Below are 51,192 nucleotides of genomic sequence, written 5' to 3' on the forward strand. Positions count from 1 at the left end.
AGTAAGTATTAGTCCAATATATTTGTCGTGAAATGGAGTAAATTGTGCTGGCTTTCATTCTTGGACTCTCCTGAGGAAACAAACTTATCCACAAAGAGGTGATGGTGACCAGATCCAGACCAGCACAGCTCTCATAACTTGTACCAAACATTGTTTGAACATATGTCAGATCCTAGCCCACTTTTCTGTCTGCCCTTCTGTACAGCCCTGTCCCAAAGTGGTGGCACAGAGCTCTGAGGTCCCCAGGCTGCCATCAACAGCAGAGTCATTGATCAACTCACGTGTCCAGGCCTCAGAGCAGAATCATCCTGAAGCCCTTCACCGGCAATGAAAGCACTTTTGAGCAATCCCTCTGTAAAAAGTACACTTAGCTGCTCTGTGGGCTTTTTTGGTGCGTGGCACAGGCTTTTTTTGTCACCCCAAGGATCCTTCCTTCAATCTTCTTCTATTCCAGACCTCCCAGCCTTTCTGCACATACACTTTTCCTTTGGTCTCCTTCCTTCACAGCCAGAACTAGCAGAGCTTGCATCCTTTTTCTCATAATTATTGTCAACCTGAGAGATGTCCTAAATACCAGGTTAAAGCTGAATACCAGACATTTTACATCTGCAGGAGAAAGGGCACTGCACTGTTATTTCCCATCTCCCTTAAGTCTGTGGTGCCCTTTGCATTCAAACAGAGCACTCAATCTTTCTTAGACAATTTATCCCTCTCGTTCTTTTCTCCTACAGTCTCCCACAGCAAGGTCCCCAAAGTTATCTAATAAACATAGATGTTATGACATCCTCCCACAATAATTCTAAATATCACAGAGGAAACATTGCCTAATAAATAATATAATTACTGCGAAGAAGGAAACCAGCACTCCTGAAAATTCACTGTGAGTTGTTTTTTATCTCGTTGTAGAAATTGTTTCCATTTCTTTTCTTGAGTGTGCTTTTTTGTCCTGCTTTGCTTTTCAACCTCTTCTTTTGCCTCAAAGCTTGTGATCACGTGCAAGTACAAGAAATGTATATCTCCAGGCACAGAAATATAAAGTGCAGTCATTCTGAACTGGCAGGGGAATGCAGGTCCACCCAGTTAATTTTTTTCCATTGTACTGGGTGGAGTGGCTCTGCAGAACCACTCAAATACACACCCTTTCTTTTTTGGTATTGTTAATTATTTTAAACTGCTGTTCAGGTTGGTAGTATAGCTTATTACTGTAGAAAATGGGCAGTTTCTCTCCTTCTGTGGTGAGTTATGAAAAGCTTTTTAGCTTGATTTATTCTGAATTCTGCCATGTCTTGCTGATTTATCTATTATGTTCTAAAATAAGGCCAATTAAGCCCAGCAGTTAAGCCAGAAAAAGACATGCATTTCCCTACCCAAAAGGTACTTTTGAAACAAAAAGACAGTGCTTTAAGCTAGTAAATGGTATCTTTTGCTTTGAACTAAGGACAGCACCATAGGATTATCACTGACTCTGTTGTCATGGGCACCTCACATTATTACTCCACTTTGCTTTGTTACCACATTCAGTCAAAGCAGCGACACACAAAGGAGAAGGCAGCGGCTGTCAAGTGCTCCAAGGATGGGATTGCTGAGCGCTGTATTTTAATAATCTGACTTGTTCACAGAGCCCAGCCGGCCCTGGCCAATGCAGGAGCTGTTGTTGGCCAACCCAAACACAGCTGTTGTAGCTCATTTTGAAGTCCACCAGCCTTTCTGCTGTCCCCTTTCAGAAATTAAGATTAATCTTCTGTATGCGAGGTTTATGTTGCCTTATTCAGGAAGGGTTTCTCTGACAGCCTTGGTGGTTTTTTCCTCTTCACCTCATCCTTTGTGGTTCTGGCAGGGAAGATTCAATAGAAACATACCCAGGCAAAAAGCAAAACAGTGTGAATGCTGTGTGGTTCTGCCTCACAGCCAGCCCATGGCTGTGCAAGGGCCCAGGGAAACACAAGGTTTTTGGGAAAAGTCTTTTGGAGTGTTCTCCATACTGGAGGAAGCCAACCCTCTGGTGTGACTTAAGCCAATGGGTACATGCCCAAAACAGAAGCTGTGTTTTAAGCTGAGTTTTTTGGGGGTTTTTTTACCTTTCCCTGAAACCCAAGTGAAATTAAAGTATGGGAGTGGAGGTAGTTGTCTAAACTGTATGGATCAAAATTTCATAAAATCTTAAGTGAGTATCAGCAAAACAAAGCAGCTGAGCCTCCCCAGCCTGCTGACATCTCCCCATGGCCTCACTGTGCTGTGCAAAAGCAAAAGCAGGGCTATAAGTAACTCTGCTCCACTGCCAAGGGCTCATCACGTTGGTTTATCCAGAAGGGCTTCGGCACCAAAGATAGCCTCAGGCATGTGGGTTACATTTCAGGTCTGCTTTTAGAAGAGGGAAGCTGAATGTTGGTCTTCAGGCCTATGATTGTTGTAAAAACCTAGATTTGAGCTTTTTTTACTGCCTGGTGTCACAGTGCTCCTCTAATGACCACTGGTTGTTGCCACAGTTGAATAAATTTCCCAGATTAACCAGCAAAAAGAGAAACCCTCCACCCTTGGTTCTTTTTTCATTTTATAATTATCTCTTCTCTCTCTACACTTGCTCTTTTATCCTTTAGCTTTGCTCCTGCCTGGATGTGCCCAGTGCCTTGCAATTAAAACGAAGCTGCTCTGTAGAGTTCACAATCTAAGATCACATGCTGCCAACCCTTGCTCATTAGAGCAATCCCACTGGAGAGAATAAGGCTGTTTCACACCAGGCCTGCTTGCTTGGTGTAGTTAAGTTCTGACCCTGAGTTACGTGTTTTAAAACATCAGCAGAACGTTCTCTGACTCACTGTTAATAATATAGCTGCTAATAGGGTGAATCTCTAAAAAATACATCCAAATATTTTTATATAATAATCAGAAAACTTTCATTCCCAAAGGGAAGGAACAGTTGCACTTTCAACATCGCTTGTGTTTTGGCCTGGAGGTGTCCTACATGCTGTTCCAAAAAGTAATAATTAAAGGGACACAGTCAACATAAAACTAAGTTTATTGAAATTCCTAACCTGTGCTCCTTGGCAATGCAGCAGAATGTTCAGAGTGAAGAGTTTTTTAATATAAGTTTGTTTTGCACCACTCAGGCTCTTTGTTCTTTCTGCAGCGCTCAGTTTTAAGTATAAAATCTGTTTTTTCTGGTTTCGCTTCTAGTTTGTGTTCGATCACTCAGTGTTTCTGTGCTGTATGTGTTCTGAATTTAAAAGACATCTGCTTCATTTCAGCTGGATCCCCTACTGTCAGTCTTTGCTTCCTCCTGTTATGTGCATGTTAAAATATCACTGGCATGAATATGCAAGGAAACTAAATGCAAAGCCTGCACCACAAATAATTCCTGATCCTTTTAAAGTGTCCGAGCCTCTCATGAGATCTTTGATGCAGAGGCTGTTAAGCAAGACAAAAATTTTGACTGCTTTCTTTGCAAGCAACAAGAGTGAGCATCTGCAATTGCTTTGTGCAAGCAACCACTGGTGAGAATTACAAATCAATACAATGCAATGTGCTGGGTGTGTTTTATTTTAATGAAACCCTGCTTCACAGAGTGTTTGGAGTTTCTCAGCTGCCCTGTTCTTCCCTGGAAGCCAGGCAGGGTGATAAGGAGTGAGCCACCTCCTCCCCAGCCAGGGTCATGTGGCAGGTGCTACAAGAGCCCCCACAAATTTTGCTGATTTCTTTTTTTGGTGGGTTTTCCCCTGATTGGATGGTGTGGTCGCCAAAGGTTTGCAAGTAAAATTGCAAGAGATTCAAATTAAAAGAAAAATAAAGAAGTATAAAAATGCCTAGCTCTGCATCTGCAGGCGGGTGTGATGCTCCTGCCTGGGTCAGCCAAGCTGACAAACCCCAGCCAGATGTTGGCACCCTGCCCTGCCCAGGGAGTCTCAGATGGACAGTGGGGAGTCAATTCCCACCCCAGGTTTGAGTGTAGGGGGCTCTGCCCCTCGTGCCAGGCTCAGGGCATCGCTCATGAAGCCCCACGGCTCCTGGCCAGGAGCCACCTGCATCTGGCCAGCAAAATACTGAGCCAGAGGAATTTCTGTCCATCTGCACCCACAGCCTGTTCCTGCTCAGGGTGCAGTTGGAGGTTAAAGATAAACCAAACTTGCTTCTAGGAAAACTGCCCTGAGCAAGGCCTGTCTGTTCCAGAAGATTTGGTGTTTGCAAGAGGAAATAACAAACAAAAAAAAAGAACCCCAAAAGAACAAGCACCTTTACACCAAAGCTGTGCCATTATTCCCCCACTTACAGGGCTCAGAACAAAAGGGTCTGCTGGTCTTACAGGAACAGTGACAGCCCAAAGGCTGTGCAACAGCCTGCTCTGCCAGTGACTACTTCCAACATGTCCAGAGAAGGGGAAAAAGCCGAAAACAAAAATTCTATCAGAAAGTGTAAGGGATAAAGTTGAGAAATCCATAGGCTGCCCCCCAGGATTGCTCAGGCTGGAAGGAAGAATCTGGATACCCTATTAATCTCTGCCAGGGAGAGCCAGCCCTTCCTCTGCAGCGAGAGCAGCACTGAGGAGATGACCCAAACAAGAGAATCTGCACATTTCCAAAGATCCAGGAGAGCACTGGGAAATAAATACTATAAATATTTAGGTTGTGTGAATGCTCAGACAGGTCAAAAAGCCAAGGGGAAGATGAGAGAGGCTCCTGGCAGAGCACCACGGCTGAGGAGAAACCCTCTTCCTCCCAAGGATGGGGGCTGTGCTGGAGCTGTGCTGCTTCTCTTTGGAATTTCATTTCATTCAAATCTCTTTCAGTCTTGATTTGTAATTCTTCATGAAAACCGGTTGTTGTTTTTACTTCAAGGGCTCAGTAGCCACTTGGCTCCTTTCCAGCAGATGCTCCTCATGCACAGCCAGGGCTGTGTGCTCCTCTGTATTGCAGCTTTTATTTCTGTATTCCCTGCCCTGAATGCAATGAAGAGGGGTTTGTCTGCACAGCCCCGTGGAGGGGTGACAGGGGGAGCCTGCAGAGCCCCCAGGGTTCAAGGGTGAATTCAGACAGAATTAGAGCCACGTGCAGGGGCTGCTCCCAGAGCAGTGGGGCCTTTGTGGATGTGAGCAGCCTTGGCAGTGCCACGGGCACAGCTGCTGAGGCTCAGCCCCTCTGCAGGCACAAGGCATTCCCTGGGACAGGCTCCTGCTGCTCCTGGGGCCGGGCACTGCAGAGCACACTCTGCTCTTGGCTGCTCTCGGAAGAGCAGCAAAACCTCTCTGCAGAGAGAAGGTTGCCTTTGCACTGGGAGTGACATTATTCCCTCTGTCCTCCTGCAGCATCCTGAGCAGGTTTGGATATAAACACCCAGGCTGAACAGCCTGGCCTTGATCTGCACCCAGCCTGGCCTCCTGCTGCAATGGGCATCCTGGAAAAAGGGTGCCTTTGGGCTTTGAGTGTTCCCAGCATGGGGAGAAAGCTCAGTGCACCCCTTCAAAATGCTCCAGCTCTCCTGGTGAAGGTGTGGCCGCCAGGGAGAAATGTCTCATCTGCTGAAATCCAGCCAGTTTCTCAGTCACATTGCATTTGGGATGCCCAAATCCTATCCAGAGAGGCTGGCCTGTGTGCTGCAGCGGGGAACTAAATCCCTGTGAGAGCTTGTTTGGACTGAAGTGTGGATGTGCACAAGGGAGAACCTGCTGAAATGATAAAAACCCAGGCTATGTCCCCGGCTGGTGTTTGGCTGCACTGATAATATAACAGTTCCTGGGGCAAGCTGCAGCAAAGTGACAGGTTTACCCTTTACTATGGAAGTGAACTGAAAGTGAACTTATACTCTGACTGTGAAAGTAAAAGAACTTGAAAGGAACAAAGAAAACATTGGATTAGTTGTTAAAGGTGTCTTGCAGGAGATAAATTGGCAGGAGTGAAGCTGACTTAACATTAACACCCAGAACGAATAGGAGGCTGTAAGTTAACCTTGAGGGATCATTAACTTCCATCTCCTTTCAACCTATGGAAAATTATTTTCCTCCCATTCTCTTATTTTTTGGCCCCTTTGAAGGTGATCAAATGCAACTCTGCTTTTCAGTTCAGCGAAACCTTTTAATCCTGCCTGTGCATGAAACACTTCATACCATAGTGTGCCACTTGACAGTAAATTAAATAAACTCTTCTTTATACTCCTGAACTGTGAGAGACCCTCAATAAATAAAACAAATCTGCAAATAAAGAGAATTTAGTAGAAGGCTGAATGTTTTCCATTCCCCTCAGAGATGTGGAGATCAGTGTTACCCTTATGTGCCTGTGTAAATTCAGTCAGACACCTGACTTCTGTGTGCCTCTTTTTCTTCTTTTGTTTCAGAGCAACACCTGCTGTCTTCTGAAAACAACCAGGGACAACAAGAACAGCCTCCTTGGCTGCTCCAGGCAGTCTTGCAGCCCTTCCCATCCTTGCACTGTGCTGCAGGAGGACTCCTCACCCTCTCCAGGCTCTTTTGCAGGTCAGCAGAAGAGCAAGAAAACCCCTTCATGTCCATGGTATGCACAGGGGATGTGAATCAGAATGAGCCAAGAGCCACTAGTTTCTGTGCAAGGCCTAGTGAATAACAGATACACCTGAGAAATCCATGGGCTGCCCCAAGGATTGCCCAAGCTGGAAGGGTATCTGGATACCATGGTGGCCACTGCCAGGAGAGCCAGCCTTTCCTCTGCACTGGCAGCAGCAAGGAGATTATCCAAACAGGCACACTGAACACTTTCAAGTACCCAAGAGAGCATTGGGAAATAAATACCAAAACTGTTTATGTTGTGTGAATGCTCAAACAGGTCAAAAGCCAAAGGGAAGTGCCCTGCAAGAGCCAGGCCTGCCTGCCCAGCTGACAGTCACAGGCTCTGTGACCAGGAACTGATGAGCTCCAGGGAACATTCCCCATGGATGATTGTTACTGCTGGCTGGTTTCAGCTGCACATCCTTGGATGTGGCTCCTCTGAGCTGGCTGGGATTGAGCCCAGCCCAAGGCACTGGGACATTGATGGTTGCTCATGAGGCTGGGAGAGGCTCCTGGCAGAACAGCACTGCTGAGGAGAAGAGAGCTTCTTTGGGCTGAACTGTGCATGTGCATGAGGGAGAGCCTGCTGAAATGATAAAAAGCCAGGCTATGTCCCCATGCTGGTGTTTGGCTGCACTGATAATATAACAATTCCTGGGGCAAGCTGGAGCAAAGTGACAGGTTTACCCTTTACTATGGAAATGAACTGAAAGTGAACTTATACTCTGACTGTGAAAGTAAAAGGACTTGAACAAAGGAAACATTGGATTAATACTGAAGGGTCAGCCAAAAGCCAGAAAACCCCTCCAGGTCCCTGATACTCACATGATGTGGGTTTTCAGTACAAGCCAAGAGCCCTTTCCTTTTGATGACAGCATTCCAGCTTGTGGCCGTGGGGATTTCCCCATAGCTCCATTTTGGGGGGATCCTCTGTCACAAATGCTTTGTACCATGTGCTTGAAACCTTTTGTCTTCCTCCAGCAGCTGGCCACTGGTACCCTAGGAGTGCAGGACAGGCAAGTGTCACCTGACAACACTTAACTCTCTCAAGAAGTGATGCCTGCTCTTCCTCAGACACCTCTAGTGCTGAGCACATGGCTTGCTGCACCACCAGCCTTCACAGAGGCAGGAGAGGGAGGCTGGTGTGTAACAAACCTGGATGTCCCTCAGAGAAACTCCTTTAGATGTACATTAGGAGGGAGTAACTTTTTTGGAGTAAACTACTATGAAATCAAGTCACCTCACTTCTGTTTTACTTTGCCACTGACTTGTTCTTCCATCACAGGCAAGTCTCTTCATCTTGATACAAGGACTGCAGGGACATGTATGCAGGGCAAGTCTGTTCCATGCTTTTCTGGTAATGACTGTGTTCACTTTCTTCTTTGTTCGTGTTCAGTTGATCTGGAGATATGCCTTTAAAGTTTAGAAGAGGGTAGTATAGATTAGAAGTCCTTGTTAAAGAGCCAAACGTTCAATAGATAGTTTAAAATTGTAGTGAAGGTGTAATTGGTTAAAGAGTGAGTTAAATGGAAAGGAACCTGTGGCTGGTAGGGCAATAGAGCTCCATGTTCTCACCCCATCAGCCCACAAAAACTATTATGGGGCTCCTACAATGATTTCAAGATTCACTGTACTTTTGGCTGCCCGCTTTTTGCCACAAAGAGCTATAAATGTGTCATGTTCCCCATGGCATTAACTTGTATGGCAACACAGCCTCTTCTGAGCCACGTATTTCTATAGTGGCACCACACAAACAGTGCTGCAGCTTGCTGTGAATCATTGAGTATCCCCTTTCCAGAGCAAAAATGTAGGCGGGGAAACTGCTGACACCCCTGGGCCTGTGGACTTTTCCTTCTGCCTGTGCCAGCTGTGGGAATTCTGCAGAGCTTGTGAGCAGAGCTCTGCATTCCCCAGCTGCTTCCCATTGCTTTTACATGGGACACATGCAGGGTGGTAAACTGGGAACAGGGCTTGTCTTTGGTTGTGGCTTTTGAGGACTACTTAATGAGACACTTGTGCTCTTTTGCCCATCTTTTTGATGTGCTTCAGTACAATTCTGGTCCTAAAGGGTATTGCCCAGCAAACATTCATTCATCCTAGTGAGTCTTTGGGGTTCTTTGTGTTTGAACTTACTTTGAAAATTCAACCATCTTGCTTAGGTAATAGCAAAAATATTCCCCTAGAATCTGGTTGAAGGATTTATAATCAAGGCCCAGGATGCTGTCATTATCTGATCTTTTCTTACACAACTTTCAGTCCAACTCACACATGGGTGCACCCACTGTGGGATCCTTCTGCACCTCTTACCATCACCTCCCTCTTCATCCTCACTCTCCTACACAGCTTGGTCCATATCTTATACAAACTGTGCCCCCATTTTCTACTGAGGAGAAGACACAGCACCTGTGGCCCTGGGTCCAGCAGTGTCCCCTGTTGCTCCCACTCCTGGCCTCTGTGTTGGAATGGATAATAAAATGCTTCTCATTTAATCTTTATTAGACTTTTCAAAAGGCTTTGGAAAATAAGATCTCTATCTGAGGGGGGCTAAAAAATTCACAGGCTCAGTTAACTGCATGGACTAGAAACCACCTGGAGGGCTTTTTAAAATATTTTTTTGACCTGTGAAAATTTAAATTCAGCAACCAACATTTTCTTTGCAAAAGAGGGTGAAATTACCACCCCTTAACTCCAAAGAAAAAGTTGCCTGCCCTGATTTCCTTACAATGCTTCAGGTGTTAGTAATTAACAGTGTCAGCCTTTATTTCTGTCTTTGCAATACTGAATTCTGTGCATGTGGCAAATAATGCAGGTACACCACCTATACCAGCACTTCCAGCAACAATAATTCATTTCAGCTCCCAGTGTTCTGCCAAATTGCAACAATTTGGGCTGAAACTTCCTAAGCAGAGAATGTCTGCTTCATACTGATAATTTGCTTTAAATATCAGCAAAAATGTTTCAGCTGTTCTTTGGTCACGGTTAAAGAGATGCAATATTGGACGTTGTTCTTACTACTTTGGTTATGGTGGAGGTTTTCATCCCTTCCATCAAAGAAATTCTACCACCCACATTTGTGGTACTCTAAGCTTGTCATTTCTTGGATGGGATTTCTGGTGTCAGGCAGGGTTGTCCTGAGAGCCTCTATGAAACAAATGGTAAAATCACAGACCATTTCACTGCCTCCTGTTACACTCTGTCTCCTAGAAACCTTGCTTTCCCTGCTCCTGTCCTCAATCCCACCGTCCAAGCTGAGTAGCTTTCTGCTGTCCCCTCTTTCAATCAGATACACCTGGTGTTTCAGGCCTCCTTCCCCTCACTCCTTACAAATCTCTCCCAGTGCTCAGATGTATATTTTTGCCCTCCCTGAAGTCAGCAAATTGGCTGATTTTAGTTGGTTGCATTAGTCTGGACAATGTGAACATTTCCCACTTGATCAAACCTCTCTGCACTTTCTGTGTCTGGAGAGGGTATGGACGCTGAACATCTGGGAAATGCTTGTGTTACGTGAGTTTCTTCTGGTTTCTTTGTTAGTTGATTGATTTTACAGCCAATATTCTTATGGGCAGATGGGTGGAAGAGGTTTTTTGGACAAGGAGAAAACCAGATACCTGACTCTAGTTAAGAAAAGATTCCTTCCCCTCCTGCCCCCACTTAGTTAATATGATATTTACTTAATATCACTTAGTATGATTTAAAGTTGGCAAGAAAGACTTGCTGCAGGAAAACAGAAACGTTCACATCTGTCACTGTAACTAACGGGGGCTTTCTCTGAGCACAGACCAGAAAGTCAGGTGCATTTGTTTTCATTGCTGTTGGATCTCTCACCAAAAGCATTTGGTTCCCCAGCAGGATTTCCTGCTCTGGCTTCCATGAGATTAATTGTTTCAAAAGCTGGAGTGGATGGAAAGTTGTGATGGCTAAGTCCATATAGAGCTAGCACTAATTCTCCATGCAGGAAAAGCTGATATTTTGAGCAATGCTGTGTGTTTCTGTGCAGTCTAATATTTCATTCAGCTGTGACAGATTTTTTACTTTATTCAATCATTATTTAACATATTAAGGAAGGACATGAAGAGGTTCCATGCTGCTGTTGATGGATACCTTTTCCTTTATAGTCTTCTCGTAGCAATTTTTAGTCTCATTGCCACACACAAACAGCAACATGCAGTCATAGATCAGACTTCTTCGAACTCAGGGCAGGTGTTGGAGGCACTGCAATCAAAAGGAGGAGATTTTGCTTTGTGTCATTCACTGCTGCTCCTAACAGTGGTCACAAAGAGTGGGATCTAGGATTAAGTTTCCCTCTGCAGTCCTGACTGATTGAAGAATACACTTGACAGACTTCAGCTGAGAATGGCTTTCTTTTCTCGGCTTCTGCATTGTTCAATTAAGATTTCATTGGAAAATAACTAGTTAAGCACATCTCTTCTTCAGCTGAAGCTGCAGGAACCCCATAGCTATAAATTCCTGTGTACCTAGACAGGGGCTCACGAGATCCATGGAGTCAGGCCCACTTTGTCAAGCTCTGGACACCCTGAGAGGAGACTCTGGAAAGTTAGCATTGCCTTGACTGCATGCTTGGCTGGTTTAACACCATGAGTCTCTGCTGGGCTCTGCAGGAATAGTTTGGCTGGCTGCAAACCAAAGACCAGAGAAAGTACAGCTATGGGAGCAGAATAGAAGACAGTAGTCGTGGTTTAACCCAGCAGACAGTGAAACACCACACAGCTGCCTGACAGACTCTCAGACACACATACACACATGACTGGGAGAGAACTGGGAACAAAAAGTACAGGACAGCTGTAAAGTCATATATGCTGCCCTGCAGTGTGGATGGTAACTGTCAGAATAACAGAGCTTTACTACATTTTTTCCCTTAATTCCTAATCTTTTCCTAGCATGAAGCCAGAGTTTATAGTCTGGGCCAGCCCTGTTTCTAGATAATGTTTAACCACGATTCTCTCCACTGATTATCTTACAGCTCAGTTTCAGCTGCTTTGCTGGGCAGCAAGAAGCTTTTCCACACGGTCTGTGGACATCAATAAACCGTGATATGAGCCTGGTGCTTTCAGCCCAGAGGGATTTGACCCTCCTTCAGCAGCAGGCTGAGCACAGCAGCAGCCCTGGCTCTCCCCAGCCTCGTGGTGCACTGAGCTCTGCACAGGGAGCCTCAGCCTGCACACTCCATGCAAGCTTGGATGAGATCCATGTTGCAGTGCAGTATGGATACACAGTTCATTCAGAGCATGTCCCTCTCTGCCACCTCTGCAGTGTGAGCAGGGAGTTTTTAATCCCTCACTAATTGTTAGGTATTCCTTGTCTTGCTTTGATCAAACCAGGAGGTTGGGGGTGGCTGTAGTCCCCCATCCTGCATTTGGGAGAGCCCTCTGGAGGACTGCAGGATAGAATTGTTGGCCAGGGGCATCTCAGGGCACAAGCCACAGAGAGGCTGACTGAGGCACTTTGTTCAAGCTCCTTCACTCCATTAGCTCCAGGATGCCAAAGGGAAATAGAGCAAGCTTCAGTGCAGTTCTCATTGCTTCAGGTTTTAAACACTGCAACATATGCCTGAGCTACCTTGTACTGTGTCCAGCTGGGGCTTTCTGGACATGCTTTCACTGAAAGAGATAATCGTGTTTTGTTTAAATTAATTTCTGAAGTTTAAAAGCCCATTTATATCTGCCCAGCTCACTGAATTGAATCTCTGCACAGTAGCATATTCAGTTTCTGCTGTAACCTGCTACTGCTGCTTTTAGCTGTAGCTGAAACCACAAAATAGCAGCCAAAAAAAAAAAAAACAACCCAACACTCTACTCAGTTCACTTTTTTCCTTCTTTTTTTTTCCCAACGACACTGGCTGCACTGTTCATTGGAAAGTGGGTTTGGGCAAGGCATATGACTGTGCTGTCTTCCTCAGCTGAGAGAGGAATTGGAATTCTCTCTGGCTTTGCTGAAATCACTCTATTGCTGAGAACATCTGTAGAAATGAAGTAGCTTTTTCTCTTCTCCTCTCCCTGATGGCAAACTTCAGAGCAGGTCAGGTTCATGGGTGTTTATGTGGATAATTTTCATGACACTGAAAAGGGTAGAGCCTGTCTCACTGCAACCAGCTGGAAATACAGCAACCTCTTTATAAAGAACATGATTTAGCTGCCATCAATGTATAGATTTGGTAGCAGCCAGACTGTCCAACACTGTCAGCAGTGCCACCACAAGCAGCCAGGTGCTCTGAGAGGAGGTCTGGCCATGCCCTGGGCAGTGCAGAGCAGCAGTAACTCAGACAGCCACACTCTCTGCTTGGATGCTGCAGCTTCCTCCAGGGTGGCTCAAAGCTGGGGACAGGCTGCACCTGAGAGCTTTGGGAAACCAAGAGTGGGACTCACAGCTTGAGTTTCTGGAAGCCCATGACACACAAGCTCATGAATCATCCTTCCATGGCCAATCTCTGCAAGAGCTGAAGCACTCCCTGAAAACCTTTGATCTGAGGGGTTTGGCCTGCAATCTGCAGGGCTCCTTGGGCTGCTTCTCCTGAATTGATTGTGGTGGTAATAAAAGCTTCAGCTGCAAATCCCTGTTCCCTTCTGTCTGTGGACACTCGGATGAGGTGCTTGTTTGAGAGATTTCTTTAGCAAAGAGAGAAGCCAGCTGGCTTGGCTTTCTTTGCAGTGGCTCAGAGGCTTGGAATGGGCTTTCTCCACACCACACTAAGCTGATTTGGTACCTCTCCAGGACTAAACTTCTTGCACAAGACAACGCTGGATATAGTTTCTGGTGGAGGCAGACACCAGGCTTCCTTGATAGACCTCCTAGACATTATGGGTCAGTGGCTGTCTGATTTTAGCAGTGCTGGAATTTTCTAATTCAGACGTAATTCAAATAGGGCACCCAGAGGGTTGGAGAAAAGCCTTTCTTATTTTTAGTCTAAATAAAAATAGTATCTCAGGCTTCCTAGAATAGTGAAAACACAGAGTATCATGAACAAGAGCTGGACTAAGAATATTTATATGCCTTTTCAGCCAGGGTTTCCATGAAATAAAAGCTGTTTGAATTGGATTTGCCCAGCCCTGTCATGTTCAGACATATCCAATTACTTCTCTATGCTTAAAATTGCAGTAACAAACCTGAGTTTGACTTTGTGGCAGTATGTACTCACTAATGGTATTTAGTTGATGATGATGATTATTTTAACTGCACCTCCTTCAGTAAACAAGAAGATCTGTTTTTAGTCATGAGGGAATGTATCAGCAGTACTAAAGGGGTTCAGGAACCTAAAACCTCAGCCAGACATGGTCAGTGAGGACAGTACCGAAGTCACACAGGTTTCTTTGAAGATGTCATTCCATACTGTTATCTTTGTTCATTTTTCTCTGTCCCCAGGGCCAGCCTGCTTCATTGTAGAAAGAGTCAGCAAAGTCAGGATTTCAGGATGGTCTGGTCATGCTGTCAGGACATGGGGTGCTGAGGGGAGAAAGGACAGACCTGCTCAAGCTTCCCTGATGTGAGAGGGACAAGAATAAATGGGACCTCTGTCCCTGCCTATAACACAGGGTTTAAAGGAGAAAGAGAAGTCTCTCAGCATGTTCATTCTGTGGTTGAAGAGATTTCTATAGTGCTGTTCTGAGCACTGATGGCAATTGACACTTGCTATTTACAGTGTGGGTGTTTTCCCCTTCCCTTTGGAGCCAGATGTGTGCATTGTAGCAGCAATGTGAGTTCTAGCAGTGCCCCACCAGACTGGGAAGATGCTTCCCTTGGCCACAAGCATTTATCCCCACAAAACACCCCCTCACTCCACTCTCAGGGATAAATCTGCCTTTGCTCAGACCTGAGGAGTTACAGAATGCAACACCCCAGGTCACAGTCTTGTGCTTAACGCTGCTGTGCTCAGAAAGGGGCTCTCCAAATGAGGTACTAAAACTAAGGTTTCTCTCATGCTATTTCTTGGCTGTGGCTGGTTGGATGCAGAAGATTCCAAGAGCAGATTGATCCCAGGATTCTGGTCATGAACAGTCAATGTAAATCAACAGAAGTCCAGGAAACAGAACTTTCCAGAGAGATTTCTGAGCAGTCTTTGCTACCTGCTCTGCTCCTGAGATACCAGGCTTGTCTGTGCTGATGAGTTATCTGCTTTCACTGCAAATAAAGCAGTTTAGAATAATCTGGTTTATACCTTTTATGAAAGTACAAAAGCATGCTGTTAATCACTTTCTTTCTATCAAATGCATGTATCCTAGGCATGGTCCCTCAGCTGGGATAAAAATTCAGTCTCTGAGCAAAAGCTTAGAGCAGCCAAAGATCTGGCCTTTCCATTAGAGGCTTCAATCTAACAATCCTGGGTTCCAAATCCATCACAAGGCACTGTGTCTGCATGGGCAAGCTCTGCCTTTTGCTTCCCCATCACCAGCTTCAGCAAATGGTTGAAAGCATGGTGCTCAAATTGCCCTGAAATAAGGAGAGGTTTCTTGATGGCATCGCCAAGCCTCTCTTTCCCCATTTTGGGAATATTTTGAATGAAAACTTTGCCTCCAAGAAGATAATTTCTTGTTCTGACATGCTGGAACTGTATGTGGTGGTGCAGATGTTGAGCCCATCTCACCTGGCTCTGCTGGAGAGGTCCAAGAGTGCCTGAATGCAGACAGAGGCTTAACAGAGCTGCCAGCACTGCATTCCCAAAGACCCTAACCAGATCATGGTGAATTTCTGTGAGGTTTAGGGCTACCCAGTAATGCAGACCCTGCAGTGTGTTCCCCCCAGATGTAGACAGCAGTCAAATGAAATATTTATTTGCAGATGACTGCTCATGACCTGTTTTTAACCCCAAAACTGGGCAGCAGGGCAGCTCTCATAATCCCCCCAGGGATTTAAATACTGCTGTGTCACATTGTGAGGTGAAGCAGCAAGGCATAGGATGCAATCAGGATTTTCCATTCATTCAAAAATTATGAGCTTGGGCCCTTGAGAGACCATCCTGCCCTGAGGAATTTGGGTATATAACTATAGGGATATTTATCAATTTTTTCCCCAAGACAGGATTTGGTGTTATTTGTTGAGATTTGAAGTACAAGGTATGAATAAGATAGACGATATTTTTATGAAATAGTGAATACTCAGTGACCACAAATACTGAGAAACCTGAAAGAGAAGGTAACTTGGGTCCTATAAAAAGTCTGACCATGTACCTGGTCTGACCTGGGTGTTTGTGAGCCAGGCAAAAGTCCGTGGGTCTTGTTTCAGGAGTTTTCACGCTTTGCTTCAGAGCCCTTGTGATATGGCAGATACAGCTCTTCTTTGGAGGGAGCAACAGCTTAAGGAAAAAGAGGGAAAAATTCCCACCTCCAGAGGACACTTGAAATGCATGGGTTTTTCTTTGTGCTTGAAAGGCTCTAATTCCTCATTCCCAGCCACCATAACTGGGCTGTAAGAACAAGCACTGAATGTGAGAGTCCCTGCTCTGCGCAAAGCCTCACTCACAGGAGATCTGTGTGACACAGCAGCAGAATTCCTTCCCTCCATCTCTTCCAAGCTGGGTTCCCCTGCAAGCCAGAGCAGCAATCTAATCCCCAGCTGACACCACTGACTAAAAAGTTTGATGGGAGTTTCCATCCTACCAACAGCATTTCCAGTAGATGCAGGCAGAGGGTTGTCCTCTGTAATTTGGTTTGCTTCCATCACCACTGGTGCTTTTAAAGGAACAAAGCTGCTTTGTTTTCTTTATTTTATTTTTAAATTGTGGCAGAAATAAAGTTACAGGAATGTTTCCTTGAAATATATTTTGACAGAGGCCAGCATGCCAAAATGAGAAGAGACAGCCCCATTTTTAGTTCCTTGGTCTTTAGGAAGATTTCTGAGGAGATAGGGAGATAATTGTAAAAGGATACCTGGAAAGTAATTAGCTTTTTCTTTTTTATGTGGTGAGGGGGTAACAGAAAGGTTGAGAAGCTGTGGAATTTAGCCAGGTTACAATATTGACTACTCAGGATCAGGTGCTATATGCACTATTCTAAACCTTAGAACTTTTTACTGATGAGGCATAAGAACCTGATTAACTTTAGGCAATGTACGCTCTCATACCCACCACACCAGTGGGATTCCTCAGGGTGTGGAGTGTTTTTGGGATTGGCTGCTGTTGTTCCCCTGCCCTGCCCTTCTGAGACCAAGGAGATTTCTCAAGGCATCACTTTGTATGAACAAGTGCAAAATCTGACTGCAGATTTTTAAAAGAAGCATGAAGCATCTTGTTATATTCCTTGTAAATAGTAATCCTCCAGTTATCTCTCCAGAGTTATTTAATGTCATTTTTACCTTTCATCCAACCTGTGTCTTTTGTATACTGACCTTGCCAACATTTAGTCCAGCACTCAAGGGTGAATAGTCCACCCCAGCATGGCTCTCTGCTGCTGTGAAGTAAGGCTCTTGTATATCAGTGCAAAGTGAGCATAAACACTAGTGCATTTATGAAATAATATTTGAAAAGTCACATTCTGCAGGTACAAAGGGCTATAGGAAATTATGGAAAATCAATGCACTGCTTGAGAGAGCAAGTATTCCAGCTCGGTGCTCTCAGCAGCAGTGACTTTTCCTTTTAATACAAAAAAGTGACAGAACCAGGCACTCTGCTAATCTTTCAGGGCAAAATGTCACAAGTCCCTGTTTTGATAAGGATGGTTCAGATAAGGTGTTAGGAAAAATTTTAGAGGGTTTGTAAATGTGGAAAGGATTGCTTGGCAAGATCTTCAGTGTCCATCTCAGGGAAACTTGCAGAACAAGCTGAAGCAGGGATAGACTGAGGCTGTGCAAGGTCCCTCTCAGCCAGCATGTTACAGTGATGCCATAAAATTTAAAACGCAGCTTTGAGTATCAGGATACCCAGGGGTCCATGGAAACCCCGGAGCCAGGGTGATGTCTAACGCAGTTCTTAGGAAACAGAGAGGAGATGACACCCATGGTCACCCCTGGAGCATCTCCCAGCTGCTGAGGAAAGCCTGTGCTGCACCAGTGTCATTCCCCACATCTCTGCCCAAGCCTTCACTCGGTGACACCCGGGGCAGTGGCAGCGCTGTCAGTGCACCAGGGCCACCAGCAGATGGGAGTCTCACCGGCAGGAGGCTAGGGAAAACTGCTTCTGCAGCTCCAGAATTCAACAGCTGGGTGCAAAGTCAAAATATCCTCCAGAAAGGCTTTTTCACAGTGGCTGGACAACCGGGCCTCAGGGAAGAGTACAACAGATTCCTCGGTTTCCAGCAGAAACTAGACGCTGTTTAATTTCTATTCAACATGGTCATCAGACCAAAGCTCGGGGTTAATCTCACTCAGTGGCACCAAGGTCCTGGGAAAAAGCAAAGCATGTGGCAGAAGCCTGCTGAGAAGACAGTAACGAGCACTGCTAATGAGCAGGGAGGGAATCAAGCATGCACTGCATCAAAGGCACAGCATCATTCTGCAGGCAAACAGCACTTCCTCTTCACCTACAAGCCAGCTGCAGCTCAGACCTTGGCAGCAATAAATAATTTCCCTCCACAGCATGTTTTTAGCACCTTTGGAGCATTGTTTTTGGTTCCCAATATTGTTTTAATAGTCATAAGTAGCTCCAGCTATGCTCTGAACCTCACAGTGGGCGGCACAGTGGAGACAGGGAACAGGGGGGCCCTTCCACAAGGAGTTCACAGCCTGTCAGGGAAGGAGCCATTGCCATTCTACAGCAAATACTCATTTCTCAGTTCTTCCAATTGACCTGGCAAAGCAACAGATTAAGACACCAGGCATCAGTGCCTGCCACATTTATTTCATGTATGCTGCTGAGCAGTTGTATTTTCATGTGTGCTCTGTGCACCTGCTGTTCCCCAGCCACCAGTGGGGCCTGGGGAGGGAGAGAAGGGCTTCTCCAAAGCAGACAGAATCTGATTATTCTATTCCCAGAAATAGGCTTGGGATCATAATCTGAGACTCTGACAGCTTCATCCTGTGCCTTTCTATATATCTGCAGGGATCTTCTCAAGCAAGCACTGGTCACTGTTTGCTTTAATGGGCTGGGGTTGCTCTTATTGGAAAGGTGGGGCTGCAGGGGAAGGGGGATGGTACAAGACAGCAGAATGTGTGACCAGGGAGGTCTGTCATTCATGCAGGAATGGCAACAGCAAAGGCCTGACCCCCCAGCAGCTGGTGCCATTGCCAAAATATACCTCTTCCCCCTGGAAAATGGGTTTGTCCTTCTAAAAGAGGTTTTCTCCTTCTGAATGGGGTTTGTCCTTTGAAAAAGGGAGCATTTGCAGCTGAGTACACATAGGAATCCTATGATATGCTCATGATGTACTTCCATTTTTAGCCCCGTGGATCTGAACAGCACGTTCACCTCAGGCTGCTGAGGACCAGTCTCGCATATGTGATGTGCTCACAGATGGCCCTGGCCCTGCCCCCAGGGATGAAATACAGACAGCAGGCAGCAGGACTCAACAGGTCCTGCTCAGTGCATGAGTTTCTACTGGGATGCTTTACTGTATTTTCTTTAACAGGAATTTTCAACTATGGGTGAAGTTTGCTTATTTCTACTGTTTTTATTCCTCCTGCTGAACCCAAGGAAGCTGGGCTAAAGGGATGATTATTTTCCCTAGCCCCTCTGGGAGCCTTGGGCTAGATTTTCTGGTGTTTCAGTACTGGAAGATGCAAATAATGAAAAATTCACCAATAGTCTTGAGTACACATTCCAGCTCCTGAAAAGCTACTCCAACAGGGTTCCCACTCCACAGCCTGTATATGTCTTCAGTCATTGAACGCTGGCCCCAAGGACAGTAGCAGACACCCCTTTTGCTGCCTCTGTGGTCTACCAGCTCATCTTTACATGTGAGGCAAACCTCAAGTCTTTCCACACTCATCAAGGGGCCAGAATTACTGCACCATTTGCAACAGAGAGCAGGCTGCATGTGCAGAGCCATTGGCACCAGCAGCACTCCCCTAGCCCTGGCTCCTGCTCCCTGGTGCTTGGGGTCACAGAAATAGATCACAGATCCCCTCCCCGCTGGGATCAAACAGGCACAGGGCTCTGCTGCCAAGGTTCCTTCCACACTGCTGCACCCTTGCAAGGAGGGGTGTTAGGGTCCCAGTTGTGGTCTCATATCTGTTGCCCCTCTCTAGACCACCCAACAGGGACATCAAAGAGCTGTTTAATTCCTTGGGTATAGCCCAACACAGCCTGCAAGGTGCTGTGTCTGTTCTTATTTCATTCCAGCTTCCTTCACTACAATGAGATTCTTCTCCTGGTTTCCTTGGCCCTAAATGAGGGTAGAATGAAGCCCAGCATGTGCACGTATCCAGGCTTTCTTTGTCATTCCCTGCAGCTTCTCCTTGAGCTGTCCTCTTTTTCTTAAAACTACGTGTGCTGGGGCTGAAGAGAAGCAGTGAATGGGTGCTGTCAGTAGAATCCAGCTCTCGGTCTGGCTAATTTGGCAGGTGGCCTTTGAGTAGATCTGGAGTGTTTTACAGAGCTGGGTGAAAAGCATTGCTGCTATTTTAAAACTGGGGCAACAAAAGCTCTGGGCTGGTTCTGCCTGTGATTGCGGAGCCTGGGGGATAGAGGATGCAGTAAGAGAACTTCGTGCTCTCACTTTCCAAAAGCATGCCGAGAACCATAGAAAAATGTGTCCTCCTTCTACAGAAATTTATTGCTTGAGGTGGAATTAGTCAGAAGCATTATTGCTTTCAGTAAAAGACTGCAGGGCCGAGGGTAGCCAAAAGAATATTAAAAAAAAAAAAAGAAAAAAAAGAGAAGAGGTGTATTTTAAGGCCACGTGTATTTTAAGGTCACGAAACTTTGTGATGCTTCCGAAGTACTGACCGTGCAGAGGAAAGTCACCAGGAAACTCCCGACCCTGCCACCACATCAGCGACTCCCTTTTCCCCTCGGGGAGTCCTAGAGCCGCGACGGGAGCCGGGCAGGGAAGTGCGCACTGCCGAGCGCCGGCAGGGCGCGGACACGGCACCGGGAGAGGAAACCCCCCCGGCCCCCGCCCCCGCGGCCGGGCCGAGCGGCTGCCGGCGCCGCGGGGCTCTCGGGGGGCGAAGTTCCCGTGGCGGCGGCTGAGCCGCCCCGTGTCACTTCCTGCGGGCGGGCGCGGGGCCGCGGGCGCGGGGCGGGGCGGCGGCGGCGCCCGGCGGGGCTCGGCGGGCCGGGGCCGGGGCCGCGGGCGCTGCGCTGCGCCGCCAGCCGCGGCCGAGGATGCGGCGGAGCCGGGCGCCGCGCCTGGCGCTGGCCGCCGGCCTCGGCTCGCTCCTGCTCGTCCTCTTCTACTTCCAGAGCAGCCTCAGCCCAGGTGGGTCCGCGGGCGCCGCGCTCCAGGAGGGTCCCCCGGCGGGCGGGCGGAGAGGGGAGCGGAGCGCGGCGGGCAGCCCTTCGCTGCTCCTGGAGCCCCTCGGGTGTCGGCCGGTCCCCGGCGAGCTGAAGTTGTGTCCGCCGGGGAAGTCGCCGGCGTTGCCCATCGCTCGGCTGAGCCCATCCAACTTCGCCGCGGTGTGAGCGGCGCTCCCGTCCCGGCGCCGCCGCTCCGCAGTGACTGACAGCCGTGTCTCCTTGCCTGCGGCACCTTCGCTCGGGTCGCCGTCCTGCTCGCCGTCCCTGCGGGGCACGCAGCCCTGGTGAGCTCTGTGCGGTCACAGAGCTGTGTGCAGCGGTGTGCAGCCCTCCCGAGGCTGAGCGGGGCCGGGACGGGAGCGGGGAGCTGCTCGGTCCCGCCAGTGCCCGTTCATAGCCGCGGTCACTAAAGTGCCCCGGAGACTTTGAATGGCTCGAGGGACTTCTCTCGTGTGTGTGTGCTCTTAGAAATTTCTCGCAAGTTGGGAAAGAATTCTGAACTAAAATCTGAACCGTTTTGTACTGGGGGGATAATTTATTTCCCTGCCTTTTCTGCTCCTTTGGGGAAATTAGTTCCTCTTTCCTACGAGATGTTTTTGGGTAATTGCTGCCGCTTTAACAATGTACTAATGTTTTCTGAGTACAGCAGCAATCAATCAATGGGGCCTTTAGAGTTACATCTTAAAATTCAGAAGACTGACTTGACTGAAACGTTAATGGAATTTTATCAGTATAGACTAAATGAAATGTGATTTTCCTTTTTTAGGGGTTGCTCCATCACTTTAATGTGTTTTTTTCCTAAAAAATAAAAAAGGCATAACTTGTTGGCTGAGTAAGATTGAAAAGGAGTTGGGTGTCAAGCAAGCATTTGTTATTTCTAGATGAGCATGTGAAGCTTGTCAGATGAATTCAGAAATCCCAGAAGACCATAATCAGTATTGTATTCCTTAGTAACTTTTTCTTTTCTTAAGGAAATTGTTTATGCATCATATTTTAGTATTGGGGCTGCTCAGTAATAAGTGCAGCACTGAATCAGCTTTAATCTCCAGGGGTGCTAATGAAGAGATGATTGTGTTTTACACTGGATATGCTTTCTAGCATCTGACTGGAAATCATATCTCTTTTCAGGGCTCTGGTTTTCAAAAAAGAGATTCTGCTGGTCTGAGTCAGCAGAACTTTCTGTGCTTAGTTGACTTTAATTCCTCACCTGATCTCAACCCAGTTTCACACAGGGTTCCTGTGAGGTCAGAGCAAACCATATGATGGTAATGGTGGTGGTGTCTCATGAGGCACTGGAAGGCATTTGGGTCTGGAATGCTAATGCAATGCCCTGCAGATCTATTCTTTCACGTGGGGCAAGTGTGGTTTTCAAAAGTTTTTCTGAGGTAGGGATCTCCGACTCCTGGAACCAAGTAATGTTTGTCACTCTGTGGGAACCCATTTGAGAGGATGTGGATGCCTCTGCAGATTTCCCCTTTAGGTTCAATAAAGAGGTGAGTTAAAGCAATATTCATGTTCTCTAACACCAGCTTATTTTCTAGCCACAGTTGTCTCCCTGGGTCCAGCCTTCATTTTTGTGCCATTTCTTTCCCTTATTATTTTTCAGGTTACAGTTTTTCCTTTCCTCTTCAAATCAGTGAGAAACACTAGCAGAGGAAAGGTCATTACCATATACAGAAAAGAAGTAAGCTAAAGATTGCTTCATTTCTTATCCCAAAGGAAAACAAACTGAGGCCAATTGCTTGAATTTAAGAAGTTATAAGTTACAATAATAGGTAAACAATTTGCAAATAAAAATGTCATCTTTAAAATGATGTCTGCCTGGGGGTTATTTGGAGTTCTGGTCGTCTGGTGTCATTTGGATTTTATATAATAACGAAGAAAAATGCTAGGAAAAAAAAGGAAGCAATGTTATGAGTTCCCCCAGGAGCAGTCAGATCCTTTCTCCATCATTAGAAGGATTGAGCAGGTTGCCTTCCCTGGGCCACCCACAGTCCATTACATGGAATATGCTGAATTAATCCTTGCTAATGGCACATAGAGACCAAACCTCCCTGTGACCAGGACAAGGAATGGAGAGAATGATGGTACAACCAGAACCCTTTAAGCTGGAGAGTGCTCAGGGCTCACTCAGCTCAGGGGGCAGGAATTATCCCCTCTGGTTGCGTTGCCCCCTTACAGCTCCATCCGGACAGTTGTGCACGGAGTGGTTTGTGCTGAGCTCCATGGCTGGGCTGGAATAAGGCTTTCTTGTTCTGCCTCAGGAACACCCACACACCAGCCTGTGCTGAAATAACTCTGCTCCTGAATGCCGCTGAGTTGGTTCTTTTGGTGGTGGGCTGAGTTAGTGTGTACGGCAGGCAGTGGCAGAATTCCCTGTTGTACCTCTGGAGGCAGGAATGGGCTCAGTGTGTTTGCCAGAGGGGTGGGACAGGTCTTGGTGCTCCAGAGGGAGGTGGCCTTGTGTGCCTGAGTGTGCCCTGACTTTGTGGCCCTGGTGGTTTTTGTTGCCTTTCCTTCCTGCTGGCTGTGCTGGTGAGCGGACACGGCGTCTGTAGCCCCTCACTCCCCTGGCCCTGGCGTGGAGCTGTGCCATGGACTGTGCCCTGCTTGCTTCAAGTCGTTGCTGACCTGTCTGTCCTGCTGGCCATCATCTGTGGCTCCAGGCTCGTAGCTACATGGCCAAGGGCAGGACATGGGCATTACAGGAAGGTGTTGAGGTGGTGCTGAGCACACTGGCCCTGGACCCTCCACGCCATGCCACAGTGGGTAGTTCTGGGGTTTACCTGGAGCAGTCACCTTTCAGCACCTCCTGCACCTGGGCTGGTGGTGTGGGCAAGTGTGCTCATCTCCCAGGCAAGCCTCAGGCCATCTCAGCTGGGTTCAGGGGGCAATGAGAGCCACCAGGAGTCCTTGGCCGTACTGGTGTCACCCCACAGCCATCCAGGAGATCCTGTCTGGCCTTGGCATGATTGCTATCCCTTGTCTGAGCTGATGTTCCTCTGCTGTTCCTGGCAGGAGCAGCACGGTTAGCTGTGCTGACTTGTGCACGCTGTACATTTTCTGCACGGAGGTGAGAATGCACAGCAGGGCTCCCAGGCTGGTATTTCATCTCACTCTGCTGGCAGCACATCTAGGCTGGCACAGCAGGAGATACTGGAGGCTGCCATTCCTTGTCTGCATCAGAGCTTTGGTCACTGCTGTCCTCAGGGGGACCACACTGATTTTAGCAAGAGTGGGGGAGGTGGGATTGCTCTGGTAGTACAGATGAGGGATAGAGGGAAGGGGAACATGTGAGGGAAGTAGAGGGAGGTCCTAAGGCCTCTGAGGTTTCTGCAGGGCAGTACCATGGGGCCACCCCAATGGTATGTCTTTGACGCAACTGTGAGTAGGCAGACTGTACTGACATCTGGAGAGCTGGCAGATTTTCTCCAACAAGAAAGAAGGAAAAGCTCTCAATCTCAAAGTCCTCTTTTATTTCTGCTCTGGTTCTGTCCATTTGCAGCATCCAGCTGTTGTTTCTTAGGTCTTTTTAGCAGCACTTGCTCAGTGCTGGCTTCTGCACTCCCCAGGTTGTTTCACAACCTGCTGCCAGCACGAGCTGTTGGACCTCACGGGGCCTTGCAGGTGAGATGTACTCAGCCTTTGGTCTGACTCTTTCACAACGAGAGGTACCAGAAGTGCCAGGGCTGTGATCCTATTCCAGAAAGCTTTCCAAGTGAGAAAGCAGTGAGAGCCCTCTCTCCATCCTTATCTTCTCCTGTATCAACCAGTTGGATCTCCTCTGTGCTCTGATAGAGCAAAGCCTTCTCCAGCCCCTTCACCAGCCTGAGAGAGAAGGGTTGGGGTGTGGCAGGAGGATGAGCAGCAATGCCAAAGCCACCTCAACACATGGAGCAGATATCACAGGTAGGAAACTGCTTCACCATCTTTGTGTGTTTGTTAGCCCTCTGATGTGCCAGGGTGGATATGGAAGACACCACTGCCACCACTCTCTGCCAGTTCTCAGGTGGTTTCAATTGCCCAGCTCAACACCCCTCAGGACCAGCAGATCTTGGAAAAACTCTTACTTCTCATTGTTCCAGATTTATTGATCTCAGTCAGCTCCATCTCTATGCCTAAAGATTGGTCCCTTCAGAGGGATACAAATTATTACAGAGATGATAGAGTTGGTAAGTGATTGGACCCACAGAGCTCTAGTCCCTGACCCTACAACTGCACCTAGACTGGGCGTGAATGGGGATAAATACACACTTCAATAGTAGCAGACCTTTGAAAACCAGGGATTTCTTTTTTCAGAACAGGAAAGAGCCTATTTTAGCCCTCAGTTCCTCCCTATTGTTTAAAGGTATTTGGAGGCTGAAATTCAGCCACTGCCTTGGGACCTGTGCAGGGTTTGGCCAGCGAATGCTCTGAGCCTGGGTCGTGCCTGCAGCTGGCTGACACATGTCCTCAGCCTTCCAGATAACCAGGGAGATGCTGCTTTCACCCTGGCTAAGGCTGCAGCACAGGCAGGGATGACAAATCTAGCCACCCTCAGATGGTGTTGACCTTTTCTTTTCTTTTTTCTTTTCTTTTCTTTTCTTTTCTTTTCTTTTCTTTTCTTTTCTTTTCTTTTCTTTTCTTTTCTTTTCTTTTCTTTTCTTTTCTTTTCTTTTCTTTTCTTTTCTTTTCTTTTCTTTTCTTTTCTTTTCTTTTCTTTTCTTTTCCTTTTCTCTCTTCTCTTCTCTTCTCTTCTCTTCTCTTCTCTTCTCTTCTCTTCTCTTCTCTTCTCTTCTCTTCTCTTCTCTTCTCTTCTCTTCTCTTTCTCTTTCTCTTTCTCTTTCTTCATTTCAATTTCATTTCAATTTCATTTCAATTTCATTTCATATTTCAATTTCATTTCATTTCAATTTCATTTCATTTCATTTCTTCATGGGGCAGTTTTGCCCAGCTCATTTTCCCAGTCATAGTATCGTGATGCCCAGGATGCAGCCCCTTCCTTTTGAGGAGCCAGTACTCGAAGTACAGTGACATTTGTCAGCCAGGATGTTGGCAAACAGAGGCTGGATGCCCTGAGATCTGCTGGTTTTGGAAAAGACATGAAGCACTCCATCCGTGACCTGTCGGGGCAGCAGAATCCCCGCAGTCCGGTGCTGAGAGCAGGGCAGTAATGAAGCCCATCTGCTCCTGAGGACCAGGCTTTTCATGAGGAATGCTTTCTCTAGTCCTTCTTGGCTTTATACAGTTTCCTGAGAATCTCTGATACATGCAAGAGGTTTTGGAGGGGAAAGGAGTGGGCTTAGCACACCCAGAGTTAACTCTGTCCCTGCAGGAGAGATTCATGTCCTGGTGGCTCTGCTGGCTGGATCCAGCCTCTCCTGGCCCCACATTCCTCTGGCATCTCAGCCTGGCTCTTCCTCTCTGGCAGCACCATGCACCTGCAGTTTGTCCCCACACACAAAACTCCAGTGTGCTGCAGTAAGAACTCAACAAAAACGGCACCAGGAGGACTTTGCCTGTGTTGGGATTTTTTATACTCTGGGTTTATTTCTTGGTCCTTGGTCCCTGCAAGCATCTGAACAGAGAGCAAGACAAACCCTCCATCTTAATTCCATTTCAAACACAGCTGTCTTTCCCAGGACCCTGTATCAGAAGCCAAGGAGCTACAAAGGCATTAGGCACTTAACTCCCAGTACTGCCCCTTGGAGCTGAGTACCCAAGGAAGAGCTTAACTCCCCAAATACCTCTGAGGGGCCAAGGGGGATGTTTAACTTTGAGCCTTTGAGGCACAGCTGGGCAAAAGCCCAAAACTTTCCATGTTCAAAGGCAGTTAAGGACTACTAGCAGTCAGCCAAGGGGGAAACATCTCACAGAGTAGCTCTGGTGGCCAGAAAGTCCTGGGTTTAACACCATTGTGCCTTGGTCCTGCCTGCACAGCACAGTTTGCATTGAGAGTGAAAACAGGGACAAATGGGCCTACCCTAGGAGATGGAGGTACATGTTCCCCCCAGAAAAATTTGTCATGGATGGAGGGGAGTCATTGCTGTCAATGGGGAGTTGAACCCCACATTCCCAGGCTCTGCTGCCCAGTTTAGACCAGTCTGTTCTCTCCCATACATGTACCTGTACCTGCAGAGCTTGCAGTGCTGTAAACTGGTCTCTGTCTCCTGTCTTGACCTGCAGCTGTGGGACAGGTCTGTGTTCAACCATAAGCTCTCTGAAATTTCCCCACTGATTCACATAGATATTTTAATTTTTCCCTTTTTCAAATGGAACTCCCCCCTTGGCAGTAAAATGCTCCCAGCAAGGCTGGATGGTAGGAGATATTGCTAAATGTCCCCTGTGTATGCTGCTACCCTGTGAGGTTGTCCCCCATCCCTGATGCTCGTTTCCAGATGCTGGGATCCTTGCTTCATGGCTGGTTGTTGTGTTTTATTCCAACTATGCCAGTTTTTGCTGTTGCAGGTTTGTATCTCATGTCATTCTAGTAAATTACCCATTAAAGTCAGTTGTAGAGTTCTGATAAATCAGGCTCAACCCCCAAATGTCTCTTCTTGCTCTGTTCTTCATTTTCCAGAAATTTCAGTCTAAGTCAAAGGCCTGCCTGGGCAGAGGTGAGAAGAAGGAGCTTCTCTGGATCCCCAGGAGCTGGGTGGCCGCTGCTTGGGTGAAGCCTTCCTGCCTGTCCTTCCCAGGAGAGCACCCAGTGTAGGAGACAGCGCTGGGCCATGGGGCTGGTTTTGTTTCTGTTGCAGTTCAATGAGCTGGGCAGCAGAGGTGATGCTTCATTGATTGTGTTGGAGGGAGAGCATGATGCTCTGAGGGACACCCAGTGTGTCCCTCGTGGGGACAGGGAGGGGAAGGGGAGCCAGAGGACACAGGGTGAGACATGGCTCTGTGTGCCTTGGGTCCTGGACACAAATGACACCAACATTGCCCCTGCCAGGCCCGTCCTGTCCGGAGCTGGGGTGTGCTGGGTGCAGCAGCACCAGCCAGGCACTGGCACTCTGCAGGCACTGCAGGAGGCAGCAGGGCTGGTTCTGGCAGCCAGCAGTGCCACTTCCCCTCTGCAGGGAGCTGAGCAAGACCAGGACACCCAGTACCAGAGGAACCTGCAGTGGCTGACATCCTGAACTGTCACCCCACCACTTGACAGCCACAAATCTCTGCTCCCCTCTTGGTGGGCTGTATCTGTCAGAGATCAGCAGTGCCCTGAGTGAGTTTTCAGTCTGAGCCCCTCAGACAGGACAGTGATTGCAAAAAGCAAACACACGCACCCCTGCCTTTGGCAAATTGGTCTCTGAATCAGCCCCACACTTGCTGTGACTCACCCTGGGCAGCTGCCTGAGGTAAGGGTTTTCAGTCTGAAACGCTGATGAAAGGCTGTGTGAGGGCACCACGTGGGATCAGGGCCACAGTCAGACACTGGAGCTCCATCTTGGACCTGGTGCTGTCCTCGTGACCTGCCAGGTCTTGATGTGGGGACGTCTTTATGCTGTCTTCTGCTGGACAGGGAGAGGGCAAGTGAGAGGGCAGCTGAGCTCTCTTCCAGCATTTCTTTTGAATGCTATTGAGCAAGTTTCATTTTTTCCCAGACCCTTTGCAGCAGCCCTTAATGGGATGTCTGGGGTCTGTAGGCTTTTTGAAGGTCCCTGCATTGTAACCTTTTCCACCTCCCACTGTTGGAAGTCTCAGAGGCAAGGATCTGCCTCAGGTTTGTTTCTGGGCTTGGTGATCCTTGCCTCAGAGATCCTTGCACAAGTCCACTCCCTTAGCTTGCTGGCACTGAGCACATTTAGCTTCAGGGCATGGAGTTGTCCAGCCTGAAACCAGCCAGTGGGGAATTCCTGCAGCTTGTTGGAGGAGCAGGCTGCCTGCTCTGCCTGCTCCTGTTTTCCCACAGTGCCCCTGAGCTCTTAATATTTGGATGAGCTTTGACTAAATAAATAGTTGTAAATTTATGTGCAGGCAGACTGATGGGAATTTGGCTGGGAAGGGCTTGGAGTTGGTCTTTCCTGGGAGAAGGAAGCAGGGTTTCTCCTCTTTGGTGAGTACTGTAGCAGCTCCACCACCCTTGGGTTCTGCAGCTACATCCTCAGCTGAGGTGGCTTGTCACTGTCTGCCGGTGCAGGAAAGCCTGGCCACACGAGCCACATCCTCTGGCAGCTCTGCTGAGAGGAGAATCAACACTTTGGGTGTTGAAACTGGTTCAGAACCTGGTTTTGAGGGTGTGAGTGGATTCCGTGTCTGCTGATTTTTCTGTCCCACCTGAACGTGCTGTCCTGTGCCACCTCAGGTCCTTCCCTGTGCTGTGATGAGAGCTTCCTGACCTACAGCAGGACTCCCCAAGCACCAGCCACCCCCAGCCCTGTCAGCAGCCCTGGCCTGCCTCTTTGGGGTCCTGCTTGCCTCCCTGTCTCTTGGTGTGTCCCACCTCCCCTTCACCTTACCAGTGATCCTGATACATTGGAGAAAGGAATGGCAGAGGTGTTCAGTGCTCCCAGCAGTGCTGCTGCCCTGGTCACTGAGCCCTCAGGGTGGTGTGACACTGTGAAGCTGTTTTGGCAGCTGTGAGATGCTGCAAACCACAGTGCCCCAGGCTTGTGTGTGGTGGTGTGAGTCTGTCACAGGGCTGCGTACACAAACCTGCTGAGCACAGGAGTGAGACCTGCTGTGCTGAGGAAGCGCCTGATTCTAGTGAGACCCAGCTTTTCCACAATTGGACTTAATTGTCATAGACTCCTTCAGAGCAGCATCCAGCTGGACTTGAAGCTGTTTTCTCCCCAGAGAATGTCTCTGGAGGTGTTGCTGCCTCTGCAGTGGCTGGAGTGACAGATGAGGAAGCCTCCAGCCTGGCCATGGCAGATGGGCAGGTGCTGGCATCTCTACCCATGGTACTCATGCAAGGAGATGTTCCATTAAAGTTTTGGATCTTCACAGCAGTGCACAGGGCCCTTCCCATCAGCTTGTCACCTGTGGTACAGAGGGATTCTGAAGCCATGAGTCCTGGCCTCCAGTCGCAACAGGCTCACAGCTTTTCCTCCTCCATGTAAATGCCACTTGATTTATGGCCCTCCATCTCCTGGCTGCTTTCCCAGCTCTTCCAGGGAGGGAGCAGCAGCAGGTTGGAGCCATCCCTTGCAGGGCTCTCTCTCCCTGTGAGTCTGCAGCCTCACTGCTCATGTGGAACCCAACCCAAGCCTGCTCTCTGGCCAGATGTTGCTTCACTGACCTGGCAGGAAGATGGGTAATATCGACGTGAGGTTCAAAGGTGATGTTTGTTCAGAGCTGCTGAGTGTGGGTGTCCCTGGGGCTGCCTTGCCTGTTCTGGAGGGCTTTCTTCAAAGCAGGGACCTGAGAAATCAGCACAAACTAGCTTGGAGGTCAGAAGCTCCTCAGCAGCTCCCCACCCCATTAGTACTGTGTTCCCTGCAGACTGGGACTCTGCCTGCCACGGGAGCCTCTGCACAGGCAGATCTCCCCATGGCAGGAGGAGGCAGCGAGTTCAGTCCTGCACATATCTACAGAGCCAGGCCCTTCCTTTTGGCAAGGGTGCAGGGGTAGCATATTCACAGCTGGGTCTCTTCCAAGTTTACTCCTGGCAGTATCAGGGAGATTGATTTCCCTTTAGCTTAATAGGATCAGCAGACACAGGCACTGTGAGACCCAAAAAAGGCTGAATTGATGCTGGTGGAGTTTTGCTTCAGTAACCCACAGCTGCTGCTGGGTGGTGTAGGAACAAGCCTCCAAGTTCCCTTCTTCCTGAGGTCCCCATCACAGCTTGCTCACTCCCTGTGAAAAGGAAAGGGATGTCTCCAGAGCCAGCAGCCACTCTCAGGAAGGGTTAAATCCCACAGCCACTCAGAAAAGCAGCTAACAGTGATCTGCCCCAGAGCTGTGGTGGCACTGGTGTTGGTGTCCTCTGCTGAGCATGCTGGCTGGGGAGACAGGGCTCTTTGGAGGCCTCAGGCAGTGGTCATTACTAAATGCAGCAGGAGGAGGCACGAGGGGCTGTATGTGCTGGAGATGGTTCTCAGAGATGGTTCTCCCAAGTCTCCAGCTGTAATTCACTCCTCTCCTCCTCTGTGAGCTCATGCATCTCTTTAACTCTTTGTAAAGCCTCTTGTTGTGTATCTTGAGACAGCTCATGACCTGTGTCATGTAGAAAGGCAGGACACAGCCCTCAGCTGACTCTGCTGGGAGCAGAGGGATGAGAGCCATGCAGCAAAGCCAGGGAGGTGCTGCCCTGGGAAGAGTTTGCTGAGTGGGCGTTTTTTCTCAGATCAGCTTGTTGAGGCTTTCATCAATCCCAGATGCACAGAGCTGAGAAGATGGCTTGAGACGTGTTCAGCAGGCAAGCTGAGCTATCTGACATTGCTGTACCTGTGCAGGTGGCCTGTGTGCAGAGGGCACGAGCACCATCTGCCCAGACCAGAGCTGAGTGCAGGCAGGTTTTGAGCAAGCCCAGCCTGGTCCCCTGCACGCTGGCCTGCCGTGGCCCCAGCAGCTGAGCAGGAGGCAGAGGCTGCTGCAGATGGTCCCTTGGCTTGGCAGCCTGTGGTGCTGTGTGAGCAGCTGTGGGCTGCCCCAGCCTGCCCAGAGAAGGGGGCCTGCAGAGGTAGGGACACCACACCAGCAGGGTTTTAGGGAGAGGTGGGTCTCTGGTGCAGCCTTGCCCAGGGAAAATCAGCCCCTGCCCATCCTGACGAAGAGCTGTTTGCTGGTGCAAGCCCTTCTTCTGCAGTTCCTTCGGGCAGCAGGCTGCAGAGGAGGAGTTTATTGACAAGGAATGGAAATGCTGGCAGTTCAGGCTTGAATTATAAATGCAAGCAGCCAGCTGGGGCCAGGAGAATGACAGGCGTAATGGGGAAGAGAAATTGCTCTTGGAAAGCTTCTAGCTTGGCTTATGGGAGGAATTAACCATTTGGAAACAGAAGATTGCATGGTGCTTACACACAAATACTTTATTTGCTCACAGAGGCTGTGTTCCTGCTTGATATTGTTAATTTTCTGTTTCCTATAAAGATCTTAATTGCAGTCCTTGTGACAGTAGAGACCTGGGGACCCTGCACCAACAAAATACATCCCTCCAGCTACAATGCCTGTGATCTTTCTATAAAACCTTCCTGGCATCTGCCTCAGGCTGGTACCAGGTGAGCAGAGCCTCCTGCTGCTGAGGAGACATGAAGGTTTAGGAAGATCCCCTGCACTGAATGGGGCAGAGTGTCCAGGCCAGCTGCCATTGGCTCTGTTCCTAATATGATCCCCACGGACGATGCTGGGGCATTTGGCAAGCTCCTTGAAGCAGCTGGATTCCTTCTTCCCCTTTCTGCGTGATTTATTGTGAGCTAACCCTATAACTATCATCATTTTCCATCACTTGATTAGAGTTTCCCTGGCTTTTCCTTGACTCAACTTGACTAAATGGGAATAAGAGGGCCTTTCTTGAAAAAAAGAGCCTGAGCCTCTGGGGAGGAGTGAGCCACACAGCCAAGGCCCAGCTGTGCCAGCCCCTGAGCCTGGGTATGGCTGGTGGCACTGTGATAGTCCAAGAGGTGTCATCAGTGAGAAATGAAGAAAAATTATCTTTAGGAACATAAAGGCAAAGTAAGCTGGGCAAGAAAGTGGGAGCCAAAAGAGGAAAGAGCTTTATAGAAAACAAGGAGGCTCTTCATGTAATTTTAATATCTTCCTAATGGCAATGGCAATGGCAATAACTTCTTCCTAAGTAAACTTTCCAGGATCTTGAGCATCAAGAGTAAGGCACAAGTGGTTTTAAAGCATGTCCAGAAGCCAGATCTCTGAATCACAGTCACTTCTGGAACGAGTAGCAGCCAGTCCCTGCACTGGCTTGGGTACAGCCAGCACTCTCTTAACCGTAGGCATCTGGCTGAAGCCTGGACAGACCAGGGATTTCAGATTTTAGAGGTCTCTTCCAGGCAGTTAAAAGCTGAGAAGCATCCTGTTAGGGGAAAAAAAAATAAAAAAGGAAAGGCAAAAAAGTAAAGTTAGAAAGATAATTATTGTCCTGCCCAATGTGTGTGACACGCAGTAGGAATCTAAACTAGTGCAGGATGTTCTGACCCCATCTCACGTCAGGAGTTTAATGTTCTTTTTGTAGCAGCTTAAAAAAACACCCATCAGATGACACCCTCTCAAACCCCAGAGCCACCTCCGTGGCTGCTGCCTGAGCTTTGTGTTCGGCAGATGGAAGGCAGAGGGACAGAGCTGGCTGCAAACCCCTCGGTGCTGGATCGTCCCTCCGCCTGGCTTAGCTGCAGAGTGCTGAGTGTGCACGGCAAATGTGGAGCTCTCTGGGCTGGGTTTGTCAGCCAGGCACGAGGAGCAAAACACACACAATCCATTGTCTCTTTTGCCAGGCAAATGCCCCTCCAAAGGGCACTCACTGATGGGGGCTGCACGCAGGGTCATGCTGGCTTTGCTCATCTGGGAGTTCTTGCATGCCTTGAGCAGTGAAAAGTCAGCTCCAAGCTTTCCAGTTTCTGCTAAACCTGTAAGAGCATTAATAGAAATGGACAGTGGAGATTACACTGTCAGCAGTGCTTGCTGTGTTTCTTTGGAGCTCTTTCAGCAGAGATCTCTCTTTTTTTGTGGTTTGGAGCAAAACCCAAGTAGCTCTGAACATTGGAGCGCTGCCTCCCTCCCTCCCATCCCACATCCCACGTGGTGCTGAGTGGGACACGCAGGCTGTGCTGTGGCAGAGTCTTGTTTCCAGCCATGAACTGTGCCAAAGGCACAGCAGATCCTGGGGAGTGGAATGGAGAAATTGCCCCTTGGAGAGGCAATTTCTGGATCCTCTCAGTGGAGGAAGGAGTGGTGATGTGAAATAAGCTTTAGTTATCATGTTTCAGTAGTGATGGCGGTGCCAGCCCCGTGTGTGACCTGTCAGAAGGCTCTGTGCAGGTGTGACTCCTGGCAAGAAGCCTGGCTGGGACGTGTTCAGGCTAAAAGAGAAGATCCTGGCCTTTGGTGGCAAAGGGGACAGCCGTGAGGAGCCCGTGGCTGGGAGGGGTCAGGTCAGCTGCAGCGCCCGCTCAGGAGGTGTCCGCGCCCTTCTTGGCTCAGGGACGCTGCCTGCCCCACAAAGGTTGCCACGGCACTTGAGAGGCTGGGCTGAGGCATTTTCTGATCAAAGTCAATGTGCCTGTCTTGAACCGGATCCAGATGGAGAAACCCGGAGTCTGGTGGCACTTGGTGCCAGTGGCACCTTATGCTGCTGGCCCCTGCCCCGTGTTTGCTGTCTGTGGATTTATTGCATCTGGCATGAGTCACTGAGTGTGGAAGTGCTTGTGGGTAGGTGACAGTCATGAGCATGGGTCACTGCAACCCCAGACTGAGGGAGCAGGGAGCATCCTCTTTGCAGGATGGAAGCCATGTGAGTTTTTTGTTTAGTTTAATGTGCCTGGGACTTCTGTGCTGTCCCTATGCCTGTCAGCCCTCAGATTTCTGTGTGAGAGTCTGTGCTGTGAGTAATCTGCACTGTGTGGCTGGGACAAGTGCCCCAATACCAGACAGAGAGGTGATGCAGCTCTGCTGCCTCTCCATCCCCCACTGCAGCATGCCAGGGGCATTCCAGTCCCATGAGCCTATTTACAGGGATGCTGCCTGTAGATGACTGTGCACAGATATCAGGGATCTAGGGCACAAGTGGAGGCAGGTGTGCTTGGATATTTGGTCCCACCTCAGTTCCTTGAGGCTGTGTGTTTCCGCCCTCAGACATTCACCACAACCACTGCTGCTTCTGGCAGGCCTGGCTGTTGTGTCTGGCTGGAATGAGAGCAGGACATGTACTCACCCCTCTGCATGGCCCTTCCCATCCGTCCCTTTCCAGAGAGAATAGCTCAGACCCTTCTTCCACGCCCTCATTAACACTTCTGAAGGCAGCACACCCCTTGTGCCTCTTGCCCATGGGCTGCTGCCTTCCAGCCAGCAGCCACATCCCTGGAGGAGTGAATGACTTTTCCTGCTAAAGGCAGTGCAGTCCATTGAGTTATCCATGTAAAACAGTGACTCACTGTCCCCTCTCTGGAGAGTGTTTCTTGGCTGGAGGAAGGCTGTTGTCAGTGCCAGGGAGCCTGGCTGCCATTACTGCCCCGTTGTGCCACACAGCCCAGGCACTCTGGAGAAGCTGCAAAGGGGGGATTGCTGAAAACAAGGGTATTCTTTTTAGGGGCTGACACCTCCTTCCCAGAGGAAGCAATCTTGGACATCATGCCTATCTACACCTGGTTATGGTGAGCTCCAGGGATCCCCAATGCCTTCCCATCTGTGTGTGTAGGAATTGTGTGGTTTGGGGTGCTGCAGAAGGGTTTGTCCCAGGGGATGGTAGCTGTGGAGCTTATACATTTGGGGGAAGGAGTTTGGAAAATGCTCCTTTCCCTCTTGGCTAAGAGGTTTGTACTGCTGTGCCTCCTCAGAAGTGCCTGTGTCACCTCAGTTCAGTGCCTGTGGAGCCTCCTCTGAGGGCTGTGGCTGGGAAGGGGCTACTGGGGTGCTCCAGCAGCAGAGACATGGGATGAAAATGAGTCCTGGGGATGGGATGCCCCATCACCCTTCAGGAGCCATCTGTGACTGCTTGGAGTTTGCCTTAAGTAGCCTCCCAGGAAAACAAGAGAGTCATTTGTGCAAAAAGGGGAGATTTCTGGGGAGGAATGTGTGTGTGATAGAGACTGGTAGGATTCCTCCACTGGCTCCACAGCAAAGTGATGTATTATAGCCAGGTACTGGAGAAGAGGAAGATGATGGACCATGGTGCAGCCTTCACCCCTCTGCTGCACCTCTCCCTCATCTTGCCCTGCAATGGTACTTTATCACTGTGGCTAAAACATCACTTCTGTGTGAGCCCAGTGCCTGTGGAGATGCAAACCCACCCCCTCCCATAGGCAAACACGAGCGGGTTCACCCAGCCAGGCTGTTGGGAGAGCAGATTTGTCATCCCTTGCTGCAGCTCCGTGCATGTGGGCTGTTCTCTGTGCAAACCTCTCATGCACAGGTCCTGTCTTGCCCTGCTCAGGTTGGCCCTGAGCTGCTTTCCTTGTGGTTTTTCCCTTAGTGTTGTGGGTAACCTCCTCCCAGTGTATCTCTATTTCCAAGTGCTGGGTGTGAGGGGAGGTGGGGGGGTTTAATTACTTGGTTTGGCTGTTTCAAGAGGACTAGGGGGGATGGGAGAAAATGTGCAGCTCTGGGAAAAAAAGCCTGAGCTAAGCTTTCAAGCACCCCTGTGTTGCTGGGACTCAGTTCTGTCTGATCCAGCCAAGTTCAAGTCACTTGGTTTAATTTCTGCTAAATTAAATATCATTAAGTCAGGAGCCACCAAATGGAGCCCCTTTGCCTTAACCAGGTTATGCCAGTGCCTGGGATAACCACGCTGACAACACCCAGGCACTGGCTGTGCTTCAAAATAGAATGGTATGGCCCAAAACTAAGCACGTTGAGGCAATTTCTGAGCCTGAGAGTCAGGGTGCAGTGCTGGTGAAGGACACTTTGCCAGTGGTTTCAGAGGGACACTTGAGCTTCCTGGTGCCATGCCAGTGCCTGAGGCTTGTGGCTCAACTGGTGACCTGGAGGAATGAATCGTGAGATGGCTTTGCAGGGCACAGGGATGTGCCTGGCTGCTGATCTGCTCAGGGAGGCAGAATCACAGAGGTCCTGCCCTCCTGATACACTACATTAGCCTGGCTGGCTTATCTGGGAAGGACCTGCTCCAGGACCCCTGCAGGGGTACAACCATTGGCTCTGCTCTCATGTCTGAAAATGTTCTGGAGCAAGCATAGGGAAGGTTCTGCTGCTCCCCAGGATGCTCCAGATTGTCAGTCTGCTGTAGGGAACAGGAGGGGAGCTGGCAGGGGAAGGTCTGATGGAGAATTATTCCTGTTCCCTAGCAAGTGAGCTGAGACAGACGTCTCCAGCAGACTCCCCGCCGCCTGTACCTCGGCAGAGAGACATGCAGAGCAGCCAGCCCTTCCCAGGGCTTGGCCCACACAGCCAAGGGCAGGCTGTCAGGAATAGCTTGGGTTATACATTGCTGGCTTGTTCATCAGTGAGGAAGACACTGGAGGAGGCCGGTGTTGGTCTGCCTGTGCCCACACTGCATGGGGCTGTGTGAGGTGGCAGCCTGTTACCTGTGTCAGTGCTGAGCCTCTGCAAGGGGACAGTGTCATGAGGCAGAGCAGGCTGAACGAGGCATAACTGGGGAGAAAAGCACCATGGAAGGAGAAGCAATGGTGAGAAAGGCCACAAGACATTTCCTGAGCTACAGAGGATGTTGGTCTGGAACAAGAAATGCGTGTTTGTATTGTAAATATCAGAGTTGCAGAGTTTGCGAGTTGCTGCCAGCTCCCCTCCATCACTCCTGCTCACCACTCACTGGCACAGCCCAGGTGAACAAAAGAGGTCAAGTACAGCATTTGCTCCACAGGGATCTGTTCACTGCCACCTGGAAGCTGTGCAAGGTGTGGGCTGTCATGGGTTGATATCTGAGCTCTCCTCTTTTGGGGACTTGTGCTGTGCCCAGGAGAAACCCAGGGAAAAGACCAGAAATCACCTCTTGTGGTTGTTCTCCAAAGGGCTGGTTGCTTTTTGCCATTGCTTGTGCTTGTCTGAATATTGCAGTGACATGCTCTCTCTCCCCACAATTCTTTCTTGTGCATGTGCTCTGCTGCCAGTTACCTGCCAGAATGGGGCATGGGTGCTGCCCACTCCCTCTGAGTGTTCTGGGTGCAGACACCTGGATGAGCCCAGCCACTTACACCTCCTTACACTTGCAGCTCCCCAGCAGAGGTGGTTGTGTCTGAATTCACAAAGATGAAGGATGCATTTAAGCAAATCAATCGTGGTTCTATTAGATTTCTTTCCCTAAGCTTTGTAATTAAGCCTCTGTTGTCTATATCCTTGATTTTCTAGATGCAGTAAAAATGAGCAGTCACAAGAATCTAAGGAGATTTGATTGCCTCTTTGAAGCCATAAATTTGCTTTGCTTTTGGAGCCAAAAAATTCCCATTCCCAAATGAAAACCTTTCAGTAAGAATTAAAATAGGAATAATTCCCAAAGGTGCTCCCTTAGCTCTGTGAACATCAGAATTGCCACACAGTTCTTCACAGCCAGGAGTTTGATGTGAGAAAGCAGGCACTTCTTTGGTCATCTTGTCCATCAAAGAGAGGTCAGTGCCTTCCACAACATTAAGGCAGTAGCTGAGTCTGGAGTTCTCTGTGGGATTCTGGTGTTGGAATCTCACATCGCCGTAGTTTTGAAAAATATCTGTCTTTTAAAAAAATCCAAAACAACAAACAACAATCAGCCTTTGTGTTTAGGCAGAAATTAAGGAAATGCATTCTGCACCAATAGGAGCCCAAACATAAAAGTCAGTTTCCTAGAAATAAACTTTCTGGAGACAACACTGTTTGACCCTACAGCTCTGATCCTTCCAGGCAGGGCTCTCTCATGGATCACTGAACACTGCCCAGGGGTTCAGCTGGTGCTTCCATGTGGGATTTCTTGGCCTGCATGTCCTGGACCATCCTCATGCAGTCTGTATGTCTGGCTGCATGTCTCAGTCTTTGCTATCAAACCAGGAGGGAAAACTGAGCTCTGACTGCAATAACTGTCTGGATCCATCACTGCTTCTGCCAAGCTCTTTCTTTTTCTCTCTCTATTTTTTTTTTTTTTGTCCTGCTTGGATGTTAAAATCGAAAATTGGACAGATTTAGCTAGGGTTTGGCTTTGACTAGCACAGTCACAGTATCCTCTCAGAAGTTCTATGGCAGGATCCTTCTGGGTGCATTATTTTAGTAGTGAGGATCCTGTCTTTGTGGTCAGGGGTGAGTGAGCCATCCCTGCTGAGGCTGAAGCACTCACTCATTGCCCCTGGCAGGTCCTGGAGAAGACTCAGCAAGGTCTGGAGAAGCTCATTGCTGTGCCTACAAAGAGATCCAGGTCCTAATTTCAGACTCTTCCAGTGATGACTTAAACCAAGTGCTCATCCTTGTACGCTGTAGAGCTCTGGGCATTGTTAACCCCTCTGGGAATACAGCTATTTGTTTCCCTCTGTACACTCTTCCTTCTCCCATGAATGCCGTTCAGCTGCTCACATGCCATGTGTGCCAAGCAGACAGCTCCTGTCACCAGTCCTTTTTCCTTTGTTCATGTCAGAATCCATCGAAAATATCACCTTCAATTTCAGAACTTTTTCTTTGGTGTGGGAGAAAGCATTCCCTTCCAAGAGGGAATTCAGTTCTCCCCTGAGAACTGACTCTTCCTACAGAACAAAGAAGCACCTCTCCCACTGCCCTGCTGGCACTTGCAGGCTGTAATTTACACTGATCATTTCAGGCACCGCAATTATTTTTTTTCTCTGTTTTTAGGTTTTGCACAGACACAACAGGAAGCAAGGCTGGGGCTGTGAGACAGCAGCAGGGAGGCTGTGGTGGGGTCAGGATTAGCTCCTTGGGGTCCCTGGGGTGCCTGCTTATGTGCAAGTACATGTGCTGTCTCTTCACTTCCCTAGTCTGGAGACCACTGATGTTCTCCAGGTGTTAGCCCTCTCCAGTGTTTCATATTGGAGACCCCATGTGGAGTTTTTGGCTTCTTGTGGCCTCAGGCTCCAGCCTGGAAAATATCTGAAAATTTCATCCTCAAGCCCAAAATGAGTTGGGATTTCTGCTGTTGCATCCCAGCCACCCACTCCCACTGATCTGGGGCTTCCAAACCTCCTACATTATCTGAGCAAGTGGGAGTGATGATGTCCTGCATGTGGACCCCCTGCCATCCTCTCTGCTGGCCTGTTCTCAGGGGTGATGGCATCCCAGCTCTGCTCATGCACACATCCAGCCCATGCAGCTCCCACAGCTCAGCCAGTCCTGGGGTCACCTGCTCACCTGGCAGCCCTTCTCAGCACCTCTGGACCTGCCTTGGTCCAGGAGAGCAGAGCTGTCAGTGCTGCAGGTGAGGGTCACCAATGCTATGGATAATAGCATATGGATAATGCTTTTTTTTTTGCTGTGATGGCAAAAATCTCACCTGATTTGTTTCAGGGCTTCACTTGCCTTTTTTTATGGCTGTCACACTGGCAGCTGATGGTCCAGAACTAATGCATCTGGGACCTCCTGCCCCTTCCAGCAGCAAAGTAGCAGAAACTGCTGAATTCCAACATTGTGAAATTAAATCCTATTAAGTTTCCACTCCCCTTATCTAGGATGAACTTCAGTTTCCCTGTTGGTGTTTGTCTTTCCCTTCCAGGGCAGCCTTTCTCAAGTCTTTGTCCATCATCAGTATCTTTCTGTTTTTATGTCAACTCCTTCTCAAAGTATTAATCCCAAAGCTGATTTGGGAGGTATTTTTCTAGAAATCTGCCTTCTGCCCAGTATTTCTCATTTAAGTGCCACCTGCTTTCTTGTTGCTTGTGACCTTTACAGTTCACCTTCTAAACTTCACTGAAGAGGATGAAATCCTTGTTTCCTGTGGAGTGTTGTCTCTCATGCACTGTGTTGTATCTGGGTGAGGATCTACCACATAGGCTTGATCTACAGAAACAGCTTATTTTATTTACAGACAGGTTTGCATGGGTATGAGCTGTGTCTGGTTAGTGCCATGTTGATTTTCATTCTAAGTTATTTATTATCCAGTTGCACCCACATGTTTTAATTGCTTTCTTTTCTTCAGACTGTTTTCTAAAGCCTGGGTAATGCTGATGTCAGCCTAGCAGGCTTGTTGCTGCCTGAATCTTGTCTCCAAGCCAAACTCTTCAATTCACACACTGGATTTGCTGTTGTGGTTGCAGAGAACCTCCCCCCCTTTTTAAGGGCCTGTGTAGCCAAAACAGCATATTCTTTCACTTCTGCTTCCAGAAGTCTGGAATAGGCATGATCCAGTCTTTCCCTCACCTCACGCATGTCTGGCTGTCTTTGCAATCAGCTAGTACACCTAAATATTCACAGCTTTAAAATCTATTCCCTTTTCCAAGGACAGCTGGCAAGACATTGAAGCCCCACATCCTGCTGTGGTGTTGATGTCACACTGCAAGAGAGTAGCTTCAGCTGTGGTGGGACAGCACTGAAATCTGGGGTACAGGAGGAAAGAAAGGAAAAAAGTGTGATACCTTTTTAAGCTCCAAAAGAAAGTCTGAAAGCCATGGTAGCACAGGAGACTCAAAAATGTGCCTGAGCTTTCTTTCAGGCTCATCTTAGTGATTTCTGGTCAGTGTCTCTGCCTTAGCACAGAGGTTTTGGTCTCCTGCTCCACATCACTCCTATTTCCTTGCCTTGCCTCATCATTTGAAGATTTAAAGGACAAATGTGATACTTCCTTCTGCCTGTGTCAGTGAAAACCACTTCAGATTTGGATCACAGACATGCACTGTGTTGATACTTCTCACCCAAATAGAGATCCTGCAGTTGCCAAGGGTTGGTGTTTTTTGCCCTTTAGAAAGTTGATATGCCTTGGCTGAGTGATGTCCCCGCTTTAAGATGAAATTGTGGCAATGCTAAATTTCCAAGGATTACCACTGCATGTGGTGGAATCTTGGAACATCAGTAACAAGCTATAAAATCAGGAGAAAATCCAAGATGCGAAGATCTTGGCAGCTCCTCCACGATGGAATATCCTGCTGTACTCAGGGCCACGGTGTCAAAATGCAACACAAACCATTAACTCACTCACATGATACTCCGTCCTCAACAGTCTCATTTATTTCAGTATTCCTTGGCCTTCCCAAACTTTCTGGGAGTCCCAGGGCATTACAGAGATTGGTAAACCAGTGGTACAGGGAATGGGATGCCTGACTCACTCCCAGCATGAATGAGTGGAATAGGAGGGATGTGTAAATTCCAGCCAGCGTCTGGCAGCAGGGAGGGCTGGGGCAGGAGTGTGTGAGCAGTGATGCTGCAGGTGCTGGGGCTGGTGAGCAGGGGGTGGCCACAGCCTGGGGTCATGGGACAGGGCTGTGTTGGGTGCCAAAGGCTGATCTTAGTGGGGTGAACTCCATTAAGTCACTGTCTCCAGCCTGCTGCTGGCTCAAGTGGGTTGCAGCAGCCCTGGCCTGCCTACCATCTGTGATCCCAGATGTTTTGGGGATGCTTTGGGCACAGACAGCCTGGACTTGTCTCTGTTCACACACCTGCATCTGCTCTGACCCAGCCTTATGGGGAAAGGACACTCCACCCCATGGGACACAGCAGATGCTGCCCTCCTCCTGGTGCCTCATGGATCCCTGCAGGGCCACAGCTGCATCTGCCCCAGGGCTTAACCCTGGCTCCAAAGCCACCATCATGGCCCAGCCAGGATCCCAGCTGCTTTTCTCCTCGGGATGCCATGTGTAGTGCAAGCAGACAGGAGACTTTTTGCAGTGGAGCCCTGTAAAAACCTAAAACCTGCTGCCAGGTCAGCCTTGCTCTGGAGGGTTTGGCAGTGCCTGGGCAGGGATGGTGTCACCACTTTGGAGCTCACAGCCTCAGGATGCAGCCAGTGCTGAGTGCCGGTGTCTTCCCCTGCCAGCTCAGCACTCCCGGCCTCCTCCAGCTGCACGGGAGCAGCCTGGCAGGGAATTTTTTTTTTCCTTTTTTTTTTAATCTCTTTCTCTTTTTTTCTGGAACACAGCAAGAGCATAGCAGGGATCCCAGGGGGTTTGCTGCTATCCAGAGAAGACTCCTTGTTCTCTGCCAGATCTTGCTCTAGGGAAGGCCTGGAGGAAATCCATTCTGCAGCATTTCTGCTGGGGCTGTTGGCAAGAGCCCTGCGAAGTGCAGCAGCCACTGGCCAGGCTGGTCCCTCTGAAAAACAGAGGACTGAATAGGTCAGAGGATGGCTGTGACCTGCCTCTTCCCTCCCCTCTTTGCTGCAGATTTGCCTTTTGTTGAGCCCAAAGAGCCTCCTGCCAAGCCAGTGCTCCTCCAGGGCTGTGATCTGACACTGCAACAGGCACTGAAGCCTTTCCCTGGGATGTTTCCATGCTGCCACTGTGCAGCACCAGCACAAGCTATTTGCATTTCTAACAGCCTTAAGTCAGCCTAAACCACCCGGGGTTTGCCTCTGTCCCCATGAGAAAGGCTCTGGCCGATGCACGTGTTAATCTCAAAAACAAACGCCTCCACATTGTTTTTACTAAATATAGGAGCAGTGTCTGCTGCAAGGCACTGCCAGCAGCCCTCAGCAGGGTCACAGTCCTACATCCAACAGGAGTTTATCAGCCCCAGCCAAAGAGGAAAGGGGCTCAAGTTCAGAGCTCTCTGTTTGCAGATGTGAGCTGCAGCGAGTGGAGTTTTCAAGGTCCAACTCATTCCCTGTCATTTGCAGAGGGCTGAGCCTGGAAATGTGATCCGGGGCTCCTCTGGGATGAGCATCTCAGCCCAGCACTGTACGTTGGATTTTCTGCTTGTCTCCCACTGGCACAGATGCTATTTCACCCTCCTGTGGGGTAACTGATACAGAGGATTGAGGAAGAAACTGTACCTTCTTCTGTTGAGTCACATCTTGATCAATCCAGCGCTGCAGGAAGCGTCATTTCCCACCGACGCGCAAGCGTACAGGCACTGCTGATGAAATTCTGTGAGGTCAGGCAGTCATTTCCTCCTAATTACAGCTCCAGGAATGAATAATGTTTAGCTGAGACCCTGGTGACTCTGTGCTTTGGTGCACTTTTCATTTGAGCAAAATGCAAGCATGTTGAAACGAACGCAGGGTCTGGATTTTCCCTTCTGGTTATTTTGGTTGTACAGATGCCATCTGGGACTTGTATAACAAATGTGGGGTTGTTTGGTGACGGTCAGTGAGTGAAAAGATCCGGAGCCCCAAACTGCCATGCAAAAAGCTTCTGTTAGAAACCTTCACGTTGCCAGAAATGTCTTGTGGCAGATGCTTTTTCCAGGAAATTGGAGGACTGGAAGAGCCTCCCAGGCCACAGTCTCCTGAACAATGTGTCCCATCTTCCCCTTCAGAAAAAACATAATTTTGCATTTTAAAACTCACGGTGTGATTCCTTCTGTGGAAGCCAACTCCAGGGCTGCACAACCCCCATGGTTACAAACCTTGTCATGTGGAAACCGTCGTGGCATCCTCTGCCAATGGATAGAGTCAGAGCCGAGAAGCAGAGGGTGGGTGAGTGGTGGGAGAGCTGCTTGGAAGTGCTGCTGCCAGTGAGAGCCTGTGCCCCTGCCATGGCTGGCTCCATGTGTTGGGTTTGGGGTATCCAGGCCACATGGTTCTTCCCCCACTCTGCTGGAAGCAGGTCCCTGAGGGGACCTCAGAGGCTGAGCTGAAGCAGATGCTTCCTAGCCTGGAAGGTGGTTGCATCCCTAAATAATTTATGAGCACAAGAACTTGAGCAGCTGTCACTGATTGGGTTTCTGGTGCCACACTTACGGCTGGCCACATCCAGCCTTGGGTTTGGTGCTGCTGCTAATGGACCTCCAAAATGAAACATCTGATCTGCAGGGCAGGGAGGGGGCACGGACTGCCTGGGTGGCTGTCTTCAGCTTCAAACACCAGAGGAGATGCTGCTGGTTTAGAAGGGATGGAAAAACATAGCAAATAAGAACTGCAATAGATTTATTGGTCAGACAAAGCACCTGACCAATTTGTGTGCTCCTGTCCATGTCTCTTAGCCTGGAAGTGCAAACTCTGAGCCTGTGGGGGCTCAGCACAGAGCAGCCAGTGTTGGATCTGCCCTTCATCTCTGCCAAGCACAGGGCTGTGGTTATTCTGGCAGGGTCCTGTCTCCTCTGGGTCATTCCCTCAAACATACAGCCTGGACAAAAAGTGGCATTTCCCAGAAGCATATGGATCAAACTTTTCCTATTTGCTCTTGAAATTGTAATTGTTACCTTTATTTATGGAGTTTTATTTGATAAAAAATAGGTCTGGACCATTTGAATCCTAACTGCAGATTTTGTTACATAGTAAGGGCGGGGGAAGAGCATCACTTCCAGAGCAAAATGGGTTTGGGAGAGGTTGTCTTATTCCAACGTGGGCATCTCAAGAGAAGACAAGGGAAGCAGACCCTTCCAACCCCTCTGATTTTCCTCTCTCCTTTTTCAGCCTCTGAAGATCTGAGATCCACCTGGCAAGGCAAGGCTGGTCGCAGCCCACTCCAGGCCCTGTATGAGAGTGACCAGGTAAGGGGACAGGGACAGAGAAGTGCTGGGGTGGATATCGAGTGGGGCACTGAGTGCTGACCTTTCTTCCACTCTCTGGTGTGTGGGGCACTGTGCCAGGTCCAGCCACCCCCAGGGTCCTTGCAGCTGAACCTCTGGCTGTGTCTAAAAGACAAGACCACACTGCTTGGGGGTGCAGCTTGATAAACACTGCTTGTGGCTCTTACTGGTACTTGGGTAAATGTTTTAATTACCAGTGGGCTCAGCCTTAGCTGGGCAAACCTGGGAGACTTTGCCATCTGAACATTTCAAAGCCAACTCTGTGTTGTCATAGCTGGGCAAGAGCTTCATTGCTGCCCTTCCTGAGCTAATAATTGACATGTTTCTGTGTTAGCTGCTATATATACATGCACACACACAGGTATGTGCACATATGTATGTTTACATAGATATAGCTGGACTCAGCCATGGGGGATTTATAATCCTAGAACATCTTAGGCCTCTCCATCACTCTGAGCTGTGCCAACTATATCTGCTGAGAAATGAGCAGCCAGGCACAGCCTGGGCAAGGGATCACGCCCCTCCAGGTGGGCTTAGTGGGTTCCTCCCTGTGCAGGAATCAGGGAAGGTGTCCTGCTTTCCCCTCACAGTGGAGCTTGTGGTCAGAGCTGTAAAAAGTCTTCGTTTCTTTCTGCTGCATTTCCCCCTGGGCAGGCAGTTTGCCCCTAATTCAGCCCCACTTCCCTTTGCAGAGGGATCTTCACCCACAACTTCCCTGCAGGAAACCCAGTGGGAAACCACCCTCCAACGGGTGCCATGCCACGTGCCCCAGCCACCAGACGTGCCCGCATCCCACTGTGTCCATGGGGCTGTCATCTGCTGCAGCCCCCAAGAGCAGAGGGCAGTGCTGGTGGCCCCCCAGTGGGCTGCCATCCCTGCTGCCTCCCCAGTGCCCCATGCAGCCAGAGTCAGCTCTTCCCAGAGCTGTTGCTTTGTGTTCAGGTTGATGCTCTTATGTCTGTAAGCAGCCAAAGTACATTTGCTCTCTGAAAAATTATGAATATGGACTCCCTTGGCCAAGATGCCAGCGAAACCTGGTGCTGCTGGAATGTCATGGTGCTGTTTCCTTAAAAGTGATACTTAATTTCCCTGGCTTTTAAAGAGAAGGAAATGAAGGGAGCAATTTTGCTCTGAAATAACTGCAAGACATGCATTTATTCCAATGGGCGGCTGCTGAAAAGTAGTCACATTTATTTGTTGCCATGCCTGCAGACAGTGTCTGTCTGTCTCTCTGGTCCAATAATTTTGAATTATGCAAGTGCAGGGAAAACACCTGAAAAAAATCACATTATTAAAATGCCTCTCTTTCTAAGCCCTTGCAAAAAAGGTTTTCCAATTCTGAAAGCTGATGGGGAAGCTCCAAACAAAAGAAATTTCTGCTGAAAGGTTTGGCTGTGTTGCAAGGCAGCATGAGAATGCTTCTTCAGCTGTGGTTATCACCTCCCTAGGTGTTGTATTTTCTTTGTAGCCTAGTAGCCAACAACGTCAGAGTCGTACCTTGCTTGGCAGTTAGCATATATGTTCACCTGAATTTCCTTCATTTTGGCATTTTCCCTCATCATGTCTCTGTTGGAAGGAGGAATGATGAGACGCTTTCTCCTGTCCCTGTCTCACATCACTGCCCATACAGGTTCCTGGAGAAAGTGGTCACTAAGGTGACCTGGACGAGGTTATTTCCTTTGTGGAAATAAGATCCAAAAGAGTCTGAGTGTGGTTCATCCCTTGCAGAAGGAGCTGTTTGCCCCGATGTTAGCATCTCTCTGAAGATGACAGGTCTGCTGAATCACCCACAGGATGGACAGTTTGTCTTGGTGTCCCAACTCCTGGCAGGAGCTTTACAAGCCCTCACAGCTGTCCCTCCAAACACCTCGTTAGTCCCCAGGAGCACCTGAAGCCTGGCCAAGGGTGTCCTTCAGCGTGCCTGGCAGTGGCGGCTCTCAGCAGCCATGCAGGCAGCAAGGCCTGCCCTTGCCCTTCATCTGGAGCTTGGCACAGCTGTGCAACTGCAGAGCTGCTTGCTGTGGCACCCTCTGACACCGGCAGGGCTGCCTTTACAATGCCAGAGTGGGAGCCACTCTGATGCTGGGAGGTGGTGGTCACTGCATGGCATGAAAGCCACGGCCCCGTGGGGTCAGGGCCACCCCAGGTTGGCGGGTGCTTGGTGCTGCTGTTCCCAGACGAGGCTGTTGGATGTTCCCAGCAATGAGGAACACGAAATTTCCCAACTCTTGTGAGCAAAACAGGGACAGAGTGGGCAGGAGGAGGAGGGGACCTTCCCCTTCTGACTTCCTGGAAATGGTTTCCTTCCCCGGATGTTCTAATGACATTTTGGGATTTCTGACGAGAACCATGACAGGAGAGGTCGTGTCCCCAGATCTGTAAGGGGGTTTCAGCTGGGTCAGGGGTTAAGGGACTCTGGGCTTCTGGTAAGCCAGTGCAGCAGCTGCCAGCTCTTGATGTGAGAGTCAGAAGGGTTAAAGGACCATGTGTTGGTTCCTTGTCCCTGTGGCCAAAGGAAACTGTGACCAGCGCTGAGGTGTTAGACTGGCCTGTGTGGAAGAAGTCCCTCAGGAGAAGCAGCCCAAAGCCCCCAGGAAGGGCCCCAGCACTACCTACCAGTCCCTTGCTCCTCTCCATCCTATCTGCCACCCCACCTCACCTCCAGCTCCCCTCCTGCTCACCAGGCTTTGATCATCAGCATCAGAGACCATTTCCATTTGCCTTTCCTTGGCAGAACAGCCAGGCCATTTCCATCCAGCATGCCCAAACGTTCTGCCACGTTTCTGCCCTTGGCTGGGTGTTCACAGCAAGCACACGCGTGTGGGTGTCAGTGTGAGGCAGCGGTGCCCCATTGCAGCAGGAGGTGTGCAGGGCCCAACAGGCTGTGCATTCTGTCCCTGGGGCTGTGCATCCCCTCAGGCTGGTGTGAGGGAGAGCATGTCAGCCCAGAGTATGTGTGTCTGCTTTTAAAAAAACACTCTGTTACTGACCCTCTCTGCACCACCCCCTCTTCCCTCACCCCCTTCGATTTTATTCCTTATCCAGCTCCTCATCCCATTTTGTCCTTTCTTTTGATGCCAGCCTGTCCAAGGATTAAGTGCACCAAATCAAGTGTGTTCAAAGTGAGTGCCGCCTCCAAAATCCCACACGGGTGACCCCAGCAAAGGGGAGGCAGTGGGGACAGCTGTGGGCCGAGTGTTGTGTGTGGGCCAAGTGTTGTGTGTGGGCCGCAATCAGCTTGGGCGAGCTGGTGACCTTCTCTGTTGGGTTTTTTCTCCCCAGTTTGAGCAGTCGTCCCTTCAGGCAGTTCACCAGCAGAGACGGGAGATGCTGAGCAACGTCTGCAGCCGCTACACCCGCAAGCGGCGTCTCCTGCGGCCGGACGACCTGCGGCACTTGGTGGTGGACGACACCCACGGGCTGCTCTACTGCTACGTGCCCAAAGTGGCCTGCACAAACTGGAAGCGGGTGATGATGGTGCTGACGGGGCAAGGCAAGTACCGGGACCCCCTGGAGATCCCGGCCCACGAGGCCCACGTGCCCTCCAACCTGCGCACGCTGTCCGAGTACAGCGTCCCCGAGATCAACGCCCGCCTGCGCACCTACCTCAAGTTCGTCTTCGTGCGGGAGCCCTTGGAGCGCCTGGTCTCGGCCTACCGCAACAAGTTCACGCTCAGCTACAACACGGCCTTCCACAAGCGCTACGGCACCAGGATCGTGCGGCGGCACCGGCGGCAGCCCAGCCAGCGCGCCCTGGAGCGCGGCGACGACGTGCGCTTCGAGGAGTTCGTGTACTACCTGCTGGACCCGCGCACGCAGCAGGAGGAGCCCTTCAACGAGCACTGGGAGCGCGTGCACTCGCTCTGCCACCCCTGCATCATCCACTACGACGTGGTGGGCAAGTACGAGACCTTGGCCGAGGACGCCAACTACATCCTGCAGCTGGTGGGGGCCGACGCCAGCGTCAAGTTCCCGGCTTCGTCTAAGACCACCAGGACGACGGACGACATGACGGCCCAGTTCTTCCAGGACATTAGCCCCTTCTACCAAAGGAGACTCTTTAATTTATACAAAATGGACTACTTGCTGTTCAATTACTCCATGCCCTCGTACCTCCGCATCCGGTGAGGCGGGGGCTGCGGGGGAACGGGTGAGGGAGAGCTGGATAACTCTCGCCTTGCCACGACTCCTCTCCTCCTGCCTTGAGCTCATCTCTCGGCTGACTTCTTCCCTGGCCCTTTTGTTAGGGTCTGCTCCACCTCCTGATGCCTTGTTCATGCATGCTCTGGAGGAAGAACACTTCTGAATACACTGGGGCTGGAGCTTTTCCTTCCGTTCCCTCCCAGCCTTCAATATCTACAGGGAATGGTGGTGGGACTGCACACTTCTTGCCTTGGTTGGGGACTTTCTTGTAACTAAGAGACTCCTCTGTAGATCCAAATCTTGGGAAGGCTCCTTTTTCGGGCAGGATCCCTTCAGGTCTTTCTCCTCCTTACTGGGCAGTTTGGGGGCGGACATGGAGTCTCAGGGGTCAGAGTGGAGTGTATCAGAGACTTGCATAAAACCAGAAATAAAGCAATAATTTAATGTTACTTTTTCCTTTTATTTAAAATTGCTCCCACCTTTTCTTTTTGTCTTGTTCTCTTCTTGTCCTTCGTGCCGTCCCTACTTAGGAGGATATGACACACGGAGGTGTGTTACTCTGACCACATTTTTATCCCTGGAGGGATTTTTTGTTCCTCTCCTTTCACACTTTCTCAGTTGGGGTGCAAAATTCTCCAAAGACAGAGAGGAAAGGCTTACAGCAGGTCCTCAGTGCTTTCCCCTGAGCTGCCACAGCAGAGTGCCTGTGTGTGCATGTCTCTGGATTTCTGGTCAAATCCATTCAATCCAGGTGTTCCCCCACACCTCCCATTTTTGAAAGCAGGTGACAACAGTTGGGAAGCCATACAGCCAGTATGGGTGCAGGTGTCTGCTCTGGTGAAATCACATCATCCCCAGTGTCCTGCCCATGGCCCTGCTGGTCAGGCAGGGCCCTGCTGGCAGTGCTGGCTTCTCTTCCCATGACAGCAAAAAGGAGCTGCTCCTGTGTGCAGCCCCTTTATAAAAGTTATAAAGTGTTTGGGGGAACACTGGGCTGGGATGTGGGAGATTGCTGTGGTAATGGAGAAGTAATGTTGGATTGGGAGGCCAGAAAAGTCTGTGTGTGTGTGTGTGTGTGTGTGTGTGTGTGTGTGTGAGAGAGAGAGAGAGAAAGAGAGAGAGAGAGAAAATTGAGGATAAAAACAGGAAGAGAGACACCTAGAGGGAAACAGTCCTTTTTCTGGTTGCCTTTGGATAATGATTCCTTGAAGAAAAAGCAGGGAGGAGGGAGTGAAACACAAAAGAAAATTACAAACCGAGCCCTAGGATTTTAAATTAAAGCCAATCCATATTTCAGTTTTTCCTCTTTTCTGTTTGGCTTTGGCTTGCTGGCTGCCTTTGTAAATAAACACACTGGCAATAGATGCTGTGGAGTGTGTCTGCTGGCTTGGCTGCAAACACTTGACTTATTAGTGCAATACAATGGGAGGATTTATAAAACCACAGTGCTCTCAGTATCTGTAAAAAAAATGGTGTTTCCATCTAACAACTTTCAGCTGTTATATCTTAACCTTTTTCCTCTCTGCCTCTGACTGGCATCTATATGCTGACACTCCCTCCTTGCCTGCTCCATTGGAGATTGGCTTTAGCAAAGGAACGAGAAAGAAAAGTAAATGAAGCTGCTGGTGATGCTGGCAGTGTGACTGATTCTCCCAATCTGCACTGGACATCTTGAAGAAATGGCCTTTCTCATGCTATCCTGGTATCTCCCTGTCTAGCTGAAACGCAAAACACAAAAACAGATTATATGATGCAACAAATTTCATCTGCAGCGTTCAGGCTTAGAGTGCATTCCTCCTGCTTTCTCAGGAGTCTTGTGCTCCCTGCTTAGAGCTGCCTCTGCTTGGAAAAGTCATTGTTCAAGTCACTGCAAGATCTTTTCATCGCTTATGGTCATGAATCATAATTTGGGGTCAGATGCAGGGTCATAAATGGATGGATTTTTGGATGGTTTTTTGTTTTTATTTTTCCTAAATATGGTTCCCTGCCAGTACCTCTAAAGAGCTGATGGCACAGTGAGTGGCAAGGACAGAAACACTCCCAGCTGTGCTGTTTG

The 51,192-nt window shown here is 49.1% G+C and overlaps 1 protein-coding gene across 1 annotated transcript; it reads left to right on the forward strand.

Moving 5' to 3' along the window:
* Nucleotides 1-20,668: 20,668 nt before the first annotated feature.
* On the forward strand, nucleotides 20,669-49,555 carry CHST13 (carbohydrate sulfotransferase 13). Its single transcript, XM_084214360.1, has 3 exons — nucleotides 20,669-20,811; nucleotides 44,878-44,954; nucleotides 48,276-49,555. The coding sequence occupies exons 1-3, from the start codon at nucleotides 20,718-20,720 to the stop codon at nucleotides 49,119-49,121; spliced, it is 1,017 nt and encodes a 338-aa protein (XP_084070486.1). The 5' UTR covers nucleotides 20,669-20,717; the 3' UTR covers nucleotides 49,122-49,555.
* The last annotated feature ends 1,637 nt before the right edge of the window (nucleotides 49,556-51,192 follow it).

The sequence above is a fragment of the Fringilla coelebs genome, assembly GCF_963513975.1.
Source record: "Fringilla coelebs genome assembly, chromosome: 13".
NCBI classification, from domain to species: Eukaryota; Metazoa; Chordata; class Aves; order Passeriformes; family Fringillidae; genus Fringilla; species Fringilla coelebs.

Bases quoted from the DNA above. Each gene is read 5' to 3' on its own strand.
- CHST13 (XM_084214360.1), top strand. From the start codon at position 20,718: ATGCGGCGGAGCCGGGCGCCGCGCCTGGCGCTGGCCGCCGGCCTCGGC. The intron at 20,812-44,877 runs GTGGGTCCGCGG...CTCCTTTTTCAG, and splicing joins CCAGAGCAGCCTCAGCCCAG to CCTCTGAAGATCTGAGATCC. The intron at 44,955-48,275 runs GTAAGGGGACAG...TTTTCTCCCCAG, and splicing joins CCCTGTATGAGAGTGACCAG to TTTGAGCAGTCGTCCCTTCA.